The sequence below is a fragment of the Triturus cristatus genome, chromosome 8 (assembly GCF_964204655.1).
Source record: "Triturus cristatus chromosome 8, aTriCri1.1, whole genome shotgun sequence".
Lineage (NCBI taxonomy): Eukaryota > Metazoa > Chordata > Amphibia > Caudata > Salamandridae > Triturus > Triturus cristatus.
The window spans coordinates 1,667,942,773-1,668,010,158 of record NC_140591.1 but is presented as its reverse complement, the minus strand read 5'-3'; the positions used below and the strand labels follow the sequence as shown (position 1 = coordinate 1,668,010,158).

The 67,386-nt window shown below is 46.6% G+C and overlaps 1 protein-coding gene across 1 annotated transcript; it reads left to right on the top strand.

The window, feature by feature from the left end:
- The first annotated feature begins 14,095 nt into the window (after positions 1 to 14,095).
- LOC146808536 (vomeronasal type-2 receptor 26-like) lies at positions 14,096 to 54,353 on the top strand. The gene is made up of 3 exons (XM_085623986.1): positions 14,096 to 14,398; positions 21,367 to 21,490; positions 53,455 to 54,353. Exons 1-3 carry the CDS (start codon positions 14,096 to 14,098, stop codon positions 54,351 to 54,353), a joined length of 1,326 nt encoding a protein of 441 aa, XP_085480112.1.
- Positions 54,354 to 67,386: the final 13,033 nt, after the last annotated feature.

The following is a 67,386-nucleotide window of genomic DNA, read 5'->3' as shown; positions in this document are numbered from 1 at the left end:
AGATCTGTGGGGCCCTCTGACAGCCTAGCGCCTCTCTAGTTCTTAGCTGAGTCACTGCTTAACCATTCAACAGCGACTCATTCCTGCTACGCAAGAGATACCCGTGTGCTGGAAATTTCAGGTCCTGCTCTGTTTGATAGAGTAGGCCCCATTTAGGCCCTGCTCTGTCAGTCCCATTCACACTGTTGCTTGCTGTGCAGTAACACAGAAATAATCCCAAATGAACCTTTTTGGCGTGTATTTGTCTGCTTGTGTGTGTGTGTTTGCCTACTCTGTGTATGTGTGAGTGTGAGAGAGAAAGCGAGCTCAGTGAGGAAGAGATTCGGGACACTCTCAGGAGGTAGTTTTAAAGAAATGTGTGGAATGCTTTCGTGTGTGCATAGTAGGCGCACAACGTCTGCCGCTCTCCCAAGTGAGCTATTTCGACCTGCCTCCTTAGAGCCTGCCAGCCAACGTTCAAACCATGAGTCCTCTGCCACTGGCGTTCTGTTTCGCGCAGCATTTCCTCGAAGTCAAGCAAAGCAGTGATTAGTTTAGCGCTATAACGAATATCCCACTTCTGAACATGTACCAGTGCTGGTGCTCCCTGAGAATTCTACACGTAAATACCCACAGCCACGGCCGTGCTCATCTAGACGACAATGAAAACCATCTACACTTCTTTACCCCCACCATCTACCACAACGCCCCTCGACAGAAAAGGTAGCATCCCTTCGCATATTGTGGCGAAATGCCTTACCCTATCGTATCTTTCCTGTCATAGCACGGAAAGGAAATACACAAGAAACAAAGGCGCGCCCCACCGCATATGGCGCTGAGACACTTCGCTCTCTAAAAGGCAATATTTATTTAAATATATGATCGTCAATCCCTCCTAAAACTACGCCTAGGGCCCCTGCAAACCTCCTGTGCCACCCTCGGCACACCGCCGACTCGAACTCTCTCCGCGTTGACGATGTGCCCCTGCAGCTTGCCGGAGGTTCACAGGGACAAAGAGGCTGAAGATCGCAAGGCGCGGATTCAAATAGCCTTCCAGCGCGCCCTGACGACGTCACTTCGTTCAGCCTCTTTTTCTGCCCTAGGGGAAGGTCCAGTCTCGTGGCGCTACTAAGGGCGCCCCGCCTCTAGGCGCGGGGGGCGCCGGTCATTGTCTGCTTTTTTCTGTGTAAATGTAAGTTTTGTGCCAAAAGTAAACAAGTCGGAACAGTATAACAGTGAGAAGCTGCAAATATTGCTAAACAAGGAAACCTTAACATATCGTGTTAGGCCTTTATTTTGTGTAATGAGTTAACACGTTTTTTTTATATTGCTACTCTTCTCACATCTTCTTCTGTCCTGCAACTGGCGCGGTACTCATTATTAATGCGGCTATTCCAAAGTCTCTTTTGTTCTGAGCACACTGATTTTTAGCCTGAATAGTGCTGTTGATGGCTTGACTGTATTCATTAAAAAGCTGTTAATCTGCATATATGGGAAGTACTAGCAAGGGAAATGCAAGGGCCAAATGAATACTCCATAGAAATGTCTTTGCATCATCATGTCTTGCCCCCGCCTCTAACCCCACCCACTCGCTACGCCCCAGCTCACTTTAATGAGTACCTACACTTATTTTTTTCCATTTAAAGGACTTATTATTATTGCTGTCCTCCAACTCGGATGACAGCAGTTGGGTTGGGGAATACATTTTCTTGCCCCTGATGTACTTTCTTGGGTATAAACAACAAATGATAGAGATATTAAAATGGCCGACCCATTTAAAATGTGTTTGCTGCTCTAAGGCAGCGTCTTAATCACACACGGTGCTGGAGCCCGACTTGAGCCAGAAGAGACATCATGTTTTTAATTTACACTCTAAAGCTTTTCAAAGACGTGACAACGGCCTCTGCAGCTGGCCTGTATTTCTTACGATATACCAAGCTTTCGTAGGCAAGGCCTTTTCTATGCAATCATTTTACATACAGCCCAGTCTAGCCTGCGTGTAGCCCTGCCAGGGCATTGGATTGATCGATGATTTTTTAATGGAGGGTCCAGTGACTCCGGTCGCTGCAAAGGAGGGAGGGGGTAGGTGGCGTACCTATGGGGGTTGTGATGGCTTTTTTTTGGGTTGCTTGATGCTACTAGGTACATCAGAGTGGGCACCCGACTCAGTATGTCTAGGCGGCCTCTTGCTAGGGCCTCCTTTGTTTACCCCAGGTCACAATTGCTTCCTTTTATTAAGTTGCAATTACAGGATGGGAGATTGTTGCAACCAATTAAGGGCCGATGCCAGAGACGTTTTAAAACCAAAGGGGGGTTCTGGCTCGAGTGGCAGCAAGGCCAAGCCAATTATAATGAAAAAGCAAAGAACAAGCCAATGCTGCGTGTCGAATTACCTGCAATTCTCGTGACCTGAATGAAACAAGGGCACTGACAACCAATTATTTCGTTGGATTTAATCCTGTGAAAAAATCTTTCTAATTCACGTTCAGAAACATTTCAAACTGAAACAGTACATATTCATTGGACAATACATAAAGACCTTAACTTGAAGGTGACAATATTGGAAACATTTAGACACCACTGTAATCATTCATACACTTGCCCATGAGGCCAACATTCATACCGTTCATCCTGCTCATGTACCCACAATCACATACACCATAAAACAGAAATCTACAATTAATAATCTTTACAGAAAGGCCATCAAACCACTAATATACATCATAATGGGGCTTAATGCTGTTTTTTACAAGATTGACCGTAGAAAAGACAAGGTCTACGCGTTTCGAATCCCTTAGTTGGCAGGGATTCTCATCAGGACCGACATTAAACTGCAAACAAAGCAGAGAAGAAAGATTTACTAAACTAACCCACTATGTGAGTGAACAGCCACTTGGTCAAAAAAGGAGGGGGGGAAAAAATCTTACCTTAGTCTAAGGGACGGAGAACTCAGCCCCAGCTCTAAAGAACCAGCTCTAAAGAGAAGGGAGAGCCAACTTAGTTACTTGTTTATGTGAAGTCAAATCTAAATAGCCACCTTGTTAGTACTAGGCACACCCATGCAACATGGAGACGACACAAACACGTGGAATGGTTATTATTAAAAAGGCTTACGGGTGTGTGGAGCGGTGTCTGGTAGACTGAAGGTGATTCTGTCAATAATCAACATAGCCACGGGGTTTTTTCAAGCGTTGTTAGGTTCAAAACAAAATCTGAAAGTGGGAGCGGCATGGGATCAAAGGCGCGTCCTATCGCCGACAGCGAGTGGATCAGAAATGATTTGGAAAAGGTCTAGGAGAGCTTAGCTCCACAGGAGGAGAGGATGGCGGAAAGTGCTGCGTCTCGGTTATCTGAAACCCGAGCGAGGACTCGCGCGGCGCGTAATTCGCCGGCCGTGTTAAAATTCGGTCAAGTTATCTGAAAGGAAAGGGAAGGCTGCATCAGGATACTAATACCATGATGGTCCTACGGGTTTAGTGAGATCTATTTGGCCCACGAAGCAATGTTACCTGGAGAATCGGCGTTGTCCGTGTCTTTGTGTAGCTGGGAGTAAATCACCCGTTAGGTAGCTGTAATCCTGTTGGTGCATTTTTAGCCTATCCGCAAAGGGGCGTGATCACCAAGGCTTCTGGGAAGCGTAGTCTAACCACCGGTATTTCGAAAATTGGTGGTTGGAAATAGCAAGGACGCGAAGGCTAGCGCGTGAATTTGGTCAAGAGCATTAGTCGGATAGTGTCAAATCAAAACGTGAGCGTGAACTGCCTTGCTACATACTGCCACCACTGCGCATATGACTGGAGTGTATTATAGCAGGGGTAGAGAGGCGGGGTAGAGGGCGCCAGTTGGGCTGGGAAATCGAGTCATTAATGTGGGCAATCTGCTGCTTGGAGAAACCACTGTGCATATAATTTTGAATGTTTTCTCATCTGTGGTAAAAGGGAGATGAATGGCTCAGTAGCTGAATAGATGCCACTCATAAGTTGTATATCTCGGAGAGTTCATTCAGTCCGTCTATTGACGTATTAAATTTAATGATGAGCATGGCTTCTCTCTGTAGTAGTTTAGTGTCCAAGTCTCCACCTCTCTGGTCTTGTTCAACTTTTGATATCACTGACCATTTGACATCCATTTCAGTATGCTTTTGAAGCGCCCAATGATTCACTAAGGGTGCATTTAAAACATTTTTGCGAATCCGAGACTTGTGTTGCTGGATTCGGAACCTTATTTCCTGGTTGGTCTTGCCAATGTAGAGTTTATTGCAAGGGCAACTGATGCCATAGACTACAAACTTGGATTTACAATTGGAGAAACTATCATGTTTCCAATAGATCCCATTGTGGGCAAATAGATTTCCTTCAATGGTTGAGTCGCAGCAAATACATGTGCCGCATCTATGATGTCCTTTGATGGGCGGAAGGCACAACATGTTTCTTATATCGGTGCTTTTGGTCTTAGGAAGTGCGGCTCGCACTACATGATTGGCTATGTTTTTATCTTTCCGGAATGCAAATAGCGGTCTCTCATTGAATGTGTTGTCCAGGTTTTTTATCAGATGCCAATTTTGAATAATAGTTTTCTTAAACCAATTTGATGTTGGATTGAATGTCGAGACACAAACCATTCTCTCCGTTTGTGATTTTTCACGTCTTTCCAGTAATGTTTCTCTTGGAGTCCACCATGCTCTTTTGATAGCCCTTTTCAAAAGTTTTTTCGGGTAACCTCTAGCCAGAAGGTTTGCCTTAAGCTTCTCCGCATGTAGAAAATATTCGTCTTTAAATGAGCAATTCCTGCGGATGCGCAGGAATTGCCCATAGGGCAAGTTCTCTCTTAGGCTACGTGGGTGGTTGCTAGAATAGTGTAGCGCTCGATTTCGGTCAGTTTCTTTTTTGTATAGCGTCGTCATTAGACGTCCATTAGTCGGGTACACCTCAACGTCCAGGAAAGGCATTTTGGTTTTGGAGCTGTTCATACTGAATTTTATGTCTGGAGTCCTGTTGTTGAGCCAATTGACAAAGGATTGTAGTTTTTGCTCATCACCTGACCATACCATGAAAACATCGTCGATGTATCGGACCCAGTTACTGATACAATCAGCGAATGGGTTATTATTATGGACAAATTTGTCTTCGTATTTGGACATGTAGAGGACCGCTAGCTCGGGGGCGAATGGACAGCCCATAGCCACGCCTTTGACTTGAAAATAAAAGTCCTCTTTGAAGCAAAAATAGTTATTCTTTAGTGAAAACGTGGCTAGCTCCATGATGAACTCTGTCGGAATTTTTTCAGGTTTGGGTCTGCTGTCTAGGAATGTTTTAATCACTGCTAATCCTTCATCTTGCGGGATCTCCGTATACAATGATGTTACATCTAATGTCACTAGAAATTGTGTATTTTCTTCGAACTCCATTGTTTCCAATTTAATCAAGAAGTCAGTGGTATCCTTCAGATAAGATTTAACCTCTGGCATAAACGGTTTCAGGAAAAAATCCACGAATTTAGAAATGGGTTCTGTTAGTGACTCGCACCCGGAGACGATTGGTCTCCCGGGTGGATGGTGTTGATCTTTGTGGACTTTTGGGAGTACATAAAAGACCGGAGTGCGGGGATAGATGTTTTTTAAGTACTCAAACTCTTTTTTGCCCAAAAAGCCTTGATCAAACCCTTGTTGTAGTATATAGAAGAGTTTGTTCTGTAATTCACAGGTGGGATCTTTTGTGATCCTTCTGTAGCATAATTGGTTCGAGAGTTGTCTATTGACTTCGGTGGTGTATCGATCGGTTGCCCAAACAACGATAGACCCCCCCTTATCAGCTTGTTTAATTATTATTGAAGGGTCACTTTTTAGGTCGAGTAATGCTTCTTTTTGAGCCTTGGTAATATTCGGTTTGACATATTTCCTTTTTTGTTTTTCGACTTCAGCTATTGCTGAAAGGATCACTTTTTCAAAAATAATAACCTCTTTGGGAACTTTTGACGCCGGGGGGCAGAACTTTGATTTCTTCTTTAATCCAGTTGTCTCAGTACTTGCTTGTATGGGGTTTTCAAGAAAAAAAGTTTTGAGCCGAATTTTGCGGCAGAATTCGATGAACTCTGTTTTAAGTTGTACAAAATTGGTCCCTTTAGTTGGTACAAAGGATAGTCCCATTTCCAAGATGCTAAGTTCTGCATCCGTTAAGACTTTTTCTGATAGATTAAAGATTGGTGAAACAGTTAGTTTTTGTAATTCTGACGTCTTGTTGACATTTCCCATGGTTGGTTTGTGTATCTGGATCTCCCTCGAGGTTTCCGTTGGCCTCTCCCTAAAAAAGGCGGTTGTTGTTGATAGTTTTGTTGTAAATTGCCTCTTCTATTGAAGTCTGGACGGTTATTCGAGTTATCTACGTCACTTCCACTTGATGATGATGTTGTATCTGAAAAAGTGATAAAGTTGTTTCTCGATCTACCCTGGTATTCGGGCAGGAATTTGCGCGACTCAGGTCGTGAGTAAAAGTCAATCTGCAAATAGGGATAGACTTTATCCAAAGAGAAATTCCTTTTGTCCTTTTCGAATTTGTAACTCTTCTGGTTTACCGAATAGTCTTTAAACTCTAAAATTTCTTTCTCGACTTTCTCTAGAAGGGATTTGGCATCCGAAATGAGTTGGTTTGTTTTAATTTCACTTTCCAAAGTTGCGATTTCGAAACGAAATGTAGTAGGGACCTCATGGTTCTCACAGTTGAAACGGCTCAAAGATTGTCTAAACATCAACTAGAGGAAATCGCAACTTTGGAAAGTGAAATTAAAACAAACCAACTCATTTCGGATGCCAAATCCCTTCTAGAGAAAGTCGAGAAAGAAATTTTAGAGTTTAAAGACTATTCGGTAAACGAGGGAGATCCAGATACACAAACCAACCATGGGAAATGTCAACAAGACGTCAGAATTACAAAAACTAACTGTTTCACCAATCTTTAATCTATCAGAAAAAGTCTTAACGGATGCAGAACTTAGCATCTTGGAAATGGGACTATCCTTTGTACCAACTAAAGGGACCAATTTTGTACAACTTAAAACAGAGTTCATCGAATTCTGCCGCAAAATTCGGCTCAAAACTTTTTTTCTTGAAAACCCCATACAAGCAAGTACTGAGACAACTGGATTAAAGAAGAAATCAAAGTTCTGCCCCCCGGCGTCAAAAGTTCCCAAAGAGGTTATTATTTTTGAAAAAGTGATCCTTTCAGCAATAGCTGAAGTCGAAAAACAAAAAAGGAAATATGTCAAACCGAATATTACCAAGGCTCAAAAAGAAGCATTACTCGACCTAAAAAGTGACCCTTCAATAATAATTAAACAAGCTGATAAGGGGGGGTCTATCGTTGTTTGGGCAACCGATCGATACACCACCGAAGTCAATAGACAACTCTCGAACCAATTATGCTACAGAAGGATCACAAAAGATCCCACCTGTGAATTACAGAACAAACTCTTCTATATACTACAACAAGGGTTTGATCAAGGCTTTTTGGGCAAAAAAGAGTTTGAGTACTTAAAAAACATCTATCCCCGCACTCCGGTCTTTTATGTACTCCCAAAAGTCCACAAAGATCAACACCATCCACCCGGGAGACCAATCGTCTCCGGGTGCGAGTCACTAACAGAACCCATTTCTAAATTCGTGGATTTTTTCCTGAAACCGTTTATGCCAGAGGTTAAATCTTATCTGAAGGATACCACTGACTTCTTGATTAAATTGGAAACAATGGAGTTCGAAGAAAATACACAATTTCTAGTGACATTAGATGTAACATCATTGTATACGGAGATCCCGCAAGATGAAGGATTAGCAGTGATTAAAACATTCCTAGACAGCAGACCCAAACCTGAAAAAATTCCGACAGAGTTCATCATGGAGCTAGCCACGTTTTCACTAAAGAATAACTATTTTTGCTTCAAAGAGGACTTTTATTTTCAAGTCAAAGGCGTGGCTATGGGCTGTCCATTCGCCCCCGAGCTAGCGGTCCTCTACATGTCCAAATACGAAGACAAATTTGTCCATAATAATAACCCATTCGCTGATTGTATCAGTAACTGGGTCCGATACATCGACGATGTTTTCATGGTATGGTCAGGTGATGAGCAAAAACTACAATCCTTTGTCAATTGGCTCAACAACAGGACTCCAGACATAAAATTCAGTATGAACAGCTCCAAAACCAAAATGCCTTTCCTGGACGTTGAGGTGTACCCGACTAATGGACGTCTAATGACGACGCTATACAAAAAAGAAACTGACCGAAATCGAGCGCTACACTATTCTAGCAACCACCCACGTAGCCTAAGAGAGAACTTGCCCTATGGGCAATTCCTGCGCATCCGCAGGAATTGCTCATTTAAAGACGAATATTTTCTACATGCGGAGAAGCTTAAGGCAAACCTTCTGGCTAGAGGTTACCCGAAAAAACTTTTGAAAAGGGCTATCAAAAGAGCATGGTGGACTCCAAGAGAAACATTACTGGAAAGACGTGAAAAATCACAAACGGAGAGAATGGTTTGTGTCTCGACATTCAATCCAACATCAAATTGGTTTAAGAAAACTATTATTCAAAATTGGCATCTGATAAAAAACCTGGACAACACATTCAATGAGAGACCGCTATTTGCATTCCGGAAAGATAAAAACATAGCCAATCATGTAGTGCGAGCCGCACTTCCTAAGACCAAAAGCACCGATATAAGAAACATGTTGTGCCTTCCGCCCATCAAAGGACATCATAGATGCGGCACATGTATTTGCTGCGACTCAACCATTGAAGGAAATCTATTTGCCCACAATGGGATCTATTGGAAACATGATAGTTTCTCCAATTGTAAATCCAAGTTTGTAGTCTATGGCATCAGTTGCCCTTGCAATAAACTCTACATTGGCAAGACCAACCAGGAAATAAGGTTCCGAATCCAGCAACACAAGTCTCGGATTCGCAAAAATGTTTTAAATGCACCCTTAGTGAATCATTGGGCGCTTCAAAAGCATACTGAAATGGATGTCAAATGGTCAGTGATATCAAAAGTTGAACAAGACCAGAGAGGTGGAGACTTGGACACTAAACTACTACAGAGAGAAGCCATGCTCATCATTAAATTTAATACGTCAATAGACGGACTGAATGAACTCTCCGAGATATACAACTTATGAGTGGCATCTATTCAGCTACTGAGCCATTCATCTCCCTTTTACCACAGATGAGAAAACATTCAAAATTATATGCACAGTGGTTTCTCCAAGCAGCAGATTGCCCACATTAATGACTCGATTTCCCAGCCCAACTGGCGCCCTCTACCCCGCCTCTCTACCCCTGCTATAATACACTCCAGTCATATGCGCAGTGGTGGCAGTATGTAGCAAGGCAGTTCACGCTCACGTTTTGATTTGACACTATCCGACTAATGCTCTTGACCAAATTCACGCGCTAGCCTTCGCGTCCTTGCTATTTCCAACCACCAATTTTCGAAATACCGGTGGTTAGACTACGCTTCCCAGAAGCCTTGGTGATCACGCCCCTTTGCGGATAGGCTAAAAATGCACCAACAGGATTACAGCTACCTAACGGGTGATTTACTCCCAGCTACACAAAGACACGGACAACGCCGATTCTCCAGGTAACATTGCTTCGTGGGCCAAATAGATCTCACTAAACCCGTAGGACCATCATGGTATTAGTATCCTGATGCAGCCTTCCCTTTCCTTTCAGATAACTTGACCGAATTTTAACACGGCCGGCGAATTACGCGCCGCGCGAGTCCTCGCTCGGGTTTCAGATAACCGAGACGCAGCACTTTCCGCCATCCTCTCCTCCTGTGGAGGTAAGCTCTCCTAGACCTTTTCCAAATCATTTCTGATCCACTCGCTGTCGGCGATAGGACGCGCCTTTGATCCCATGCCGCTCTCACTTTCAGATTTTGTTTTGAACCTAACAACGCTTGAAAAAACCCCGTGGCTATGTTGATTATTGACAGAATCACCTTCAGTCTACCAGACACCGCTCCACACACCCGTAAGCCTTTTTAATAATAACCATTCCACGTGTTTGTGTCGTCTCCATGTTGCATGGGTGTGCCTAGTACTAACAAGGTGGCTATTTAGATTTGACTTCACATAAACAAGTAACTAAGTTGGCTCTCCCTTCTCTTTAGAGCTGGTTCTTTAGAGCTGGGGCTGAGTTCTCCGTCCCTTAGACTAAGGTAAGATTTTTTCCCCCCCTCCTTTTTTGACCAAGTGGCTGTTCACTCACATAGTGGGTTAGTTTAGTAAATCTTTCTTCTCTGCTTTGTTTGCAGTTTAATGTCGGTCCTGATGAGAATCCCTGCCAACTAAGGGATTCGAAACGCGTAGACCTTGTCTTTTCTACGGTCAATCTTGTAAAAAACAGCATTAAGCCCCATTATGATGTATATTAGTGGTTTGATGGCCTTTCTGTAAAGATTATTAATTGTAGATTTCTGTTTTATGGTGTATGTGATTGTGGGTACATGAGCAGGATGAACGGTATGAATGTTGGCCTCATGGGCAAGTGTATGAATGATTACAGTGGTGTCTAAATGTTTCCAATATTGTCACCTTCAAGTTAAGGTCTTTATGTATTGTCCAATGAATATGTACTGTTTCAGTTTGAAATGTTTCTGAACGTGAATTAGAAAGATTTTTTCACAGGATTAAATCCAACGAAATAATTGGTTGTCAGTGCCCTTGTTTCATTCAGGTCACGAGAATTGCAGGTAATTCGACACGCAGCATTGGCTTGTTCTTTGCTTTTTCAGAGACGTTTTAAGGCACGGGCAAAGTGGGCTCTAGCCCAGGGCCCCAGCATTTCAGGGGGCCCTGATCGAACCAGCTCTGTTCTTTAGAGTCTTGCTTGCTTGATGGCTTTGAATGATTCTTAAACAGATTGTTTTAAATACCATTTTCCTTTGCTTTATTTTCACTGTGAGTGATATGTGTGTCTATTACATTTTGCAGAGAACTGTTGTGTTTATATTTCATTCAACATCCATAAAATAGTTTCTTTTGGATCAAATAATGACCTCACATATGGGAAATGGGAGTGTGTCACAGAGATTATTTGCAATAATATTAGCAAGCAGCTGCTGTGTTACAATATTGAAAACACACCTCACTGTCCCTGAATATTACATGTAAACACATTTAGAATTTGAACAAGTAGGTCTGGGCTCTGTCAATGACTTGGCCAAAGAGGGCATGAAAGAGCTGAAATAGAATCATAAATTCAAAACTGTTCCGTACAGAGGCCCCCAAAATATGCTTGGCCCAAGGCCCCGATAATCCTTAGGATGTCCCTGGTGCCGCCATCTGCGAATATGATGGCCCCAATTACCACGTGTGCTGCATGTCTAGGCCCGTGGAAAATACATTTTGTGTACAAAGTTCAGCGAAAAAGCAAGTTATAGCAGAGCTACAGAATGTTTAAATTCTGCATAAGTATTTCTGAGGTCACTGTACATCAGTTCTCTTTGTAATACAAGTGTGCTCACATCACATTCCCTCAATGTGAATTATTACCGTACGGAAAGAGCATCATGATGCAGAAACGAACCCTACATCCACAGATGTGCGTCATCCACACATCTCTCAGTAAATAAAGGCTGATGAATTCTGAATTGCCCAAAATTCACAGAAATCAGAGTTGGTTGAACCCACCAAGCCTTTTTCAAATGCGAGCTGGAGGTTTGTGGGTGTGTGACATGGGGAGTGGGCAGTCTGGCATTTATTTTAATATGTACTACACTACTATAACATGTAAGAGAAATTGTTAGTATTCAGAAGTATCACGCACTATTGATTGCAATAACTTCCTCTTTTGTAGACTGCCAAATCTCAAAATAGCAAATATTCTCACTTCATGTCATCAAGAATGGTACAACCAGATGAGCAGCGTTTCAATGCCTAAATTATAATTAAATGCATGTTTAAAAAAAAAGTATTTATCATTCACATGGGAGGTAATCATTTCCATCACCTACGTTATTTACCAGAAAACTCATGAGAAATAAGTTTAATGAACTAGGGCATTCCTGCAAGGAGTAACAGAATGTAAATAATGTTAGCCCACCATAGTGTCTTAGAAGCCAGAGGTCACGTGGGTGGTAATGATGGACCACAACACTGCCTGGCTTTCTTAAATTTGAAATACACTCCAGGTATTTTTCTCAGCAGTCGGCATTAATGAGGACCTTCGTTTCCGTAGAGCTGCTGTGACAGGTTCAAGTTATTGTCCATCAATATACATTCTAATTCAGACCCTAGAGAGTTGTTCTTTGTTGTGCAGTTCCTGAGACAACAGGCATTGTTGTGATTACTGTCTCGGTTAAATAATCTGCTCTTGACAATGTTACAAATGGCGTAGTTTTATATATTAAGAGTGTTTCCCACTTTCTCATTAGATCTTTGAGCAAGACAATATAGAGGCATTTCATTAAATGGTGGAGGTTTCAAATCAAAATATACCAGATTCCTGGGCAGTGGGGCAAAGTGGTAGGTGGTGGGCCGGGCGGCCAGGGGGGCCCCCTCCATGTTCTTCGCAGGGAGGCCCCCCTCAAGTTTCGTTACGCCACTGGGAAGGGGTCCACAGGAGACTCTTCCCCTTTGTGATTGGAAGCGAAAACGTTTTTCAAGAGCAGGAAGTGGGCCCACAGGGCCTACTCTTAAAAACTGAAACAGAAATGTCGAATTTTTCTTTTTTAAATGCATCCCGTTTCCTTTAAGGAAAACATACTGTATATTTTTTAAAAACTGCTTTAGTGAAAACGCACACACACAACAAAGTGAAGGGGTGCCTGGAAATAATAAAAATCCTGTACCCATACTCCGAAGGCGATCGTAATGTATATCACAAAGGTACTGTTCCTGTGAAAAGGAGTTAAAAGAAAAAGAATCAAGACTCTCAAAAATACAAGCGCATGAGGGGGAATCCTACGGATTGTTTCTCGTTGCCCTCACACACCCCTAAGGATGTTATGCTACATCATTTGTCATTGCGCCTCATTGGGCCGGTGCTGCAAGCCCTACGGCTCCCACAAAGGGATATTTTGGTGGAGATCTATTTTTTTTTACGTATGATGAAAGGTGTGTGAGCAAGGGTGTAATGGGCGTGTGGGGTGGTAAAAAGTAAGGGAATAAAGAATAGAATTGTCTAGGAGATACCAAGAAAACTATTTAAATGTGAAGGTACACCTGGCAGCATTTAAAATGACCAAATAACTGGTTGAAGCTACAGGTGGGGAGTAATGTGCCCATGTAGCTGTGATTGAAAAGTGGTGTAGTCAGGTCAACATGTTTCGTGCCTAATGGTCCATGACGGATCCACAGCGCTTCTTCAGGACCAATAAAACGTGGGTGATGAGCCTAGCCCACACCTATGATGTGATATATTATGTAGGTATTCCACAATATTAAAGTACCTGGTGCAGAGGTAGATAAATTATGATCGCCCACCTAGAAAAAAAAATAATAAGCAAAGAATATTAGAATGCAGCATATCTTGTATGATATGTCATTGAAATACTGGAAGTGCCAGTAAAAATGTCTCAACTTGTAGACATGCGCATGCGGTGGGTAGCACTCAAGTTTCCCACAAGATGTGGACAGTAAAAACTGTAATCTCTTACACAGCACTTAAGGGAGACAGAGAAAAACAGACACAACAACACTGAGAGAATACACATATGCTATTGTCACGCTGTGGAAAGTTGTGTGACTCCTATGTATCCCATAAAAGGGGTCTTTCCCTGTTTAACAATCAAAATATCCCTACCGGTTGATGGAGAGTTCAGCGCACTGCTGACGACCAAAACAGAAATGAGGTCGGGCCTACATAGGCATCAGAATTCATTTTACGGAGCCAAGCATGGCTGATTGCAATTTGAGAGTCACAAAATGAAATACATGTGGACCATTGGTCGTACATGTGGCCATTAGTACATAGTTGTTGTAATAGCGAATTGCAAAGATTAGCTATTAGGTAATCGCAAAAAGAACTATACGTGCACATACCCCTAGCTACCTGCAGAGGTCAGTGCAGCCTCCCACCACAGTCTTGGGGCAGTACAAGAACAAGATACAGATATGGGGATGTTGGGAACAGAGGACCATGTTCAGGATGGATGTTTAAACTTCAATCTGGGGTTTCTCTCCCTCCAGATTCTTCATTATTTGAAAAGGCTGCATTTTTGGGCTGGAAAAGGGGGTGAAATCTTCTTTGATGCAAATGGTGATGCCCTCGCCTCCTATGACATCCTCAATGTTCAGATCTCTCCAGAGGATGTCTTCAAGCTCGTCAAGGTGGGAAACTTCGATTCAAGGGCACCAGAGGGACAGGACATCACCATCAACAGGAGCGGCATACTGTGGAGCGATGGGTCCTCTCAGGTGAGGTCAGGGGTTACAGGAATATGCACTAAAGTGTGCAAGTGGCAGCATGAGAACAGAGTTTGATGCATCTCCTTTAAAAATTCCATTTGAACACATCTATGGAGACAAAACATGTTTTAGTCATGGAATTCTACTGCAAAAGAATGTTTTTTGTCCTAAATGTCTCCTGCAAATTGCTTTGCAGGAAATTTGGCAACGGATCAACGGTTTGTAATGTTGACAAAGTACAGTTTTTCATCAGCATTCTACTATAAATGCAATGTAACAGGACATTGTGAACACCCCTCACATATTTTGCCAGTTGGCATCAAGCTATTTATTCATTCAGCACTAATAAGGAGTAAGAAAAGGGTCAAGCTAAGGTGAGCGATTAAAATACAAATGGTCAAATTAGGGGGACTGACAACATAAAAGCAGGAAGTGCTTTATTTTCCAGAGGTTACATAGTTAAAGTAGAGGGGATGCTATGATGTGATTGTGCAGCACTCAGAGGTCTATTAGTGTGGGTGCTACATTCGAGGAGCTAACTTTCCTTTCGAAACTCCAGCCCTGTGTTTGAATAAGACTGCAATAAAGGCTTCAAGCCTATTATTACTGAATAACAACTATTTTATCTCATCCTAAACATGAGTAAAACAAGAATCCAGGAGCTCAATATTAAACTGCAACTCTCTGCATCACTGCTTTGTAAAAAACAATACTGCATCACTGCCATGTAATAAAGAATACATAATGCATCACAAAATATAATAAAGAATACTGCATTACTGCCATGTAATAGAAAACACTGCATCACTGCCATATAATAAAGAATACTGCATTACTGCCATGTAATAAAGAATACTGCATCACTGCATATAATAAAGAATACTGCATCACTGAAATGTAATAAAGAATACATACTGCATCTCTGCATATAATAAAGAATACTACTTCACTGCCATGTAATAAAGAACACTGCATCACTGCAAAGTAATTAAGAACACTGCATCACTGCCATGCAATAAATAATACTGCATCACTGCCGTGTAATAAAGAATACATAATGCATCACAGCATATAATAAAGAATACTGCATTACTGCCATGTAATAGAAAACACTGCATCACTGCCATATAATAAAGAATACTGCATTACTGCCATGTAATAAAGAATACTGTATCACTGCATATAATAAAGAATACTGCATCACTGCCATGTAATAAAGAATACTGCATCACTGCCATGTAATAAAGAATACATACTGCATCTCTGCATATAATAAAGAATACTACTTCACTGCCATGTAATAAAGAACACTGCATCACTGCCAAGTAATTAAGAACACTGCATCACTGCCATGCAATAAATAATACTGCATCACTGCCGTGTAATAAAGAATACCGGTCTCCTATAGCAGAGTGATTCAGTTTTGTACTCAGGAGGCTAGAATCAAAGATAAGTTACAACAAATGAGTGCCTCCCAGACAATGGATCGATGGTTATTTCGTCAGTGGGGATCTCAAAAACTATATCTCTACTTATGTTCAATTAATGAACCCTGTGTCCTTATGTGATCTTTGTGGAAAGTTGGTAGCGTTTTCCCTTTTCAAGATTAATGTATACCACTCAAGACGTTATACCAAATCATTACAAATATACCAGAAGAGTTGGCTACATCAAACATTTATCTTTAAAGGGAACAATGTAAAGAAACAATAACATGCATATTTAAATTTTGGACAAAGATAATACATTGATAAAGGCAGTACACAAATATACATCACCCAAGAAAATAATTGATACATTCTACACAATAGACATACTAGACATTACATGCATTTTACCAAGAAGACATACTACTGTACATTACATATGCCCTAATAGACTATGTTAATTTTCCATGTAGTGGATCTTATATGCCCTACTAAATTATAATGCTGGGAGCTTTCAGCTTTATGTCCTCAACCCTATTCTGGTGTGGGGTCCTATAGAGGTCAGAGTACAGATGTAATAATTTTTGGCTAAGCCATCTAAATTGAGCTTAGGCGTTTAGTACGTTTTCGCAATCTTTAAACAGAGTAACTCTTGGCCTCAATAAAATATGTGCCGACGCGTTTCGACCTTTGTAGTTGGACCGAAAAATGCTTTGGATAGAAGGTCTTCTTCAGGGCTGGGGAAACTTTTGTAGGACACTGTAATTACATAATAAAGGACATGTGAGGGTTATTTTAATTGGACTGCTACTTGAGTGCTAACTTAAATATTGTTAATGTTCCTGTTGAGTTACACACACCAGATATGTACCTTGATTGTTCCTAAGCGTATGTTTGGAATCCAACTTGGACGGAGATCTATCGGTGAAGGAGATTGCGGATCAGGTGTCTTCATGTTTTTCTTGTCTTTTGTTGTTTCTTAATTTCTTTCTTTTTTCTAGGAGTTACATGTGGGGGTTAAAACTTAGACCATAATTCAGCAGGATAGCTCAACAAAGCTTCGCTAGGCGTGAATGATCGTGTCTTCCAAGCAAGTTGATTCTGTGTGATGTTGAGTGTGCTTTAACACTGTGTACTTTGTGACAGGGGCATTCTTGAGTGAATGTGCCATGCTTTTACTTAAGTTGGCTTATGAGTTGTCGGTACGGTGCTGTGATCTTAAGTGATTCACTCAGTGACGGCTGGCATGATTAAATCCTGCAGAATTATGGTCTAAGCTTTAACCCCCAGCTTGCCTAGAGGGCCACAGAGGGCTGTTTAAGGAAGACCCCCATTCAGAGAAGACTACCAGGAGCCCATGTAAAATAGGATGTCCTGTTCAACTCCCTCCTTCTGGAAGGAGGCATCTGGGCAGCTTAGCTACATAAGCTGCAAACATCCCGACACTACCAGGCGGGAGTTAAAGGTGCAGGGGGTGAGGCCTCTCTTTCATCTAATGTCACTGTCCTGAGGGAAATCTCTTTATATCTTGTCATACCTGGAAGAGGTGATCTCTGACTGAGTTCTGTCAACCCCAAAATAACAGGTTTTGAGTGTATTCCTCATGTACCTTCCATATTTTCATATTGCAGGGTTGAGTTTTGTAAAGATCTGTGCAGTCTCTGCTATCACCATAAATAGTAGACATTTCTACCAGTGAAACCTTGTGTACGCTGCACCTATTGTTAATGGTTGTGGCTTGAACATTGCACAATAGTTGCTTTGTAGACGCATCCATTTTATTATTCATTTCCCTGCTCTCTCTTTAAATTGTTCCTAATCAAACCATAACAGAGATGTTGAGAACACAGCACTGTCCTGTCTCAAGTAAACAATGTGGCATCTGTTTAAGTATTACAAACCCTAGAAGGCCAGAGGTTGCAATTGCCTCTCAATTGGATGCCAAAGACTCAATGAAGCCAAGTTGTCACCCTGTGTCATGCACATCCGCGGATAGTGGTGTCTCTCTTCACTAGCAGTGGCTGTGGGAGTGGGATGCACCTACACCTTTCATAGCCATGATATAACTGAAAATGTACCTTCTAAAACACACTGCAGTCCTGCTCAAATCTGGGCCTCGTTGAAAGATTTACCACTTCTTCATTCAAGTCCTAGACAGTCCAGAAGACCTATATCCAGGCAGGGGTCTGTACCAACTACTCCTTGGTGTGCGGTGTACAAGCCATTCACTCTGTGTTGGGGTCATGTGTGGTTTAAAAGTGCCGACTGCCGAAGCTTTTTTTAAATTGGACATCTTGTAGATCAGTGGTTCGCAACCTTTTGACTTCTGAGGACCCCCACTTATCCTTATTGGAACCTGGGGACACCCACTGAGCCTACTGAATCATTATTGGAATTTGGGGACCCCCCCACAAGACATTACTGGAAGCCGCGGGACACTGGCCTAAGCATTGTCGATGATGTGAACTGCAAAACAATACACAACAATACAGAAAAAGCATTTACCAAACAAATACACAAATGATTACACATTTTATTTAATTTGCAAACACATAAAAAAATAATAACAATTTTAATAGAAAAGTTGGAGCTTTTGTTAATTCAATTCTCTTTGATGCACCTACACTGCTCCCACAAAGCAATCTGAGGATACTAATTTAATTTTTAGCCTCTAGTTTCAAATTCCTTACACATTTACAGTACATTAAAAAAATGAAATTGTACATTTCGCTTTTTTTACTGATATACTTTTTATTCATCTGTTAATATTATTTAATTTTCTAAGTGGTCACATACAGCCCTGAGGAGGCTTTGTGGACCGACAGGGGTCCCCGGACCGCAGGTTGGGGACCACTGTTGTCAATTACTAATCTTAGCTATTAGCTTTCAGTTACCCTATCTTTAGAAACCTTTCCTTCCCTGTTTTATAAAGTATGCACCATGCATTGGGCAGAAGGGAAGACATGCAGCTATATACAGGGGCAGCACCCATTTCTAGTTCTGAGTGATAAGGCAAAATATTGCTGAGGGAGAAGCCATTTGCATCTCTTTATAGAAGTCTGGGAGCCACTGTAATGAACCAGGACAGCGTCCGGGGAAATGCTTCCTCCTTGACTATTAAAACCCTCTGGTAGATGCCGCTCTAGAATGTCAGCCTCCTGTTGGACACATCTTTATCACTGGGCACAGCTGTCCTATGCCACTGCATGTTCATCGACTGCACTCACAGCAGGTAAGAAAAGGACCAGGTCCAGCTGCCTGGTCTGACATCAAGAGCGGTTTGAGAAAGAGAGATATGTAGCTTTGAAAACTGGCAAACTAAAACATGATTATTTCAATAGTATTAATAACAATGCATATTCTTCAGATTGACAAAGCCATTACTTTCAGATACAAAAGGCCACATTTATGATTTGTAAATCATTTTACTAATGCAAAACAAACACAATACCCTCTGCAACCCTCTCCCACCCTGGACATGGTTACATATTTACATCTGGAGTCCAATCCCTGGCTGCTGTTCATTGCATGTACAGGATAAAAGACACTACTTTGTAACTTTGCAGATTGTGAAGCTGAAGATGGGGTGGTCATAGATGGAGGTGCCAACAGGTTCAGTAGAAGAGCCACCGGATGCAAACAGTACTCTACCTAGGGCCAGAATAATGCCATTTCCAGGGGGAGAGGGTGAAGAAAGCACCGACAAATGTCCCTAAGTTTCTTTATGTGGAACTAATGTGCTTTTTTGGGTCTGTTCCTTGATGAATTAAATAATTTAATTTGTGTAAACTGACCATAAAACATGATTTTAATCTAAATCTGAGTGAAGCCATGATATTATTGATGGATATTCTGAGCAATAATTGCATGGAGTAAGGGCTGGACACCAGTGTCAGTCCAACTTCGGAGATGTGGCCTGTATGTGCAGGTGCTCGCGAGCAAATCAGGGACTCTCGTGGCATTTCCCAATTTATATTTTAGGCCATATCAGTCCGCTGCGAACTGAGGCTTGCTCCTAGATGGTCCTAGACTTATAGTAGGTATTCCTAACCCATTACAGCTAGGTCTTTCCAGTATCTTACACAGTTTTTAGACATACCAACTGGGAGCAAGAATAAAATTATTTCGCCCACTAGCTAGGTATTTTTAATTCACCTCTGTCCACTCCACTACACAGGGCCGGACTGGGAACCAAAACCGGCCCTGGCAACGTGCTCGGCCTCCCCCCTCCCCCCCCCAGAGGAGGGTGGGGGGCACCGAGCTCTTTGCCAGGGCCGGTTTTCGGCCGATTTTGTTACAGGGCCGATTTTGCAGCTATGCTGCAAAAACGGCCCTGTAACAAATCACGGTCCCCAGGGGCCCAAAACCGGCCCCCACCCATGCGACGCACCGGGGGATTGCCCGGTGCCCGCTACGGCCAGTCCGGCCCTGCCACTACACCACTGCACCACACATAGTCTTCACAATAGTGCTCCTACATAATACCGCAAGTCGCAGCACGCCACAGTTCGCAGCAGACTGAGATGGCCCCTACGATGAAGCATGTCACCAAGGGGAAACCCTGGTGAGTGAGGGGACTCAAGAAAGAAAGTTTTCTTTCCTGCTGAATTTCTGGCTCAGATTGAGTGAAAATCCCTCCCTTTTTGCTAGGTTCTATACCCGACATTTCAGGTTTTTCAGGTCTACAATTGCATTAGGAGGGTGGACCTAGCGTATACCTCTACCTCCCACTTATTTTCTGATCTAAATAAAAACCCTGTCAGTACTTTTGCTTTGAGCAGAAGTATTATCTTTAATACACTGCTAAATATATATGCGAGAACACATATATGCAGAGTTTCATGTATAAATGGTTTGTAAGGTATTATTAATGACAACCATTCAAACATACTGACTTTGATATGGGTTACCACCACAAAAAACCGTCTGGATCATATAGTCTTGTGAAACAGGCTCTCTATTTGGGGACCAAACCACCCCTGACCAGAACTAAACATATACTATAAGTATCTTCATAGAGAGAGCAAGCATTTACCAGCCATCCCCACCTAGTTACTGATGCTAAGGAACTGGGCACTGGGGCTCATGTGCAGCACTGTCTTGCACTAGAGGGCCTTTCGCTCCGTATCACCACTTACCCAGTGCTGAGATGGGTATGCTACCACTCATGAGCCCCAGATACCTTCCAAACATCCATCTACCTGTCCATGGCACGTAGTTTGTCAGCAGTTACGCCTTTCTATGAAGCGAGTATGGCAGCAGACAGAAACAAGAATCCATTCTATGTATTTGCCCTTCCTCCTATGTTTCTTATGTCTCAGGCTGCATGGCATACTTGGAGCATTGAAGCACTCTTGGAGTCCTCATGCTCTGTTTCATTGAGATATTATTATATATTTGCACATGGATCTTTTTTGACATTCTTTTTCTCTCCGTTCTCTATGGACACTGCATTTTTTTATTATCTCTTTTTCTCTCATGATTCTTTCAATCAGTGCATCTCCTTCAGTGTTTCTCTGATCTATCAATGCTGTTTGTGGTCTTCTTCAGGTCCCGCGCTCTGTCTGCAGTGACCCCTGTCCTCCAGGTTACCGAGCAGCTGCCAGAGAGGGGCAGCCTGCCTGCTGCTTTGACTGCGTCCTCTGCTCCCATGGAGAGTTCAACAATGGTACAGGTGGGCTCCAATATTATAATGACCTTAGCGGGAGTTGTTATATTCACATTTCATATGATATGCCACAATATCTGGCAAACTTCAGAAGTTTTACGTCAAGGTCAGTTTTTCATAATGGGATTTAGACATATATAGAAGGCTTTTTGGAGAGGGCATGCAATCTGAGAATACAAATGGCAAAAGACAATTTATTTTGCATGTGATTTAGTGCTCTCTTAGGGACTTGTGATATGCACTAGATTCAGATGAACAGCATGCCCTTTGCGTGTCTACCTCTAGACCACTGTTTCAGGAAGGACAGCTGATCAGGTCAAGAATTTGAAGTGTAAAGAAATGACTGGAGGCATAGATTGGGAAATATCAAGGGGCATATCAGCAACAACCGGCGATAATTATCGCTAAGCGCACTTAGCGCTAGGATAACTATCGCCAGCTAGCGGGATTTTTATCGCTGAGATAGCGTGCTATTAGCAACGCTTATCTCAAAAGCGATAAAAATCCTCACGCTAACTGCCTAACGTGAGATTATCGCTGGAAACCCAGCGATAACCTCACGCAATGTTGCATTAGCTTGATGATAGGGACTCACAAACTTAGCCATGATATCCACCTTCCATAGGATATCATGGCTAAGTCAGTCCTGAAGCAGGCGTAAGGAAAGTAGTGATAACAGGGGTTATCGCTACTTTTCCTGCCGCTATGCTTCATAGCGTGGGGCTTGATGATAGGAGAAATGTCGTTAGGAATTCCTAGGCTAACGCAAGTTTCCACACGTTAGCGTGAGCTTGCTAATTAGGCGATAAAATTATCGCCGCTTTTCGGTCAAAAACGGCCGCAAAAGCGGAGATAATTCTATCGCCTCGCCTTGCTGATATGCCCCCAAGAGATTTAGCAGTGCTTAAAGGAAACAGAACCTCCTGATTATAGCAACACGATAGAAGATAAAGGGTGAACAATGCAAACATTGAAAAGGAGATCTTGCAAATGCTTGGACAGATGTCTTCTGCTTTTTATCCTCAAAGTTTTGTTCCATATTAAGTGAAAAAGGAAAGTGGACCCATGCGGATGCCGCTTGTTTAGCCTGGGAAGAGATGGGTGAGGAGAGCCTTGCCATAAAGTGGAAGTGCACTGCCTTCATTCCTGTGGTTGTGAGGGTGGAGTCAGAATTAGTTTTAGAAATTCCATGAATACTGTGTAGAAAGGGACTGCAGATTAGTTCCTCCTGAGCTCTGCCGTTTGGTGGATGGTAGGGGCAACAGTGGGGCTGTAGGGTCTGTTGCTCAAGGTGGGGAGGTTTTTTTGGCCAGGCCTGTTCCTTTGTCTCTAATTGCTATGTTGGGAAAGTTGGGGTGCAGCATTTTTTCACTTCACTGGGCCCACTATGTTGCGGGTGCTCCTGCTTGGTGCCATCCCCAGTACTCCCTGACGTGAGAAGCATCACCTTACACAAAGGCTGTGTTTAGAAGGGCAGCCTTGGAAGGACACTTGAAAGAGTACAACCATAAACTGGCTCTGAATCAGGACATGGTGGATGCACTCTCTATAGTGGTGATTGTTCACCAATAGGAATACATTCAGCTCAGTAATATCTCTGTTCTTGAAGTTTGAAGTTCTACAACTTTAACTTGTATATATAGACTGCTCTGTGTAAAATGCACTAGTACCTTTTGCATAGTACAGCTACACTATCTGAAACAATTAAAAACATACATTTATAAAAATGGTTTATTGCATGTAGAGCAGATATCTGAGTTTACATTTTAAGGGTAATTCCTCAATTCCAATCCTGTGCAGATTGTTAAAAAAACTCCCAGCAGGTCCATTAGCTCGGTGAAGTACCACGCAGGCATTTAGCACTTGCCTTCATCATTTTCAGATTTCTTATATCACTATGTGTCATAGCTGTCCCACTTATGTTGAGGTGTTTGTGGTTCAACAGTGTTAAGCTCTCAACTACCAATACTTCTTGAAATCAACGTATTCCCTTTATTTCCAACCTCAAATGTGTGTGTGGCTTCTTTTGAGCCCACTGGCCATTAAGCTTGCTGTATGTGACATACAAATGTGAAACCACATGAAATGAAAGGTCAACTTCCTGCCGTAGGACGTGCTCTACTTTGCTGTATTTTCCCCCAGGTTTGTCCTATTGTGCTGGTAGAGGGGATGGTAGGAAGGGGAAGGCAACAAGGGAACTAGAGAGAAATTGCTAACTACAAAAGTGGCAGCTCACCAGTTCTCAGTCTGTAACGACTCGCATTTGCTGTTTCTCTGCAAAGGAACCTTGTCGGATGCGTAGTGGGCTTTCCCAACTTGTATGAAAGCGGTCATGAGATGGCTCAGTGGCAACAACCTTCAGAGCAACCCTAACAAAACTGGAATTCTACTGTTTGGCCCTGACCCCCTACCTGGCTGGTTGGGCTGCTGGTCAGCAGATTGCCTGCCTCCCTCCCAATGAATGCAGCCAAGAACTTGGAGGTACTATTTGAGGCTGACTTGACTATGAGAATGCAGATTGCCTCGGTAGTCAAGTCATGTCTCTGGATCCTGAGAACACTGAAAAAAATCCTGTGCTTCCTACCCTGGGATGTGCAAAAAAACATAGTTCAAGCTTTGATTCTATCCCATCTGGACTACCCCAATGCTCTTTATCTTGGTTTCTGATTACTTCACACACTGCCTCCAAGTGGTACAGAATACGGCTGTGCAACTATTGTTAAAAAAAGAGTCATCTTCAAAGGTTTAATGACTGCGCATCATGCCCTTCATGAGGCGGTTCCAAAGATGCTTGAACTTAAGGTTCTGCATGTACTGTCACCCGAGACCATTGCACTCCACGAATGCTCGATTTCTGGATGTTCTGTCATTCAATAAAAAAGGCAAGGGGCACTTCTTTCTCCCTTCTGGTAGACAGTCTCTGGAATCAGCTCCGTCTCCAACTTAGAAGCACCATGAATGAGACTGCTTTCAGATAGTTATTACAAACTCCCCTATTTGGCAAATAATGCTTCCACTTTCCTAATATTAGTGCTGGCACACTTGTATGTAGGTGTACGCTCTATAAATACACTCATTCATTCATTTGTCTGTGAGAGTGTGTTCTTACAACCTGACTCCATCCATCAATCCATTTCACACTCAACTTCTCTCACTTACTTAAAGTCACGCCCGATCTACACCATTGTGCAAAGCGCACTTTTCTTCCACAGCTTTTGCAAATCACCTTCCACAGGCCTCATATTCCCTCAGTGAAGATACTTCCCTTGAAACCCTTTCAAGTTCTTAGAATATTGAATTGATTTTCCTTCCACAACCTGACTCTCAATGTTTTCTCCTCTGTTGTAATGAAGAATGTGTTCTCGTATAGTGTAGACACACGCTTTAGTTGAATGCTCATATGTGTTGGCCATAGTGATCGCTTCCTGTAATGTGGGATTGTCTTTCTGCCACATGCTTTCTCTAGCCTTATCCAAAGTACACCCCAACATACACTGATCACACAAACGCTCACCAGTGACCATACCAAAGTTACAAGTAAAGGCGAACTAACGCAATTCAGTAATGTACTGTTCTACAGAGTCTTTTGGCCATTGTACTCTTTCCCCAAAGTGATAGCATTCAAGAACAGTGCTCACTTTAGGGAGATAATGCTTTTTTTTTTAAACCAAATTGTGTACTTATTCAAATTTGTGGCATCATCATGAGTTAATCAGGGATGTGTTCAAAGACATCTTGTCCCTCAACAATGACATTTTCCACTCCGCACTGAATACATTTTTCCACTTTTGCTCCTGTATAGATGGATCTCCAGAGATGGCAAGAAAAAATAGTGGTGCAGTAACAGTTTACATTTTGAGAAAAAAACAAAAGGAGATAAGAGAATAACATAAAAAAAATACTGTCATGTGGAGAAGAACCACACTGGTATTCGATAAAAATACCTAAATTGTTCCTATGGGCACCAAAGTATCACTGATACCGGAATTCATATCTGAACATTGCTAGTCCTAAGAAAAAAAGAACTTCCAAAACCCACAATGTAATACCTGGAATGTGGAAACTCCACTCAAATAAACTCCATATAAGTTGCTATGAGTGCTTGAAATCGTTGTAGAAGTAGAAGTGGTTTGAAAAAATAAAACCATCCAAATCCACAATGTAACACTCGGGATGTGGAAACTTCAATCAGAAAAACTCCATATAAGTTGCTATGGGTGCTTGAAATCGTTGTGAAGTAGAAGTGGTTTTGCGTTTCACCTGCAAAACCAAAATGGCACTCACCATGTGGTATAGTGCGCCGCCAACAGAGTGTCCTTGCCTCTACTCCTCTGACAACCTACATATGCCACCTAGAGACCTTACTTGTCACTTGTTCTTCCGATTGTCGCTTCGTGAAGTTGGCAAAAGAGGAGAGTTTATGTTCTTCCAGACAAACACCAATCCAGAACTGCATCCACAAAGTAGATAGCACCACGTGGTACGCGCCATATAGGCACCATACACCTCAGCAAACCGATAGGCAGTGATCAGTGCCAGGGCACCCTAGGGCAGAGGTCTTCAAACGTTTTTGCTCTGACCCCCCCCCCCCTAAGCAAAATGTTTTGAGGTCGGGCCCCTGTCCAAAACTTTACAGCAAGGATTGGGAGAGCAGGATGGTCATGGTTGCGTGCAGAAGGCGTGGCTTATGAGATGATTTCAGGAGTACTTTTTCTATAGTTCATAAACCACACTAGATTTGAGACTTATAAAACAGCAAATACATCAAACAAAAACATGTATTTTTCCCATAAACTGCTCCCCAGAATTTGGTTTGTTTGTGAGCCCCTCACACCCTTAGACCCTAATGCAACTACACCTACTGTACTAATGATAACTGCAGTCCTGAGTAGCAGGCTATCTCCTCTGCATCTTTCACCTCATCCCCATCATGCCTGACCATCACTCCAATCTTGAAACAGGCTCTCTGTCCTGTTAAAAAAAAGAGCTCCCATGTTGTATCCCTTTCTTCTGCGAGGGTGCCCTTGGTCGTAATGCTAGAAAGGAAAATAATCTCCCATGCCCCTTTTTTAAAGGTAGACAGTCATAACGGTGATGCAGTGGGCTCCTCAAACCCCTGGGACCCAGCCCTGCTGCAACTGCTTCATTTATGATAACCAACAGTGGCCACTTACACACCAAGCAGCAGTACCTGCTGCACTGATGAACGGCCCTTTAAAAAAAAAAAAAAAAGTAAAAGGCCACTTATATTGTCGCCTTCTTTGGGGGGTATCGCTCTGAAGAAGCTTTCTCTGGCCATTTGTAAATATAAACATTAGTCCCCATACAGTGCTCTCTATTCTGGGCCATCTATTTGACATTATCCATGAATCTCACTCGTTTCCTCTTTCTCCTGGACCATTACTCTGAGGCCCCAGGGGTCGCGAGTGTTAGGGCTCTGCATCTGAATGCAACCCAGCTGGCCTTCTACCTGCCTCCCCATGGACATAGCTATCACAATAAAAACTGTCCCTGAACAGTTAATGCTGACTTTGAGATGCCTCTGTCTGAAAGTGAAGGGTGTGGGGGTAGTGCAGAAAGTTAGAGAAGAAACCAGCCTTCTTACCAGCCTTAATTGATTGAGTCACTTAAAGCCATGGTCACCAGAATTATGAGTTTCTGCAGCAGCAGCGTTTTCCACATAATTATGAGTTAACCGCATTTGCTACATAATCCATTATCTGCTGCGAAATCTGCAAAATTTAGCCAAAAAAAATTGATTCCAGCTCAAATGGAACAAAAGTTACTTAAAACGTGACCGTTGTTCAGGAGCAGTGGAAGGCCTTCTGCAAAGATTGACTGGTAATCTTGTAGCTCCTTATTGCTGTATTTGGGTGTTAAACTGGTACTAATGAGGTGAAATATTGCTCCTAACAGCATAACCACAAATTAAAATGTCAAAATAATGAAATAATGCTAACCACGAAATGTGCTGCATTGTGCCGCATAATTTATCTTCTCTTGCTGCATAATTTATTCAACCATGCCACATAATGTGGTCCTCTCCTGCTGAAAAATTCCAGTAGCTCTGCTTAAAACTTCATGGTGGCAAATATATATTCTGTTTGAGATGTAATGTTGGGGTGTTAGCTGAGTTCTGGAATAACGGAGACACATACAAATGTCTGCATTACTCATTATTAAAAACTATACTTTGTAAAAGCTTGTTTTATCTCAAACACTGCATCAATTTGCAGCACCCTAGCTTAGACTATGTGAAATACTGTATTAAAATACTGACTTAAATATTTACAGTGCTTTCTGCCACAGACTGTGGCCTCATAGCACTATAAACAGGGGCACTGGAATTATGTGGCAGGAGACGGACAAATTATGCAGCAGCGTTAACAACATTTTGCAGCAAGCAAAGGCGAATTATGCTAAATAATGCTGAACATTTTGTGATAGCATTAATGAATTATTTTGCTGTTTTTACACTTGTTAACACTGTCCTGGCATATTTCCATTCAAAAGTACCAGTTTAATTTCCACACAGAGCAATAATGCACTTAAATTACTGTGAATACACACAACAAAGACTTTGTTTTTAGCAACATCTTTGACCCTGCCAGCACACCCAGTGACCACTGACCCCAAGGCACACTGATCACAGTTTTGACTTCAAGGGCATTGAGTAAATGAAGACAGTCTGGAAATGCAGCTTCCAGGCCATCTTCATTTACATGTGTTTGCAGAGGCATTTGCACCCCCTGGGAAACCATCCACGCCCCCCCAGGGGGGCGCGCCCCACAGTTTGAAGACCTCTGCCGTAGGGTAACCATTGCACTTAAGAAATCAAATTAACATGACATACCATAACACTAAGGTGCCAATTCCGATCCGGTAAAAAAATTCCCCGTCCGACTCGTATCCGGATTTTTTTCCGTCCGAATCGTCAAAGTAGCGTACAAACTGCCAAGTACGATTCGAACGGAAAAAAGTCCATACGAATCGCATTGGGAAGATTTCCCCACACGTCCTCGGGTCGGGAAAAGTCACCGACACGTCCCCGGGCGAGAAACCCACCGTGCGGAAAAATAAAGTCCGACTGCGCAAGTACGATCCCTCCCGTCCTCCCCATTTCACAACCGTACGCAAAAAACACCGTCCGAACCGAACTCCCATAGCAACCATGGAGACATGTGCCCGCATACGCGCCGAACACCCCACCACCCCCCGCCCGCGTATGTACGCCCCGAACCCCCACCCGTGTATGTACGCACCAAACACCCACCCGTGTATGTACGCCCCCGAACCCCCCCCAGCCGTGTATGTACGCACCGAACCACCAGCCGTGTATGTACGCCCCCGAACCCCCCCCAGCCGTGTATGTACGCACCGAACCACCAGCCGTGTATGTACGCACCTAACACCCACCCCAGCCGTGTATGTACGCACCGAACCACCAGCCGTGTATGTACGCACCAAACACCCACCCGTGTATGTACGCCCCCGAACCCCCCCCCAGCCGTGTATGTACGCACCGAACCACCAGCCGTGTATGTACGCCCCCGAACCCCCCCCAGCCGTGTATGTACGGACCGAACCACCAGCCGTGTATGTACGCACCAAACACCCACCCGTGTATGTACGCCCCCGAACCCCCCCCAGCCGTGTATGTACGCACCGAACCACCAGCCGTGTATGTACGCACCAAACACCCACCCGTGTATGTACGCCCCCGAACCCCCCCCCAGCCGTGTATGTACGCACCGAACCACCAGCCGTGTATGTACGCCCCCGAACCCCCCCCCAGCCGTGTATGTACGCACCGAACCACCAGCCGTGTATGTACGCACCAAACCCCCACCCCAGCCGTGTATGTACGCACCGAACCACCAGCCGTGTATGTACGCACCAAACACCCACCCGTGTATGTACGCCCCCGAACCCCCCCCAGCCGTGTATGTACGCACCGAACCACCAGCCGTGTATGTACGCCCCCGAACCCCCCCCCAGCCGTGTATGTACGCACCGAACCACCAGCCGTGTATGTACGCACCAAACACCCACCCGTGTATGTACGCCCCCGAACCCCCCCCCAGCCGTGTATGTACGCACCGAACCACCAGCCGTGTATGTACGCCCCCGAACCCCCCCCAGCCGTGTATGTACGGACCGAACCACCAGCCGTGTATGTACGCACCAAACACCCACCCGTGTATGTACGCCCCCGAACCCCCCCCAGCCGTGTATGTACGCACCGAACCACCAGCCGTGTATGTACGCACCAAACACCCACCCGTGTATGTACGCCCCCGAACCCCCCCCCAGCCGTGTATGTACGCACCGAACCACCAGCCGTGTATGTACGCCCCCGAACCCCCCCCCAGCCGTGTATGTACGCACCGAACCACCAGCCGTGTATGTACGCACCAAACCCCCACCCCAGCCGTGTATGTACGCACCGAACCACCAGCCGTGTATGTACGCACCAAACACCCACCCGTGTATGTACGCCCCCGAATCCCCCCCCCAGCCGTGTATGTACGCACCGAACCACCAGCCGTGTATGTACGCACCAAACACCCACCCGTGTATGTACGCCCCCGAACCCCCCCCAGCCGTGTATGTACGCACCGAACCACCAGCCGTGTATGTACGCCCCCGAACCCCCCCCCAGCCGTGTATGTACGCACCGAACCACCAGCCGTGTATGTACGCACCAAACCCCCACCCCAGCCGTGTATGTACGCACCGAACCACCAGCCGTGTATGTACGCACCAAACACCCACCCGTGTATGTACGCCCCCGAATCCCCCCCCCAGCCGTGTATGTACGCACCGAACCACCAGCCGTGTATGTACGCACCAAACACCCACCCGTGTATGTACGCCCCCGAACCCCCCCCCAGCCGTGTATGTACGCACCGAACCACCAGCCGTGTATGTACGCCCCCGAACCCCCCCCAGCCGTGTATGTACGGACCGAACCACCAGCCGTGTATGTACGCACCAAACACCCACCCGTGTATGTACGCCCCCGAACCCCCCCCAGCCGTGTATGTACGCACCGAACCACCAGCCGTGTATGTACGCACCAAACACCCACCCGTGTATGTACGCCCCCGAACCCCCCCCCAGCCGTGTATGTACGCACCGAACCACCAGCCGTGTATGTACGCCCCCGAACCCCCCCCCAGCCGTGTATGTACGCACCGAACCACCAGCCGTGTATGTACGCACCAAACCCCCACCCCAGCCGTGTATGTACGCACCGAACCACCAGCCGTGTATGTACGCACCAAACACCCACCCGTGTATGTACGCCCCCGAACCCCCCCCAGCCGTGTATGTACGCACCGAACCACCAGCCGTGTATGTACGCCCCCGAACCCCCCCCCAGCCGTGTATGTACGCACCGAACCACCAGCCGTGTATGTACGCACCAAACACCCACCCGTGTATGTACGCCCCCGAACCCCCCCCCAGCCGTGTATGTACGCACCGAACCACCAGCCGTGTATGTACGCCCCCGAACCCCCCCCAGCCGTGTATGTACGGACCGAACCACCAGCCGTGTATGTACGCACCAAACACCCACCCGTGTATGTACGCCCCCGAACCCCCCCCAGCCGTGTATGTACGCACCGAACCACCAGCCGTGTATGTACGCACCAAACACCCACCCGTGTATGTACGCCCCCGAACCCCCCCCCAGCCGTGTATGTACGCACCGAACCACCAGCCGTGTATGTACGCCCCCGAACCCCCCCCCAGCCGTGTATGTACGCACCGAACCACCAGCCGTGTATGTACGCACCAAACCCCCACCCCAGCCGTGTATGTACGCACCGAACCACCAGCCGTGTATGTACGCACCAAACACCCACCCGTGTATGTACGCCCCCGAATCCCCCCCCCAGCCGTGTATGTACGCACCGAACCACCAGCCGTGTATGTACGCACCAAACACCCACCCGTGTATGTACGCCCCCGAACCCCCCCAGCCGTGTATGTACGCACCGAACCACCAGCCGTGTATGTACGCCCCCGAACCCCCCCCCAGCCGTGTATGTACGCACCGAACCACCAGCCGTGTATGTACGCACCAAACCCCCACCCCAGCCGTGTATGTACGCACCGAACCACCAGCCGTGTATGTACGCACCAAACACCCACCCGTGTATGTACGCCCCCGAATCCCCCCCCCAGCCGTGTATGTACGCACCGAACCACCAGCCGTGTATGTACGCCCCCGAACCCCCCCCCAGCCGTGTATGTACGCACCGAACCACCAGCCGTGTATGTACGCACCAAACCCCCACCCCAGCCGTGTATGTACGCACCGAACCACCAGCCGTGTATGTACGCACCAAACACCCACCCGTGTATGTACGCCCCCGAACCCCCCCCAGCCGTGTATGTACGCACCGAACCACCAGCCGTGTATGTACGCACCAAACCCCCACCCCAGCCGTGTATGTACGCACCGAACCACCAGCCGTGTATGTACGCACCAAACACCCACCCGTGTATGTACGCCCCCGAACCCCCCCCCAGCCGTGTATGTACGCACCGAACCACCAGCCGTGTATGTACGCACCGAACCACCAGCCGTGTATGTACGCCCCCGAACCCCCCCCAGCCGTGTATGTACGCACCGAACCACCAGCCGTGTATGTACGCACCAAACCCCCACCCCAGCCGTGTATTTACGCACCTAACCACCACCCCACCAGGGAATGTACGGACCGCACCCCCACCAGTGCATGTACGGACCGTACTGACGCCAAAAAAACACGTACTGAACCCGGACAAACCATATTTACACAAGGAGAGTCAAGTAGAGTTTCCCCACACCACCAAACAGGCCCAACAACCCCACAAACATCACATACACTCACCTGCAACTGCCAAACTGCCAAACAGAGGCCCAAAACTCAATCACTCCTCATAACACACCCACACAAATTTCAAACACAGCCACACCCACAAATGGACCAATAAAAATGGACCACACACACAAACCATGAGCCTTTGCAACAGACCCACTGCTGCCAGAGCCCACAGACGACCCACACCACCATACTTGAACCTCACACTTGCATACCTTCACACAACCACCTACACAAACACCCCCTCATCACATTCACACACACACCTCCACTACCACACCCACACACCCACAGCCATCCACACCCACACCCCCACAACCACACCCCACGCCATGTCCACCACCAAGAATCCAAAGTTCACAAAGGAGGAGCTGGAGATCCTTGTCGACGAAATCCTCAGAGTCGAGCCACAGCTCTTTGGGACATTGGTCAGACAGACCAGCATATCCGAAAAAACCGCCATGTGGCAGAGGATCGTCGATTCTGTGAATGCTGTTGGGACAACCAGAAGGACCAGGCACGAGTGCCAATCCAGGTGGTACGATCTGCGGAGGACGGTCAAGAGGAAGATGACTGACAATCACAACCAGGGGAACATCACTGGAGGAGGGCCGCCCCCCAGACCGGTACTATACCATCCCTGGGAGGAGAAGGTGATGTCCACGCTGGCGGTGGAGGGACTACACGGACTGCCAGGACTCCCAGACCCTGGTGAGTACACAAACAACTCACCTCACATGGGGGGGATGCCATACACAATCAATCATGCATGCCACCCCCCCCAAGCCACCACCGGACACAACAACACTCCACAAACACACACATGCCACTGGCACCTCCATGCCCCATGCATCAATCAGGGCCATGCCAAGTCACAGGCCACACAAAACACCAACACAACACAGGATGTGGTCGATGCTGGGAGTGGGGGCAGCAAAACTAACATTGAGCAACTCACAAGCACACAACAATGCCCTCAGCCCATATGGCCCAGGGCACAGCCATACAAACTGTGTGTACCCACACAGTACTGTCTTGCCTGCAAATGATGGCTGCCATGCAGGATGCCATGGGTCTGAAGGCACAATTTGCACATAACAGCAGACAATGAAGATGCATCGCTCTGATAGAGTCTCAGCACACACCGCCACAGCAGCAGCCTACACTCAGACACACTGCCCAATGGGTGCCCGGAGAACAGGGACTAACTCACATGAACAAGCCAATGGCCATTCAAAGACCGGCTAACTGTGTGTGCCCAGGAAGCTGGCCTGAGGTGACAGAGAGTGACAAAGAGAGGGAGGGAGAGGGGGAATGAGAGGGAAGGAGACAGAGGGGGGACACAGGGAGACAGACAGAGGGAGGGAGTAGGGTGACAGAGGGAGACCGACAGAGGGAGGGAGGAGGGTGACAGAGGGAGGGAGGAAGGGAGACACAGGGAGACTAAATCACCCTTGGGTGGTGTGGCCATGTCCACTCGTCAGCCGGTGGACTGTGTGCATGCAGACCAGGTCTGGCAGTGCCTCAACCCCCCCTTCCGTAGATGAAGACCGGTCCATGTGTCAATCTGTGCACGAGTCCATCCGTGCTGCAGGCACAGACCTAACCACACACCCAGTATACCCACCCACCGTGTCGGTAAGAACCCTGTCACAAATGCTTCAGTCCCCTACCTGCAACATCAAATTGCCTTGCCAAAACACCATTTGGCCACGTACAGTGCAACACGTAAGGCGCCTCTGCATGGCTCGCTACGCCCGCACACCACACTGCTGACTGTGTACCCAAATAGATGCATCAACTAAGATTGTGTCTCACACATGCGTAAAGCCCTGACAGCTGTGGCCAAGGGACATAGCCATGCACAAGTGCACTGTGAGAGGAATGCAGGACAGATCCAACTACCCAGAGGAAGAGTGCCAAATCAGAAATGCATGCAACATGGATGCCACATGTGACACTGTTAACATTGTCTCTCTCACACACAGGTCAACGTCGACGAACACCCCCCAACACTGGGGGGGAAGTCACACAGGACCAGGCTCCGCGGGATGATGACCCCACCGCCAGCGATGACTCTCACCACTCCGTGGATGACCCAGACCAACCTGGCCCCTCTGGTGTCCAACCACCTGCAGCACCTGCGTCAGGTACAACTGTGCCAACCACCACCCCCATTCCTGCCACATCCCAGGAGACGTCCAGGAGCCCTGCCCGCACACGACCACCCAGCCAGTCTGCCCAGGAGGGACACGGTCCTCCGGGCACCCAGGAGGAGGCAGGCGGCAACGCAGATGCCATCCCTCAGGGGTCCCGGAGACCCGATGCACCCACAACGGCAGGCCAGGTGCACGTGGGCAGGGGTGGCGGGAGTGGAGGACGGCGGAGGCGCGAACCTGACCAGGCAGCTCAGGACCCGGTAGTGTCCCAGGTCAGCAACATCCTGGATACATACCGGCGTGACACCAGGGGCATGGACCAGATTGCGTCCACCCTCAATGACATCAAGGGGACCCTCCAGGAGATGAAGACCCTGCAGTCCCAGCAACATGCCTGTCAACTGCAACACCAAGGAAGGATGGAGGATAGACAGGCTGAGCTCGTGGCGGTGCAAACCCAAATGACCGGTGTACTCCGTCGGATTGCCGACAACATGGGCAACCCTCCCTGTGGCACCAGGCGAAGGCCATTACCAGACACAGGGAGGGATCAGGAGGAGGAGGATTCATCCGACGGAGCGTCACAGACATCGTCACGGACTGCTTCCGAGGGTCCCCGCAGGAAGGTGGGTCGTCCACGAAAAAGACTGTGAGAGTCAGCAGAACATCACCATCTCCCAGGTCACCTGGCCTGGCACCTGGCCCTCTGGCCCAATAGCAGCACATGACATTCTCTGCCACATGGACTTGCTGGTCACTGTCTGACCTATGTTGACGAAGACTGTGGCATGGACTCTGACATTTTGCTACGACAAGGATACCAACTCCCCCAGTGAACTCTGGATTCTACACTCCCGCTGTGCACCTCTTGTCATCCCCACAAACCCGTACCCCACCACAAATAAATGAATCACACTTACAAGATGATGCCGTGATTCTACATTATTACAATACATGTGTGTGTCGTACAGTCAAAGCATGCCTGATCTCAGAATTAACTCCAACCATCCAAACCGTGGGGTCGCAGTCTTGCCCAGGACACACATGGGTCCCAATGTCTCATCTGATACAGACATGGAGTACCAAACTCACCTGTGCTGGGCCCAACCAGCTGAGTGGTTCCCGCACAACTGTGGCAACAGACACATTCAGGGGAGCAACAGTCATGCGCAGAGGTCAGGGATCATGTGGAGTGACCTGGCTTGCCGCTCCCAGGTATGTCTAGACATGTGTCCCTACAATGTGCAGCATGCTTGCGTCAGGCGGATGTTGAGAATGGTGGCTAGGCCAAGGTTGGATGCATGGAGATGCCAGAATGCAGTTTAGGATCACTGTGCCACATGGTTGTGTTGGGGTTGTGGGCTGCATCATGAGTGTGGGCGTGGATCTAGAAGGTCATCCTGCAGCTGGCTGTGAAACATTCCCCCCATCCCGTTAGGACGTTGATGTGGCCTGGTTGCCCGACGCAGTAGCAGAGCTGTGCAGATGCACTCCGGATATGGACAAGTACCATGGGAGTCGTGAGGCACATGTCCGTAGACTGCAGGGTAGGATTCTACACAGATGTTGTAGTTTCCCTGGGGGATGGTCTCTCTTGCCTTGAGGTGGATGGAACTGTGCATCTTGTGCATAATACAGTTCCCACTCCCTGACAAACCCCTAGCATCTTGTCACTCTACACATAGACACATATGCACCACCTATGAAAACTATGCCAGACCTGCGGCACGCACAGTGGCAACAGGGCACCATTGACAGGGAAGAGGCACCTTGGAGACAGAGGGACAAATTTATTAGTCATGTGTGTTGGAATGACAATGATACTCTGTCAACACATACACAGGTCATGTGGATGTACATGTGGGAGCAACACTGGCACCCCCCATTGCAACACAGATGCTGGCATCCCATTGACCTGGCACACAAGTGACGGATAACAGCTAAACACCCCCTGCTGCCACGGAGAGGCCGCTATACACCATTGAGGCCCTGATGGGGCAATCACACACCATGTCAACCCGGTGCAACCTGTATGTTTCCGAGGCCAGTGTTACACACAATGATGGCCTCATCACAATCCCCAATCCCCTGCCACATGACAGTCACCAAGTCTGACCATGGCTCCAGGTGAAGCCTGCCCCATGTCATGTTCCCCATGTAGGATCACCATGTATGCAAATGGAACACACATGAACCGGAGAAGTGCACACAGACTACAAACAATTCACACACCCAAAACGACGTGAGGCATCCCTTACCCTGAGGAGATTTCAACACTTGCCCGTGCATGTGACGCTGAATCAGCACATGTCGCTGTGTTCATGAGGAGTAGCAGGAGCACAACAATGCCACCAGCAGACAGCATGCACATGGACCTGTGGAAGAGAGACACACAAGGATTCAGCACAAAGGAGCACATCCGCAAGCATGTACTTAACACGTATCATGTTGTTAACATGACAGGTGACAATGATGACCCTCAGACAACATCCTTCCATTGCGCCATCACTTGAGTGACACTTCAATACACACCACTGACTCACTTGGCAGACATGCAGATGGACACACACATTGCAACACATGCCACACACGGCCCAATGCGTGCACACTCAGACACTGGAACTCACCACTAAGCAAAGAAGTTGCGTATGAGCCGACTCCGCATGTCCTCCACAGCCTCCTCCTCCTCCACATCACTTGCCCCGTCACCAAGCCCTTCATCCTCCACGGGTGGATGGTCCTGGTCATCTTGATCCAGTATGAGTGGAACAGCTTCCTCCACTGCCATGTTGTGCAGCATGCAGCAGACGATGATGATCTTGCACACCTTCACCGGGGCATATGGGAGTGCTCCGCCGGTCTTGTGGAGGCACCGGAATCGGCTCTTCAGAAGTCCAAACGTCCTCTCAATGACTCTCCTGGTCCGCCCATGTGCGTTGTTGTAGAGGTGCTCGGCAGCCGTGCTGGGGTTGCGGACAGGCGTCATCAGCCATGGCATGTTGGGATAGCCAGCGTCCCCTACAAGGAAACATCATGGACAGAAGTGTGTCAGCACAGGCAGTGAGATTGGAAGATGACGCCAAACACTGAACTGCCAGAGTCTACCCACCAACAATACATGCTCGCTCGTTCCGCAGCTGCAGCATCATTTCTGGCACCCTGCTACGCCTCATGATGAAGGCATCGTGTGCTGATCCTGGAAAGCGAACACAGACATGTGAAATCACCATGTTGGACAGACACACCACAAGGGCATTAATGGAGTGATAATGTTTGCGATTCCTATACACCACCTCCTGTGCCTGTGGTGGTACCAACGCAACATGTGTCCCATCTATGGACCCAATGACATGGGGCATCCCTCCCAGGGCATAGAACTCACGCTTGACATCTGTCAACTGCTCACGATTTGGGAATTTAATGTACTCATCCAGGTGAAACAACATGGCCTCTAAGAAATCATGCAGAACACGGCTGAACATCGTCTGGGACATGCCCCCGACATCAGCAATGGTATGTTGGAACGTACCCGTGGCAAGGAAATGTAGGGCTGCCATCACCTTCAACTTGGGTGTCAGTGCACTTGGATACCTGTGGCGCGGGAGGAGTTGTGCTTCCAGCCGGCCAGTCAACTCATCAATCAACCGTTGGCTGAATCTGTAGCGGCGTATACAGTCCCGTTCATGCAGGGCAGCAATGTCTGGCATACGTCGAGGGAGAGGCGGAGCCCTGCAGTGAAATGGAAGGAACACCTAAGAGTGAGCACTGTACAACAACATCGTCAATGCACTGAGCACATGTTACACAGCCAATACACATATGCCACGTTGTGAGTCAGGTCTGTGCCACAGTTCCTGGACACGAACGCCAGTCAGGTTACACTCCTACCAAGGGACAGCCACTAACGGAGGGGGGCAAGATCACGATGACATGGCATGAGACTAGCTGTGGGCCAGTGTAAGTGAACATGCACACGCATCACAGGATTCACAGACATCCACACATGTGCAGAAGTAGTATGCGTATGGTACAGACAGGTAGTTGGATGCGATATGCACTGGTCACATGTCATAGGAATAGGACAGGCCACACACATTGCCTTTGAGGAGTACATGTCGAGACAGAACATACATAGGGAGCATGTGGATATGTACTTGTGTTGATACTCCGTGTAGTTGGATACATACACACCTCATGGCAAATCACATATGTGGGCTGGTGTGCGGAACAGTGTGCCATGCCCATCGACACACAGACACATGTTGGCAGCAGCAACTGCTGACACATTGAATCACACACCTACAGCAAAATCATGGAAAGACATGCCACACACATGACATGGTTGCAGCATGCAACGCAGCCATACACGTGTCATATGTAATATTCCGTGTACCTGGCATCAGGGGACAGGTGCGGGTGTCCGTGACTGGGACATGCAAGTGACTCATGGCTCCACTAGTGTGTACGACATGCACACATGTCAAAGGAGTGCAGGGGATGTGTGGTACAATGCGCACCATCACACACGACATGTGTACACAGCTCATCGTACATGTGCTTTGCCCACACCTCAGGGGTAAAGTGCCACATCACATCCTGACACACCTGTGTCACACACAGGTGGTATTGCACAGACAATGCATTGGTGTCCACCCTTGGCAATACCTGTCCGCTCCATTCCTGTCTGTGTGCCGCCTGTCACCACTGACAGTTGTAATACGCACCGTACATACGCTCGGAGCGCGTGTATAGGGTCCCTGGGCCAATATTGCCGCTGGCGTATGCGTACGCCACAGTAGTACGGACTGTACACGCGCTTGTGCGGTCCGGATCACAATATGGGCGCTGGCGTATGCGTACGCCACAGTAGTACGGACTGTACACGCGCTTGTACGGTCCGGATCACAATATGGGCGCTGGCGTATGCGTACGCCACAGTAGTACGGACTGTACACGCGCTTGTACGGTCCGGATCACAATATGGGCGCTGGCGTATGCGTACGCCACAGTAGTACGGACTGTACACGCGCTTGTACGGTCCGGATCACAATATGGGCGCTGGCGTATGCGTACGCCACAGTAGTACGGACTGTACACGCGCTTGTACGGTCCGGATCACAATATGGGCGCTGGCGTATGCGTACGCCACAGTAGTACGGACTGTACACGCGCTTGTACGGTCCGGATCACAATATGGGCGCTGGCGTATGCGTACGCCACAGTAGTACGGACTGTACACGCGCTTGTACGGTCCGGATCACAATATGGGCGCTGGCGTATGCGTACGCCACAGTAGTACGGACTGTACACGCGCTTGTACGGTCCGGATCACAATATGGGCGCTGGCGTATGCGTACGCCACAGTAGTACGGACTGTACACGCGCTTGTACGGTCCGGATCACAATATGGGCGCTGGCGTATGCGTACGCCACAGTAGTACGGACTGTACACGCGCTTGTACGGTCCGGATCACAATATGGGCGCTGGCGTATGCGTACGCCACAGTAGTACGGACTGTACACGCGCTTGTACGGTCCGTACTACTGTGGCGTACGCATACGCCAGCGCCCTTATTGTGATCCGGACCGTACAAGCGCGTGTACAGTCCGTACTACTGTGGCGTACGCATACGCCAGCGCCCATATTGTGATCCGGACCGTACAAGCGCGTGTACAGTCCGTACTACTGTGGCGTACGCATACGCCAGCGCCCATATTGTGATCCGGACCGTACAAGCGCGTGTACAGTCCGTACTACTGTGGCGTACGCATACGCCAGCGCCCATATTGTGATCCGGACCGTACAAGCGCATGTACGGTCGGTATCACTGCTTGTGGGGTGCCCTAGGGCGTGGAACGCACCGTACCTGTGTGTAAATGTATGAAAACACATAGGGGACACATGAGGGACAAGTATAAGGGCCTAAATGCCTGATGGTTGCCATGGAGACTGAGTTAAATTTTTGATTTTGAGCACCAGGTGCACAGCAGAAGTCAGTTTGAAAGAATCTACATTGTTGCAATGTGGATGTTGACTTGACATCATTATCAAAACTGAAACCATGCAAAGCCACACACTGGGGTAGGTTTGAAGGGATTGGATGAAACGTAGGATGCTAATGTGACTGACCAATCAATCTGTACTCCTATACATGAACAGGCCAGCCAGGCATATATAAGGCAGCCAGGTCCCATGAGAGAGCACTTGCCTGCACATCCATTCATCCATTACCACTGCTGCTGATAGTGATTCCTCTGGCACCATGTCCAGGACTGTGGAGAGGTCACAGCCATTCACCCAGGAGGAGAACCTTGCCCTGATAGATGTGATCCTCCCACAGTTCCAGAGCCTGTATGGTCGACCAGGGGTTCAGGTGAGTGCAGACTCCACTAGCTTAGACTGTGCCCCTTTTGTGTGACAGTGACTTCTGGCATTGTGTCCATGTGTGACAGACATGCACTGTTGTTTGGAGTGGGTCCCAGGGTGTGGAAGGCCTCATGTCACCCATGCAGAGCATGCTGTGTTTCCTGTGTGCACTCCTCACTTGCATAGTGCCTACTGTGACAATGAATGCAAGGTGCATGCCACATTCTGCCTGCATACTCCTCCTGGGGATGTTGTTTCCACAGTCCTGATGTGATCCTGTGTTCCCCCCAGTGTGACAGGTGTCAGTACCCATGGATGTGTGTTTGTTCAGTGTACCTGTGCTGTGAGTGTCCAAAGGCCGTGTTCGTCCCCTGCACATTGGTGTGTGTGTTAGTCCCCTGTCATGTGGGTGAGTGCATATGGGGAGTGTTGCACACAAGCAGCATGAGGGATGGATATGGCCTGGCCATCGGATGTGAGCAGGGAGCAGTGCTGTGTGCATGCCGTGCTGAGCCAGCCCCACACCTGTGACACCCCCGTCTACTGGCACATGGGCAGAGTGAGGTGTGTACCCGCAGTTGGCAATGCCATGTGATTGTCCTGTACCTGTGTGTGTCTGTGTACTCTGCTGAGGTAGCATCAGTGTGCTGGGGCAGGTGACTGCTGTGAGGTGCTGTACATAATCCTGGTGTAGCCTGTGAGGCACAGTGTGATCCCTGGTCAGTGAGTGTGTGGTACCCCTCATGCCACCCGTGTGCTTCCACTGGCACGTAGTGCATTTGGCCTTCCACAGTGGATAATGTCCCTATGACAAAGGTGCAATTAGTTGCATGCATACCATGGCCTGTTCATAATGAGGATTGTTCTATATGTGTGTCTCTGTGTCTTTGCTCATGTGGATTAATGTATTCTCTCTTTTGCATCCTCACAGGTAGGCGCCATTGCCAAGGGGGAGATCTGGAGGGAAGCCGTCAGTGCCGTGAGGGGTACAGAGGGTCGGAGGCGGAGCCTGTCTCAGGTGAGGAAACGCTGGCAGGACATCCGGTGCTGGACGAGGAGGATTGCACGGCTCCTGCTGGGGGACTCACCTGAGAGCCGTAAGAACCGTGGCCGCCGTCGTCTGACCCACATCCAGAAGCGTGTGCTGGCGGTGGTCTTCCCCGATATGGACAGGCGCCTACAGGAGAGGCAGCAGCAGGAAGGGGGTAGGTACATGTGTGTCAGTTGTGTGTCCCCAGCCAATGTAAGTGTGCAGTTGCATGGATACACTGCCAGGGTTTGATTGTGCAGTGCGTCAACTTCTCCACAAAGTAGCACAGTGCTGTTCTCACTCCCTCCCTTCCCCTCCTTGCAATGTGTTCCCTGGTCTGTCGCCACTCTTGCACAAGGTTATTTATGCAGGCAGTTCATGCAGGTGCCCTATGCTATCAGCATCATGTGTGGGGGTGATGTGCCACAGGTATGGGGACCTTGCGTGTGCCATGGCCAATTTCAGTCATTGTGGTGTCCATGTCACTTGGCACTGATTGTGAATCACGACATAGGGGTGTGTCTCCAAAATGTACAGCCTTCCAGCATGCATGTCCAATTGTGTGCCCTCTGACATGATGTGCCTGAGTGGGAGGCCTGCTAAGTGCAGGGACGGTTGCTTAATTTGCAGTCATGTCCATCCTGGACCATGGAGGAGTGTGGGCACTACTGTGCCCTGGGGCACCTCTTCCTAGGTATCATGTGCGTCATCCAACAATATGGCCATTCACTGTGTCTTTGCCATGGGTTGCGTAGGGTGGCATTGTACCCTGGGCTCAACTGTTAGGACCTACAGGTTGCTACATGTGTCCACTGTACAGGGGGACCCATTTTGCTTGTGCATACTCACAGTGGGCATTACCTGTGTGTGTTGTTGAGACAATCTGATGATGTTTGCCTGTCAATGATGTGTGGACATGGCCACCAGGGGCTGTGTGTTTACAGTCATGAATTAGTGGAGGCCATGTGTTTCCATCCCAGAGTAAGAGGTGTACATACTTTCTCCGTCTCAATGAGATTGTCTCAGGTGTGGGTGGTTTGTGCGTACAAGGCCTACATGTCAGAAGCTTCATCCTCCTTGCTGGGTTTAGCCTGTGTGTGATGTTTGACTGGACATACGCTCAAGGTGCAGTGACCCTGTCATGTGTGGCCTGGTTTCATGTATTGCCTTTGCAGCATGCGGCAAGAGTAAATGGATATGATTCATGCTCATCCCTTTTTGACGACGCAGTGTGGTGCAGGTGCTGTGCACATTTGTCCCCAGAGGCTGACTCCTCTCTAAAATTTCAGGTGCAGTGATTTGCTGTTGTGTCATGATCTCCATTGTGTCTCAGTGGCATGGTGGGTAGAAAAACTGTGTGTTCCATGGCCTACATGTGTACATTGTTTTGTAGGTGTTACTCCTGTTGCTTTTCAGGCTATGCAATGTGACCTATGTATATTTGACTCATGTGACATATGTGTACAGGTGTCTGATTTTCTCCTGTCTCTTCACCTTGCCCACAGCATCGCCGGGGGACACGGAAGGAGACACTAGCACGGACCGGGAGGAGAGATTGAGCACCAGTACCAGCAGTGCTGTCCTGTCTGGCACATGGAGTGGCACGGAGGCCGAAGGGAGTGAGGCGGAGGACCTGTTGACTGCCAACACAGACTATGACGCAGACGGGTCCGAGGCTGAGCTCCCAGAGGTGGCGGAGTCTGCCCCCCCAGCTGATGGCAGCCCTCCACATCCCCCCGCCACCTCAGGTTCCATCACCGGCCTCCCACATGCTCGTGGCCCTTCCCTCCGTGCTCGGTCCCCACATGTCTCCTTCCTGCCAGGCACCGCACCCCCTGCCCCTGTCACCACTGCTGCGGTGAGTGCGGAGTCTGTGGACATCCTGAGGCAGTTGCAGGTTGGTCAGACTGCGATGCTAAATGTCCTCCATGCCCACACCCAGGTGCTGACCCAGATGGAGGCATACATGGAGGGCATGTCGGCTGCGCAGTCTGACCAACGGCAGTTGCTGAGGTCCATAGACTCCACACTGACTGCAGCACTGGATCTCCTGCAGCGCTGCGTAACACCCCCTACCCCTGCCCCATCCCCAATTCCCACTCCCGTGCCTGTCCCACGCACATCCAGACGTCAGCGTGCACGCACCCCAACAGACACAGGCACCACACCACCAGGGAAGTCGAAGCGCACACCTCCTGTCACGCACACACAGGGTGAGGAAGGCACACCCACTGGGTCGGGGGGGAAACGTAGAACACGCAGCCACAGTGGGAGTCCGCATTCCACACAACCCACTCCCTCCAAATCCACTCCCCTTAGCTCTCCTGGCCAACAGTCAGTGACAGCATCATCCACTGCGAGTGTGCCCCCCAGCCCCAGGATGACACCACCCCGCAAGCGGTGGAGGCGGGACCCGGCCAGGGGAGTTGAGTCCCCCACCCTGTCCACACCCTCCCCCAGTGGCGCTGCGACCCATCCCTTTGCCCCCCCCCCCTCCTTGGGGCCTGTGGTTGGATTGGGTACGGGGGAGTCGCTGGGGGAACTTGCCGACGTGTGCAGCGCCATTCTGTCCTCCACCTTTGGCGCTGGCACCCCCCCTGTGGCAGATTCATCCCTCCCTGCACCCACAACACCTACCCTTTCCCCTCCTGTCCCTGCGGTGCCTGTTTCCACCCTCCCCCCTGATGCCCCCTCTTCTGTGGATGAAATGGACTTGTGAACTGTGCAGCCAAGCTAGGGGACACACGTCCCGATGTGTACCCCCCCCCCGGACATTGCTGCTGGGCTGGCCCATGGCCCTTGTACATAGTGGACATTTTCTCTGATATATTTTCCTGCTGAATAAAGCCTTTTCTTTTTGTTTTGCACACTGATGCTTTCCTGGACTTGCTGTTGGTGCTGGTGCTCCCTGCGTTGGGGTGGTGATAATGTGTTAGGGGTCTGTGAAATGTTGGAGTGTGCTGCTCATGGGGTGTACCCTGCCATCTGCGTGCCATCACAAAGGTCTCTGCAAATGGTATTTGGTCATGTTTGCTCTCACTGTATGGTGACATTGTCCCAAGGTGTGTTCCGTCCTCTGTGGCCCAGCCCATTTTTCCTGCAGGGTGTCTCCCAAATGCTGTGCTGTGCTGTGTCTACATTTCCTGGATGTGTGAGGGTTGCCTTTCAATATAGCCATGCTGGCTCAGCGATGTCTCCGCCTGCATCTGGGGTATCACCCTTGTAGGTCACTGAACTTGTTGATGGGGTATATTGTCCGATGTCTGGGCACTGCTGGGAGTGATAGGTACACACCCCTCCTGTGTCTGGGCACTGCTGGGAGTGATAGGCACACACCCCTCCTGTGTCTGGGCACTGCTGGGAGGACCCTGCACCCACCCCTCCTGTGTCTGGGCACTGCTGGGGGTGTTTTGCACACCCCATTCTTATAGCAGGTTCGGTGCGTACATGCACGGGTGGGGTGGGGGTTTGGTGCGTACATACACGGCTGGTGTGGTGGTTTGGTGCGTACATACACGGGTGGGCGTTTGGTGCGTACATACACGGGTGGTGGTTTGGTGCGTACATACACGGCTGGGGTGGTGGTTTGGTGCGTACATACACGGGTGGTGGTTCGGTGCGTACATACACGGCTGGGGGGGGGTTCGGGGGCGTACATACACGGGTGGGTGTTTGGTGCGTACATACACGGCTGGTGGTTCGGTGCGTACATACACGGCTGGGGGGGGGTTCGGGGGCGTACATACACGGCTGGTGGTTCGGTGCGTACATACACGGCTGGGGTGGGTGTTAGGTGCGTACATACACGGGTGGGGGTTCGGGGCGTACATACACGGCTGGGGGGGGTTCGGGGGCGTACATACACGGGTGGTGGTTCGGTGCGTACATACACGGCTGGGGTGGGTGTTAGGTGCGTACATACACGGGTGGGGGTTTGGTGCGTACATACACGGCTGGGGGGGGTTCGGGGGCGTACATACACGGGTGGTGGTTCGGTGCGTACATACACGGGTGGTGGTTCGGTGCGTACATACACGGCTGGGGTGGGTGTTAGGTGCGTACATACACGGGTGGGGGTTTGGTGCGTACATACACGGCTGGGGGGGGTTCGGGGGCGTACATACACGGGTGGTGGTTCGGTGCGTACATACACGGGTGGTGGTTCGGTGCGTACATACACGGCTGGGGTGGGGGTTTGGTGCGTACATACACGGGTGGGCGTTTGGTGCGTACATACACGGGTGGTGGTTTGGTGCGTACATACACGGCTGGGGTGGTGGTTTGGTGCGTACATACACGGGTGGTGGTTCGGTGCGTACATACACGGCTGGGGGGGGGTTTGGTGCGTACATACACGGGTGGTGGTTTGGTGCGTACATACACGGGTGGGCGTTTGGTGCGTACATACACGGGTGGTGGTTCGGTGCGTACATACACGGCTGGGGTGGGTGTTAGGTGCGTACATACACGGGTGGGGGTTTGGTGCGTACATACACGGCTGGGGGGGGGTTCGGGGGCGTACATACACGGCTGGTGGTTCGGTGCGTACATACACGGCTGGGGGGGGTTAGGGGGCGTACATACACGGGTGGTGGTTCGGTGCGTACATACACGGCTGGGGTGGGGGTTTGGTGCGTACATACACGGCTGGTGTGGTGGTTTGGTGCGTACATACACGGGTGGGGGTTTGGTGCGTACATACACGGCTGGGGGTTCGGGGCGTACATACCAGGGTGGGGTGGGGGTTCGGGGCGTACATGCACGGGTGGCGCTTGGGTGCGTACATACACGGGTGGGGGTTCGGGGCGTACATACCAGGGTGGGGTGGGGGTTCGGGGCGTACATACACGGGTGGCGCTTGGGTGCGTACATACACGGGTGGCGGTTCGGGGCGTACATACACGGGTGGGGGTTCGGGGCGTACATACACGAGTGGGGGTTCGGGGCGTACATGCACGGGTGGGGGTACGGGCCGTACTTCCACGGGTGGGGGTACGGTCCGTACATACCCCTGCCCACGCTCTGCGTGCCTGGGTACGGGCCGTACCCATGCCTTTGGTGTGTGGGTACGGTGCGTCCCACCATTGTTGCGGGCCGTGGGGTCCGCACCGTACACAGGCCTTGGGGGCGTGGCTACGGGTCGTACCACGCGTACCCCTACATGACCCCAGCAATGCTGGTACGAGCTGTACCAAGGCCTTTCTGACGTGGGTACGGGCCGTACCGCTATTGTTGGAGTGACGTAGGGGGACGCGTGGTACGTTCCGTACCCACGCTCTTGCGGCCTGGGTAGGGTACGTACCGGTTCGCGTGACCATCCACTTCCGTTGTGGCGGACGCTTGCGTTGCTGGCCTTGCCCCCACCCCCTGGAAGTGACCAGGCCCTGATGGTCAGGTATGTCCAGGCCATGTGTGATTTGGTACCATGTGTTGGTGTTGTGTGTCCTGCCCCTGCCCCCCCCTTTGCCCCTGGTTGTTGTGCTGACCTTCTGCGGCGTCTGCGTCGGTTCCTGTACGCCAGGTGGACTGCTAGGAGGGCAGGGATGGCACGTAGGTTCGGGTCCATGTCTGTTCGTCGCGTCCAGCTGCTCCTTGCGTGTGTCGTCCTGATTTCCCGGCAGTTTTTGGCAGCCGGTAAATATTTTCCGTGCGGGATGACGTCGGTTCGAATCGTACTTCCTGGTTCGTGAAACGTAGGCTGGATGCGTACCGACGTCACGTCGGCTCCTTTCAGGATCGGAATTGTGTTTAGTTTCTGTTCGGTCGGTGTTTTGTTCGAATCGTACGGAAATGGTGTTTCCGTATGATTCGTACTTGCATTTTCGGATGGATTTCGCACCGGGTACGAGTCGGACGGAGAAAAGGCTCCGTCCGACGGTTCGTACCCGGTTTTTACCGGATCGGAATTGGCACCTTAGTATGCGGTGCATACTGTAATGCTTGTTCCTGACATAATGATGCGCCCAGCACTCCTCACATGCACACGTCTCAACATTTGACCCGCTGCACAAGCACCATAGGGCAAAGACATGACCTCAGGCAAATAGAGCTGCACTCAGAACAGGTACAAAATACATTTATATGTAGTATTCACAGCTGTTGCTATGCCGTGTTGGAGAAAGCTAAGTCCCTAAATGCAAAGTAGATCTGGGTTCTTCATTTATTCACCCTCACTCTTCACCAGCGTTAGGTTCCATGAATGTCCAGACACTGTAGTAAGTCTTTGAAGTAAGCTTTAAAACATTAGAAGTAAACAGGACCCCATCCATAAACAGCCTTCAACCGTCAGTCCTCCATTAGCCAGGCTGACATTAACATTCCCCTTGCTAGGCAACCCTTCATGATTCCAGGATGCAATTCCAGAATGCCACATAGATCCTAAAAGGTGCCTAGGGCAGGGTGCATGGTATTTAAAAAGTACAACATGTGAGCTCATGTTTTACATGTACTGGCAGTAAAGAACTCCTAAAGTCATTTTTCACTGTTGTAAGGCTTACCTCTTCTATAGACTAACACTGAGATGCGTCATTACATTTAATACGTGCTGATTTTAGGTAGGGAGCAGGCAGAAAAATACTTCTTGGTCTCATTTGAATTGTACTTTAGAATACTCTTTAATGGTAGAGTCAGAATTTAAGCTACAATTATAAAAATGCACGTTCAAAAAGTTAGCATTTTTGTGCCCAAATCCACTGTGCCTTTCTGCTGGTAGCCTAGGTCACATGGCTCTGCTGTCGTGGGTTATGTCTTGCTGCCAGAGAATGAACAAAGGAAGCCTGGGAATGGACAGAGTGGGCCATGCTGCCAGGATGGGAGAGACGGGTGAACCCAACCCCACTTGCACTTCAAAGATGCTGAACCTGGCCCTCTCTGTAGGATTACGCTCAAGCGTTTTGCATTTACCCCCCACTTTTTTGCTGAAATTGTTTTTGTTGGCCTTAGGACTCTGGGCACCTTACCACTGCTAACCGGTGCAAAACATACTTGTGCTCACTCCCCTTAAGATGGTACAATTGGTTTACAACTGATTGACATATTTAATTGACTTATACGTCCCTTGTAGTGTGGTATACCATATACCTAGGGACCGTAAATTCTACTAGTGGGCCTGCATCACCTACTGTGCCACCAACTTAAGTAGCATCTTAAAACATGACTGATATGTGATTATATGTTTCATCTTGAGCATGTCACTATCATGGCTCGTGTCAGTGATAATCTGGGCTAAAGAAATGGCAGCTGAGGTGTTTGACTATACACTGAAACTGATATATGCTTCCACCATCTTGAACTGATTACCATGTCCTTGTGTAGGCACTCTGAAAAAGTAGTCAGAAGGGTTCTGGTCCTCCCTGGATGATGCGCAATGTTATAATTGTGCTCTTGTAAACGTAGTCTCCCTCGTTCAGTGTGAGAAGGCATCTTTGCCTTTTGATTTAAAAATACAGTTAATAAAGCTTGATGACCAGTTACCAGCACAACAGGCTTTCTAACAGGAAAACAAGGAAATGTTCACAAGCTCATAACATGACTAAGCTTTCCTTTTCAATAAGGTCTGTTTGGGACAGACCTTTACTTGCATATGCCACAATATGCCTTCTAGCATTCGGGTGACCACTGTACTGTGCAAGTATGGCACCTAACCAGACTGGCCTAGCATCCACAACAACCTCTGTATGAAGCTTCGGATTGAAATATGCCATTTCAGTAGCATCTTTAATGGCTTATTTGATTTTCATAAAACGTATCTCACATTCGTGTGACCAATGAAATGAACCATTCGTTTTGTCAACTCTCTCAATGGAGCACTTACAGTGGCAATTTCTTGTATATATTTGAAAAGTTACTGGCCATGGCAAGAAATGAATGCACCATATAAACATCAGCGTTTGACAGCGCTTTTACTTTAGCAGGATCCGGTGTCATGCCCCCATCAGAAAAGATATGGCCAAAGAATTGTAACTTTGTCTTGTGGAACTCACACTTATCGACGTTCAAACTTAAACCTGCATGCGCAAGTAAACTACATATGTCTGTGAGGGTTCAATCATGCTCTTTTTATGTAGCTCCTAAAACCAATATGTCATCACTGTAAATGAACGCATTCATGACAGACTGTATATTACGTCTAATGATGCCTTGAAAAAATTCTGCAGCTGATGACACACCAAAACTTAGTCTCTTGTATCAAAACCAACCAACATGTGTAGAAAAGGTTGTAATGTACCTGCAATTGTCTTCGAGGTCCAACTGATGATAACCTTTATAAAAATCAAGGTGAAAGAAGACCTTTGCACCATTTAATTGCATTATCATGTCAGCAATGTCTAGACCTGGTTGTCACTTTCTTCAATTGCCTTGGTTGTCTGAGGCATGTCAACGCATATGCATATAGCTTTTTGACTGTCCTTTTTGGGCACTACCACTATGGGAGAAACCCATTGTGAGGGACCAGTAGACCACTCAATGATATCATGCTTAAGTAACGATTCAAGTTCTTTTTCAACAGCATCTTGTAAATGAAAAGCAATCTGTTTAAGTCTTTGAGCAACAGGACTGACATCCTCATTAATATGCAGCTTTACTTTTATAGTCTTAAACGTTCCTAATCCATGAAATAAGGAAGGAAATTGACTAACAATTTCATGGTGAGCATTCATTTTAGGGTTTATGGGAATCTGTCCCATTTCAGCTGTTGTGCTGAAACTGAGCAGACAGGCACTTGATGCTGTGCCTGGAAGCACAAGGATGGGTGTTTGCATGTATGTTTTCTTGTGTTTCCTGAACACTGCAAATGAACCTTGACTTTTTAAAGGTGTCAATGTGGCCCATGTATGCACTTTGGTTTTTGATGGCATAAGCTGAGGTAATGGAAACAGTTAATTATATTTCTCCTCAGGAATAATGTTTATCGAAGCACCAGTGTCGATGATGAAAGGTATTGAACAACCGCTTATTTTCAGTGAAATCTTTGGACAATGTTTGGATGACTATGGAGCTTTGGCATGTCGACTTTTCTTTGGCTGACATTTTTCTTCATATGCGGCCAGTCCAGCATGCGCTGACTTTTCTGAGGTAAACCTCGACATGCCACAACTATCTTTTACGATTTCACTTGATACTGATCTAGAAGAACCGCTTGGCGATGATTTAGATGATAATCAACGTTGTTTAGTGTCGATTTTGTATTAACTGATGTTGCAACTTGGCCTTGTGGGTGGGCATCGAACGTTGCTTCTAGAAAGTTACAGCGGACATTTTGTCGTCGCACCATGACATCACAAAATGGTTCCCCTTCTCACAGCCTTTACATATCTGTCCATTGGTGGGACATTTACCTTCATGTGGAAACTAATAACTACATCTTAAACACAACTTCTTTTTACATGTGGACATCACCTTTAGTCCTTCGGTCTTTGGCTTTGGCTTACTTTTCACACTCATGACTGATTCATTCTGGGGACCTCTGGCCTCAATGTCGGCAGCTTGTCTTTCGGCATTCTCTGCAGCTCTGGCAGCCATTAACACTCACTCCAGACTGAGTTTCTCTCAGCATTCATTGTTTGAATACATCTAAGACGTATAGCTTCTTCATCATTACATTCATTGAACTTACAATGTTTGTTGAGTGTGTCAAGTTTCTCCACAAATTAATTGATGGTTTCACCAATTTTCTGTCGTTCTTAACTGAAAACATATCTTATTTAATATACATTGGCCATTGGATTGAATTTGCGATTCAAAGTTTCTTTAATCTGCCAGTATGTCATTTATTCGTCAGTTTGCAACATCTTCCTTATGACTTCTTTTACATCATCACAAGCAAGGTTTTTGAGGTATTTGATCATCTTTTTATTATCAGTCTCTTCAAGTGCATCAATGTAATCTTCAAATGTCTCTATCCACACAATCCATCTATCGCCAATATTTTGCTTTCAAAAGGTGGTGGTGGTAGTTTCAGGAATGCAGCAGTTTTGTAGACCATCACAAAACTTAATGATACCATTGGTGGATCACTGTGACTAGGTTTAAGTAACTTATCTGTGAGGCCTTGTGTCATGCTGGCCTCAGGATCATCTTTAATGATAGCTGGAAACATGAATTTCTTTTCTGCCATCTAAAAAAAAAAAAAAATTATTCCGAGAGTCACTCTCGGCTCTTTATTCTTCAAAGACCTTTGAAGTTATTCTGAGCCCCACTCAGCTGTTTTGGTGGCTGGCCACTTCATGCACGGATGGCTTTGTAAGCACAGCTATTGAAATGACTGCTTGATCCACTTCACCATGTGCAGCTGTAAGATGCCTCTTGTAATGGGTTTGATACGCCAAATATTTCTTCTTTTCTAAATGTCAATTTGCACTTTCTGACACCGAGGTTGTCTCCGCCTTGCAGCACTTCTGTCTGTAACATTATCTTGCAATTTCCAATTATCAATGACTCCTCTTTGAAAACCTGGTTGTATCCGCCTTCAGTGACGGCACGCCGTATAACATATGTCTTTATCTTGCTTGGCAGCGTGGAACCTTTATGTATGTCCTGACCAGCAGGTTCTCAGCAAACGGTGTGTAGAGTCTCTGCAATGATTTTGTTATCGTCAACTGCTTCCCAGTGGCTGGAGCTGTGCTTTGACTCCATATGCATTAAGTGTTGATTCCGTACTTTGCCGATGGCATATGTGGCCCACATGAGCAGTCTGCTTGGACCATGGGAAACTCTCTGGGAGAGCACTGCTGACCTATGGGTTACTTAACCTCTATCTTGCTGCCATTTGTAGCGTCTTCTCCAGCCTGGGTACCCACCAATGATTATGCCACATTCAGAGCTTAGTCTTACACGTCTTCATTCCTCTGTGTGTAACTGTGCACTCAGCATTCTAAAACAGCCTTCATTACATTCCACTCTAACACCTTTGTCAGAGCTCTATGAAATCCATGAGGGGCCAAAAGGGTTCCGCAATTGCTAACTCACAAGAAACTACAACAACCAAAATGAATTGCAAAGCCTTTAATTAAAGCAATAATTACATTTTTGTCCTACTCACTAAGAGTCAGGAAAACAGGAAAGAAAGCTAAGAGGAGGGCCAGGCACATCTGACTCTCCCTCCAACTTCACCAGTGTTGTACTGCTTCAAATGCAATAATGTATTTATGCATTCATTTGAATTCCCTGTACAAGTCTGTCCCGGTATGTTGCACAAAAAACCTACACACAGATGTGGGGATTAAGAGTATGGGATAGTTCAGCCTAACAAATATAGGAAAATCCTGCCTTAGCTTGAACAGTTCACTCAGATCACATCCATAAAAATAAAAAGTAGTAAAAAACTATTTGTCACACAGGAGTACACAAAGGAATAATGTTGGTGTGAAAACCTAATAATCTCATTAATATAAGCTAATAAATATACTGACTTGTCCACTGACACATTCTATATTCTTTGAATAAAACAACATAATCTGCACTTGAGTATTAATGTTTTGCAAACTTTATTTGCTTTATATTAAATGCTAATTTTATTTTCCAAATCATTTTTGCAGATCTTGCCAGCTGTTTGAAATGTCCAATTCACCAATGGTCCAATGAAAAAAGAGATCAGTGTTTTCTCAAAATGACTGAGTTCCTGTCCTTTGAAGAACCTCTGGGTCTGGCACTCACTAGTTCTGCTGCCTGTTTAACCATGCTTGCAGCGTCGGTACTCTGCATCTTCATCAAGTACAGAAACACTCCTATAGTCAAAGCCAACAACCGTGGACTTAGTTACCTACTCCTTGTCGCCCTCATGTGCTGCTTCCTCTGCTCCTTCATATTCATTGGCCGTCCCACAAGGCCCTCCTGCATGCTGCGACAGACTGTCTTTGGGGTCATTTTTTCCATTAGTGTCTCCACTGTTCTAGCTAAAACAATTGTTGTAGTCATTGCCTTCAAGGCTACCAATCCTAGAAGCCCTGCAAGGAGGCATCTGGATTTCAAGATACCAATGTCTATAGTAGTGTTACCTTCTCTGGTACAACTTCTTATCTGTGCTGGTTGGTTGCTTACATATCCCCCATTTCCAGAATTGAACACCCAATTATATAATGAAAAGATTATCTTTGAGTGTAACGAAGGGGACACCACCTTCTTCTACTGCATGCTTGGGTATATGGGCCTCTTGGCTACAGTCAGCTTTATAGTGGCCTTTCTCGCAAGGAATCTGCCAGGAAGCTTCAACGAGGCCAAGCTGATCACTTTCAGTATGCTGGTGTTTGTCAGTGTGTGGATCTCCTTCATCCCGGCTTACCTCAGCACACGGGGGAAGTACATGGTGGCCGTGGAGGTGTTTGCCATCCTGTGCTCCAGTGCTGGACTGCTGGGGTGTATATTCATACCCAAGTGTTACATCATTCTTTTAAGACCTGAAAGAAACTCCAGGAAATATATTACAGCAAAATCATAATTTGGTATTAAATGTTTATTGTAACAAACATTGATGGGGAAGAGATCTACATTCATTAAAGTAATTTAAATAATTGTAACGAATCAAGATTAAGAAAATCAAGAAAGTTATGAGTTATATTTGCAAACTGAGTTATGCAGTCTTAGCGTTGGTTTTAAAAATTAAAAAGAATGAATGGCACATCCATATCAAGTTCGTAGTCATTTTTCTGGTGATGTATCCAGAGGTATTTCTTCTGGCCATTTTCTCACATGAAACAAGTACAATAGTGCAAAAGTATTAATACAACGTTTATTTATTTTGGAACCGATTAAGTACTTTGAACATTGCTTACAATATTTACATCTTCGAAGGAATAAACACATTCTCCTGACTGAATCTGACTAATTGAAATAAAAACGTGTTTCAAAAATGTTTTTGAGACTGAAAATAACCTTCTGGAGGATAATATAAATGATGGTGCATCATACAGAGTGTTCTGAAAGCCAGATTAAACTCTCTATTCATTAATAGGGGAAGATAAAAATTAGATGACAATTGTTTCAGCTCATTTAAAAAGCTCTTCCTCAGGACAAGTGGATTTGCATTGCATTTAAGTTTCTTTTCACAGTGTACAGCTCTAAAACATTGGAGTTATGCCTAGAGACAGAGGTGTGTAGTCATAACTAACCCCGGGCGTAGCACTACGCTTCGCCCACGTATTGTACGTAGCGCTGCCTGCTTCGCACTTTCCGAAGTAGGCGAAGCAGGGCAGCACTACGCACACGCCGAGGGCGAAGCGTAGCTGCCTGCCACCCGCCACCCACCTCCCGCCCGCCCTCCTTTTAATAATATCAGCAATGAAAAATAAATTAAAGTAAAGCGACTTACCTTAAGCGCGGCGTCTCCGGGGCTCCCTCTTTCTCGTTTCTAATTTCTTCTGGCAAATGCGCATGCGCGGACACCCGCGCATGCGCATTTCTTGCAGAGGGAGGTGAGGTAACATTTTGGCATCCACTCGTATATAATTTAGTTTTAAAATCTGATGACAGAGTACCTCTGAACTCACTGGGGCAGATTTATGAGGTTTTGCCGTAGGGAAGCGCAGCAGGCCTTCCTGCTGCGCTTCTCTACGGCAAAAGAAAAGGGCAGGGATACGCAGTATCTAGAAAATGCGGCGCATTCCTGTCCTTTTCCCCAGCACACAATGGGCTGCCTGCGCCAACGCAGGCACCTCTGCACCATGGTGCAAGGGTGCCTGCGTTGCAGAGATGAATATTTTTGTACAGGAAGGGAAACCTTTCTGTACAAAAATAATCACAAGAGGTTTTTCCTCGCACACATAGAAAAAGGAAAAACGAGGAGAAATAAAGATATTTCTCCCCGTTGCGCCTCCCTTACGCCTCCCCTGGGGAGGCGTAAGCTTTTGGCGCTGCCTCAGATTTACGATTTCTCATAAATCTGGGGCAGTGTCAAAAGGCCATGGATGTTGCTGGGAACGCCCCCAGCAACACCCATTGCACGCCCCTTTAACGCAGAACACTGCGTTAAAGGGACTGATATTTATGAGGCAGCATTAAGCCACAAAAAGTGGCTCAGTGCTGCCTGATAAATATCATGCAGGTTTCTGCGCCACGGAACGTCACAAAAAGTGACGTTTCGATGGCGCAACGGGCCTCATAAATCTGCCCCACTGTTCGCCCACCCTGTTTAGAGGTGGTAAAACCAGTGAGTCTTTCACCGGGTGCGGACCCATTCAGCTCCACTTGTAGAAACCGTTCAGCATGGGGTCCGCCACTCCAGGACCACAGTTTCAATGGAATGTTTAGTGCCAATATTCCCTGATCAGGTCTCCCATATGAGGCATAAATTATTCCAGGCAGGAGAACCGGTATTCAGTTGACAAACCTTCACCTAAGTAATGCATGCCAAGTAGGCAGCAATCTCTTATGAACGGTTTATCTGTGTTTTAGAAAAGGGTAGCCGAGGTCACTGCCAGGAAATCCACCGAGTTCTAAATGACCTAATGACAACCTTTTTGAACAAAGAAACAAAAACTCATAGGTGGAGAAGTGTTATATAGTCTCCATGCCATTCTAAACACTTGAACGGTCGATTTAGATCTAATGGGCTACGCAATAACGGAAAATAGTCATCTTGCTGAAACGTGAGGGTAAGAGTATGGTTAACCATGATTTCCTATAGTTTATCCCATATAAACCAGGGATAACCGTAGTATGTCAATAAACATATAATGAAAACACCCTATGATGAAAATTTCCAGAATTCTTTCTCCCAATAGTAGATGCAGTTACAGTGACCCCAAAGGGTTGATATCGAAAACAATAATAACTTGCTACAAAAATGTGGTGTTAAAACTATTGATTACAAATATATCCTGTCACTATAATGATAATGGTAAGTACAAAAATATTGAGAAAAAATATTGTTTCACAGAAATATCATTCCAAAACAAAAAACAATGTTTTATAATATATAGATATATATATCGCTTCAATTAGTTAATTTTAATTACTTAATATATATAATTAATATAATGTAATGAAATAATTTAAAATAATTTTTCATATTATATATATCAGTGATGTCACTGAACATATCATGAGTGATGTAATATGTGAGGTCATAAGCAGTGCATTGCAGGGGCATGAGTTATTTGTAGATCAGCTAACTATAACTGCTGAATTTCTCTGTTTTGTACGAGTGAAACCTGAGCCTAACTATAAAGTCACTGTAACCTTTTGCTTATTCAGTGAACATATCTATATATATATATATATATATATATATACATATATATATATATATATATATATATATTACCTACTGGCAGTCGCCAGTAGGTAGTTATAGTTAGGACCTATTTTCCATAGGAAATCCGCAACATTCTATTCGGAATAACGTTGGCGCCGATTGACGAATATTCACGAAATTTTCTAAACTTTTGCCCAGCTCTGGTCCGCTCCTATCCTGAAAACTTCACGGTGATTCGTCAAGCGGGGGCTGAGAAAAAAGGGGGGTCCCAAAACACATTTTCCCATGCATTTTCCCTGTTGACGCAGCTACAGCCCGAACTGCTGAATGGAATTACACCAAATTTGGCAAAGAGGTAGTCCTCATTTCCGACTCGTGCCTTTTGCTTAAATGGTGTAAATCCGCTCAGTAGTTTTTGAGAAAATTAGAGTTAAAAAGATAGATATATCTGGGTGGAGCCTAACCACACATCTCATCGTGAGATCTGATTGGCTTTCAGTACTTCATCCAAGAAGTGTTGGCAGCCATCGTGGGACCAATATACATGATAGCACCTCATTAAAAAGCATAGAAGGTTTTAAGACTTTAGGTACATTATAAATCATTTGTTGATGGTACCATACTCATTTTAGGAATTGTGGTGTGTTCTAAGGTGATTTTACCATGTGAAAAAGCCTTCTGCTGTGATATCATGAATCATGTTTGAGAGAAAACTATTTTCTCATGCTTTTACCACAGAGGTTTGGAAGGTGATCTATAAGCTAAACTGAGAGCATATTTTCTGTAAATTCACATTATCTTTCTCAGTCATGTGAGAATGAAGTCTGACATTTTCAGTAAAACATGTACATCCAACAAGGGCAGAGACTGTCAGTTGATTCCTTTGTGTTCTACTGCAGCTTCCCAGAGTGTTCTAAAGAGCTCTAACAGTCCTACTTATGATAAACGTATGGCATACCTGAAGCCATCTCGATTGGAATAAAGTGGTAACTCTCAAAACATCTAATTTAAAAAGGAACAAAATGAGGGGGTTCATTTTGCCATAGAAAGTATGATTAGTGCTGCAGAAAGAAAAATCAGGGCACATTTTGAGTGACTTCTCAAATCTTCTTCTATTTCATTAAAAAATTCTGACATGCAGACTGAAACATGCACTTTCAATACCAGCAGCAGACTTCCCTGGTGAGCAGTAGCTTTACTACAGTGATCTAATGAGCAACTAGAGTGCTAACATTCTGAAATTATGGAAAATGTGTGACACATCTGAATGCCTTCTTGATGGAATCAAAGTAAAAAACAGAAAGATGTTCCTACTGAGGAGACTGTAGTAAATGGGGAAATTAGGAAACTTCATAACAAATAAGTCTCCCAAAATGGCTACCAGAGACAAAAGAGCCCAAATGTAGCCCAAATATCACCCAGATGTAGCCCAAGTATAGCCCAATGACAGAATGTCCAAGTGTTCTAACGAACAACTAGAGCGCTAACAGTCTTACTTATGACAAAAGTATGGCACACCTGAAGCCATCTTGATTGAAATAAAGTGGTAACATTTAAAACATTTAATTTACAAAGAAACAAAATGAGGGGATTCATTTTGCCATAGAAATCATGATTAGTGCTGCAATAAGAAAAATTAGGGCACATTTTGACTTCTCAAATCCTCTTCTAATTCATAAAAAAATACTGACATGCAGACTGAAACATGCATTTTGAATACCAGCAGCAAACTTCCCTGGTGAACAGAAGCTTTACTACAGTGATCTAATGAGCAACTAGAGTGCTAACGTTCAGAATTTATGGCAAATGTGTGACACATCTGAATGCCTTCTTGATGGAACCAAAGTAAAAAACTGAAAGTATTTCCTACTGAGGAGACTGCAATAAATGAGGAAATTAGGAAACTTCACAACAAGTAAATCTCCAAAGATGGCCACCAGAGACAAAAGAGCCCAAATGTAGCCCAAATATCACCCAGATGTAGCCCAAGTATAGCCCAATGACAGAATGTCCCAGAGTGTTCTTAAGAACAACTAGAGCGCTTTGTCTTACTTATGACAAAAGTATGGCACACCTGAAGCCATCTTGATTGGAATAAACTGGTAACACTTAAAACATTTAACTTAAAAAGGAACACAATGAGGGGGTTCATTTTGCCATATAAATTATGATTAGTGCTGAAGAAAGAAAAATTAGGGCACATTTTGAGTGGCTTCTCAAATCCTCTTCTATTTCATTAAAAAATTCTGACATGCAGACTGAAACATGCACTTTTAATACCAGCAGCAGACTTCCGTGGTGAGCAGTAGCTTTACTACAGTGATCTAATGAGCAACTAGAGTGCTAACATTCAGAATGTATGGCAAATGTGTGACATATCTGAATACCTTCTTGATGGAATCATAGTAAACAACTGAAAGCATTTCCTACTGAGGAGACTGCAGTAAATGAGGAAATTAGGAAACTTCATAACAAATAAATCTCCCAAGATGGCCACCAGAGACAAAAGAGCCAAAATGCAGCACAAATATCACCCAAATGTAGCCCACATGTAGCCCAATGACAGACGTGTGCAAAACACTTATTTATTCAGTTTTATATAGTGCAGACTTGTCAGGTATTGGAGTGCTTTAAATGAGCATTGGTTACATCACACAAGATCAAATTCATTTTGGTTGTAGACATGGGGAGATTAAGTGATTTGACCAGAATCACAGAATGTTGAGCTGAAGCAGAAACTCCAACCTGGTTCCCCAGTTGCAAAGTCTGCAGCTCTGAAAGTAACACCACATCCTCTCCCCTAAGTGCAACATTTAATCAAGTGGTCAACTGGATAAAAAAACATAAAGATTACAAATAATTTAAAAGTTCTTTGTCGCTATTTGAAAACTCAGAAAATATGTCCTCATTTTAGTTTTTTAGAGCACTAACCATAATGTTGATGCAAATAAGACCCTCTCATATATGCAATTTGTAAAGGAAATGCTCTAGGTATTACAGTTTTGATTACATCAAGATAACGTCAGGCGTTCCACACTTTTGTAATAAATATAGAATGTTAGCAATCTAGTTGTTCATTGGGATACTGTTTAGAGGCAGAGGCCAGGGGCACGGACTCTGAAAATTTAAGGCAGGTAGGAGAGTGCAGAGGCAACAATTTGACCACACTGGGCAGGCAGGAAGGGCAGTGGCAGCACAACAGACTATGGAGGGCAGTGGAAAGGGGGGCAGGGGCAACAAACCAACAATACAGGACTGGCAAGAGAGGCTGTGGCAATATAATAGACCATTGTGGGCAGAAGGAAGAGGCAGTGGTAGTACAACCATACATGCCAACAGACCCATTTCAGCCAGGAAACGTCCAATGTTTTTAAGCTCAAATGGGCTTTATTTGATCTGTCTCCTGTCTGCAATCCCCTCTTTTTCAATGTAACTCAAAGGGGAAAATCAATACCCCAGTTTTTTTTCAAAATCTCCCTCTTACCAAGTTCAAAATGTTCGCAAGTATAGGACATTGGATCATGATAGGCAGGAGGAATAGGGGTAGGGACATGGACTTGGATAACAGAGGACAGGACGGACATGGAGAGGTGCACCAAACTGACCCTACAGGGCAGGCATCAGGGTTTGCAGCAGCACAATACACCACACTGGGCATGCAGGATGGGAGTGCAGCACAACAATCCATAGAAAGCAATAGGGAGGGGACAGGACCATGCACATGGACAACAGAGAACAGAGGGGAAAGAGTCAATGGTAGCTAGCTGACCATAATGGACAGACAGGAGAGAAAGCTGCAGCATAACAGACCATAAAGGGCAGGAGGGATGGATCAGGGGCATTACAATGGCACACACAAGCCAGGAGGGAGGGAATAGGGGTCTGCACATGGAAACAGAGGGCTGGGGGCAAGGGGGCAGGGCAGGAGCAGCAAGATGACCATGGAAGGTCAGGCAGCATGGGCACTAGAAACAAGACACACCATGGAGAGCAACAGTGAGACTATGATGGCATACACACTGACCGTGGAGGGAAGGTGGGAGGGGATCAGGGGCAGCTAGCTGAGCACACAGGGAAGGTGGGAGGGGCCATGGCAGCACAGAAGAACATGCATGGCAAGTGGGAGGGTTAGTGGCAGCACAATGGCTATGATGGGCAAGAAGGAGGGTGCAGGGGCATGCACAAAGGACCATGGAGGATAGAAGGGAGGGTCAGGACCTGGTGACAGACAAGAGAGTTCAGGGGAAGGGGCCTCACAACAGACCACACGGGGCAGGCAGGAGGAGCAGTTGCAGCACAACAGACCAGGGAGGGCAGAAGGGTGTGGCAGTAAAATGGACCATGTGGACAGGCAGGGTGGAGGTGGCAGGGACAGGTTACAGTCATCTGACAATGCTAGGCAGGTGGGAGGGGAGTTGCAGCTCAACAGAACACTCAGAGTAGATAGGAGTGGCAGGTCCATGGAACATGAGGTGGGCAAAAAGGATGGAGCAGGGGCATGAACAAAGACATCGGAGGGCAGGGGGAAGGAGAATAGAGGCAACAAGCTAAGCACAGAGGCTAAGCAGGAGGTCTATGATGGGCCATAGAATTGGGCAATGGAGGGCAGGAGGAGTGGATTGGTACATCATGCTAAATGGAGGGCAGTGGCAGCACATCAGACCATGCATGGCAGGAGGGAGGAGGCTAGTCGATGGATTCAGACAACAGAGGATAGGTAGGAGGTGGATGGGGTAGCAAGCTAACTGTTCAGAGAAGGTGGGTATTAGGAATTTTATTGTTTTTAAAATGTGTGTCGGTGCGAACTACTTAAAATATGAACAAGTATGCAGCATAATCTCACTTTTATTCAGGAAGAAGAGGACGTTCGTGACTGTGACTCCTGGCTCACTTGGCAGAAACACCCCCTGACCCTCCACCCCATCACAAAATGTAATGCCTGTGAAAAGGGTCGGTGGACGCAGTGTTATATAGAACATAGTCCTGGGAGCACGATTGAAAATGAAAACTAGATATAGTATATGGTATAAACTATGCACCAAAAAGTGTGATATAAGATGAACCGGGGCGTGAGATATAATATGCAATACATTGAGCAAATGACTGATTCATTGGAGAGCGCGAGATAGCACAGGCACTAGCGCGTGCTATGCAATATGCACCTTGGAGTGTAATATGCACAGGGTAGTGTTGTGTAACCTAACTAGTCTCTAAAGTTGTAATATAAAATATGTGCTGGGGAGTGTAACGTTGCATATGCACTGTGACAAAGATATGGATCCCAGATTGTAATATGTATGGCATAGCGTTGTGCGCTATAACATAAGCATCGAGCAAGGCACGTTAAATGGGGCAATATAACCCGTGCAAAGGCAAGTGTGGCATGACATATTCAAGGGGTGGTGTTACAGTGCACATGGGCTAGAGAGTGTCATAGTATACGCACTAGCTGGTGGAATACAACACAGAGGTGTGTGGCACTCGACGGGCACTGGTGGGTGTAACACAGCATTGGGCTCAGCCGGGAGCACGCTGTGACTCTCAAGTGAGGTTCGTCTCCTTTCCAGAGAGTAAAATAAAAAGTATTACACATCCGGCGGTGGATGTGTGTTTTATTAACCGTGAGGGGGGGTTTCTTGCATAGTTTGGTCAAATTTTTGTCAAATCCCCTTTGAATGGCTTGGTGTGCATATGTATTAAATGTGCCCGTCAATAGCTACCCATGTTTGTATAAATAAACGACAAGGGTGTCTACTTGGAGAGTACCCACCGGCAGGGACGCTGGGATTAGGCACGGTAGGACGTCAGACACGTCAGAGCTTTACTAGAGGTGTAAATACATTCCACGTGGATTCATTGAATGCATAGTCGCCTTTTAATGAATATCATGCAAATCGTGGTGGTGATAGGTACATACGGTTTGTCCAGCATGTCCTAGGTGTTTCTATAAATATATATTTTTTTAAAATAATAAAAAACAAAGGCCGGCCCGAGGGATGGGGTCCCCGGGGCCATAAATGGCCTGAGGAGGGGGTCCCCAGGGCCAATAAATTAGAAAAAGAAGGGGGGCCACACAGCCCTCCTTCTTAAAAAAATAAAATGAATAAAAGACCGGCATCGCGCCGGAGGCCACGCCCCCTCCTTGCAGCACTCTGCAAACGTGCCCCTTGGCCAGTTGTAAGTTGGGCAATTAATTCCCCTTCAATTCTGAGGGTCCCTGAGGGCCAACTAGCCCAACAGGTATCTCCAGTATGCGCCAGGGAGCTGCGTTGCAGACAGTTGTTCTTAGGCCATGCCCCTTTTTACACCTCTATGCAACCCAGCTCTATGGCGCTTACTGGAGGTACCTAGTGGGCTAGTTTGACCCTTGGGACCCTTAGGATTCAAGGGGACTTAATCTCTCAACTTAGAACGGCCACAGGGCGCTTTTACACAGTGGTGAAGGGAGGGGACGGGGCCTGAGATGACGTGTGCAAACACACCCTGTGGCGTGTTTTAAGTTGGGGAAATAATTCCCTTTCAATCCTGAGGGACCCTAGGGGCCAACTAGCCCACCAGGTGCTTCCAGTAAACGCCACTGCTCTGTGTTGCAGAGAGGTGGTGCAGGCCGTGCCCCTTTTTACACCTCTATGCAATGGCGCTTACTGGACGTACCTAGTGGGCTCTTTTGCCCCTAGGGTCCCTCAGGATTCAAGGAGACTTAATCTCCCAACTTACAGTTCAAAAGATTTTATTAGACAAATAAAGGTGTCAATACATAAGAAAGTCTAAACAGTACATCAAGAAGAGAGTCGGAATAAAACATGACTATGTAAGCAAAGCATGGCTATGTAAAGAAATTTAAAATCGTAGGATAACAAATAATTGAGGCTATATAACAGGAGGCAATATTGGAAAAAACATGCAATAGAATGTATTTAAAAAAAAAAAAAAAATGCAAAGGAACAAAAAGACCGATCAGGGAGGATTAGAGACCTCCTGTTGAGAGGGAGGTAAATGCGATGAACGTTTAGCACAAATATCAAGGTACAAGGTCACAGGAAGCCAGAGATAATGCCGCTTCTTGGGCAAACTGAGGGGGTAAACGAAGGCAGTGTCCAGTCTGTGATTGTGACATACATTGTACCACCAAGCTCTAAAAGAAATGTTATCAAAATTTTTCCAGTTTACAGTAATTTGTTGGAATGCAACAGCTATCAACAAGTCAACAATTTGCATATTGAAATCAATGTCTGCCCAACAAGGAGACAGGCTCCCTAAAAAAATATTAACAAAGGAGAAGGGGAATGTAGTATGAAATATGTCATTAATTTGGACCCAAACTTGCTTCCAAAAATTGTGTGTAACAGTACAAGAAAAAAGCATGTGAAAGAGAGTAGCCTTGGGTGTCGAGCAGGACCAGCAAAGATCAGGGACTGAGGGAAACCTCTTATTCAACTTTTGGGGTGAAAAGAGAAGCCTGTTATATATAAAAAAAAAAGGGTTTATGTGAGAGAGGCAGCCCTAGAAGACTTGCGGAGTTTGGTCCACAGTTTATCCCAGAGAGAGGTGGGCCAAGAGATGTCTAAATCAGACTCCCATTGCTCCTCTACTATGGATTTTGGCCTAGGTGCGAGAGTCTTGTGGAGTGAGTGGTAAATTGAGGAGGCTGTGGGATGAGAGCGCAGCAAGGAATGAAGGTTCAGAGTGGAATTAGGAGAGTTATGTTGGGTGGGAGAGTTAAGAAATTGGGTATAAGTGGACATAACTGCATTCTTAAGCGAGAGATATTTATGAGCAAAGGAATGAGGGAGATTGAAATTTTGACGGAGGGTGGAGAAAGGCAAGAAATCGAAACTGGAGAAGAGATGGGACACCCATATCAAACCCCTTTGTCTCCAGGACTTCCAATAGAAGGGCTTGTGATTGATGAGGATACTCTTATTATACCAAATGGTGGCACTGAGGAATTCGGCCATAGAAGAAGGAGGATCAGAGGAAGTGGAAAGAAGAAGCTTGGTAGTGAACTTATGAATGGGAGTGAAGGAGAGCTGGGGCTTACGGGAGAAGGAAAGATATTCAGCGAAAGTAAAAGGGGATAAGATGAGACGTTCAATGGCAAGCCATAAGGGGGAAGGCTCAACAGGGTCCCGCAACCAAAGGGAGGCTTGCCGCAAAAGGAAGGCTTTATGATAGGCGGGGAAGTCTGGAAAGTTGACCCCACCCTCCGATTTAGGAAGTCTTAATCTGGACAAGGACATACGTGCTTTTTTGCCAGACCAGAGGAATGAAGAGAGGATAGTATTGATTTTCCTAAAAAGTTTAGTAGGAATTGGAACTGGGATGTTGGAAATGGTGTAAATAACTATTGGTGAAAGCATCATTTTAATCGTGTCGAGGCGGCCCCACCAAGAAAGATAAAGAGGGTGCCACCTGGAGGTGAGGTCAGACAATTTCTGGATACACTTGTTAAGGCATAAGGATACAGTATCGGGAAGGGAGGGGGTAATGTGCAAACCTAGGTATTTGATAGTGAGGGACTCCAGGTAAAATTGGACGCAGCAAAATCAGGTTTGAAAGTAAATTTTGTAAGGGGTAAAATTTCACATTTGTCGTTGTTCAACTTATAGCCGGAAATTTGGGAGTATTCATGGACCTCAGTTAGAAAGGCAGGGATCGAAACAGCGGGGTTGGACATAAAGAGTAGGATATCGTCTGCATAGGCAGCAAGTTTAACGGTTGTCTGGGAGATTTGAAAACCATGCAGATTGGGATTTTGACGGAGTTTTGAGAGAAAGGGTTCTAAGGCCAGATTAAAAAGGAAGGGGGAAAGGGGACAACCCTGACGAACTCCTCTACCTAGATTGAAGAAAGAAGAGATTAGGCCATTGGCGCAAACCGCCGCTCTGGGACTAGAATACAGGAAGGAAACAAAGGAGATGAAATTGGGGCCAAATCCAAACCATTTAAGAGCAGAAAAAAGGAAAGTCCACTCTACCCTGTCAAACGCTTTTTCTGCGTCTAAAGCAATTGCCGCTAGTGGATCTTGGGACCGTGAAGATTTAGAAAGGACGTTGAACAAAAGTCTAGTGTTATCTGTGATGAAGCGGCCTTTAACAAAACCAGATTGTTCCGGGCCCAGCAAATCAGGAAGGAAGGGGTCTAACCTTATGGCGAGGGATTTAGCATATATCTTGTAATCAATGTTAACTAAGGAAATTGGTCTGCAGTTCTTACAATACTGGGTGTCTTTCCCTTCCTTGGGTATAATACATATATGGGCGTCTGAAAACGTGCCAGAGGAAGTGTCACTGAGTATGAAAGAATCAATAAGGGAGTGCAATCTGGGTAGTAGTAATTTGGAGAAGTGCAAGTAGAATTCAACTGTAAATCCGTCCGGACCCGGGGCTTTGTCCTTCTTAAGTGCCTGGAGTGCAGTTTGCAGTTCGCAGCTAGAAATGGGCAATTCAAGAGTAGATAAATCAACAGGGAAGTTGGGAGGTGCCTGAATGCTGGAAAAGAAAGTAGCGAGAGAGTGGGCAGTAGGGTGGGTTTCAGAAGAATAAAGTGTGGAATAAAAGTGGGAAAATTCCTCTAAAATATCAACATCTGTATGTTTTAAAACAGAGTTAGCATCATAAACAGAGTCAATGTTTAATTTGTTTTGCTTGATTTTTAAATAGTTGGCTAAAACCTTTCCCGCCTTGTTCTTGCCACCATAAAATTTTGAGCTAGATTTCAACAAATATAATGAGGCATCTTCAGTGGACTGTTTATTATATTGCATCTTAGCCTCAATGAGAGTAGTCAAACTTTCCTGAGAGTGGGAGGTGTAAAAAGAATGCTCCAGTTTTTTAATCATGAGGAGGAGATCCCTAGTACGCTTTCGAGCAGTCTTACGCGTCCTGGCCACGTGGCCAATGATGAACCCCCTGGCTGCAGCCTTATAAGCGTCCCAAATAGCGTGCTTGGGCAAAGTGGGTGTGTCATTATTGGCAAAAAATTCTGTGGTAAATTCAACAAAAGGAGGTGGTGAACTTGGGGTCAAGAAGTAAGGTATTGTTAAAGCGCCACCGTTTTGGTCCAGTGGACTTGGGTAAAACATCAATATTAACCGAAACAGGGGCGTGATAAGAGAGCAGGATGGGGCCAATATCGGCACGGGTGAGGGACTGAGAAATATGGTGGGAAAGAAAGATGTAATCAATGCGTGATTGTGACTGGTGGGAGGGAGAGTACAAAGTGAACTCTTTAGTTGTAGGGTTACAGAGACGCCAAGCGTCAATGAGTTTGTGTTGGG

Bases quoted from the DNA above. Each gene is read 5' to 3' on its own strand.
- LOC146808536 (XM_085623986.1), top strand. From the start codon at position 14,096: ATGGGGATGTTGGGAACAGAGGACCATGTTCAGGATGGATGTTTAAAC. The intron at 14,399-21,366 runs GTGAGGTCAGGG...GGTCTTCTTCAG, and splicing joins GGAGCGATGGGTCCTCTCAG to GTCCCGCGCTCTGTCTGCAG. The intron at 21,491-53,454 runs GTGGGCTCCAAT...TCATTTTTGCAG, and splicing joins AGAGTTCAACAATGGTACAG to ATCTTGCCAGCTGTTTGAAA.